Genomic DNA, 71,756 nt, shown 5'->3' with positions numbered 1-71,756 from the left:
GCTATGTGACCGTCCTGGGCTCAGAGGTACCCAGCTCCTCCAGTGAAAGCCAAGTCCAGAAAGGGGCAGGCAATATCTACTCAGGTGCCCCTGCCCCTCCCCGGATCCACCCAACTGCCCATCCAACCACACTCTGGGGAGAGGGGTGTGAGGACGTTTGATGCAGGAACGGGGATGCTGGCGTGGAATCTAGTCACTGGCTCAAAGCAGGTGAGCCCAGGGGACGCTGAGGTCTGGAGATGGGACCCAATCTCTCCTGGTCTCCTGGCTCCCTTTCCCAAACACTGAGCCCCTCTGTTCGTTCATTCAACCTTCACTCATTCATTGGGCACCTGCTGCCGCCTGGGCACTGTGCTGGGCCTCAGGGGCCTGGAGTGAGGCTGATACCCTGCCCTGACCTCATGGACTTACTGTCTAGCAGATGAGACAGAGAAACAGACCAAGCACATGCAATCGTTGCAGGTTGAGCTAAGTGCTTTGCAGGAAATAAACAAGCAAACATATTGGTGGGGCCAGGGGAGTCATCATTAGAGAGGGTGAGCTTGGGAAAAGCTTCCCCAAGGAGGTGAGGATGAACTTCTCTGAGAACATCTGGAGGCAGAGTGCTGTATCCATGTGAACAGTGCATGCAAAGGCCCTGGGGTGGGAAGGTGCTTGGGACACACAGGCGCGGAGGGCCTTGCAGGCAATGAGTGCTCAGCCAGGGTCAGAGCATAGACCCCATAATGGTGCCTGCAGCCATCATTGTCCAAGGAGCCCTCTCCTCTTCTCTGCCCTCCACATGGAGACATTTTCTCCTTGGGAGCATTGCTTAAAGGTTTCCGAAAACATCATTAACATTCAGCAAAGGAAACCGCCAGGCAGTCTGTGCAGGAAAATCCTGGACAGCTTGCTAGTTATCAACTGGAGATAATTAAATCATGCGTTTATAGCAGACCCCTCAGGACCAGGCACGCTTCTCTCTTCCCTCCTGTTTTGTGGCCTGTGATGTGGAGAGGGAAGTGGGTTTGCCCCCAGGAGAGAGAAGGAAAAGTGAAATATTCCTCAGCAGAGAAAAACAAAAGAATCCTAATGAGTAAGGAGCCACCTGGAGCCTTGAATTGATCTTTTCTATCAGCAGGAAGATGCTGTCAGTCATCAGGGATGTGGTGTGTCACATTCCCACTTTGAGAAACTTTGCCCCCGACAGCTCCTGTGAGAATAATGTGGCTCCCACGGCCCAGGGGGCACTTGCATAGGACTGAATGATCAGAATTTGGTAGACAGGAGCTGAGAGCTTTGTTTATAATCTTTTCATCTCCCCAAAGGATCCATGAGGGAAGATTGAGTGAATTTTATAGGTGAGGAAGCTGAGGCTCCGAGAGGTAAAGGAACTTTCCCAAGCCACAGACTTAAGTCTAAAGCCAAAATACAAACCCTGATTATGCCAGCTTCGGATCCAGGCTCTGGCCTTCTCTGCAATTTTCCCCAGTGCTCCTCAAATAAAGGCATGAGCTTTATTTACTCTGGGTTGAGCTTGAGGCCAGCCAACATGATAAGTTACTCATCTGTCCCTGCCAGCTTCCTTTGTGAGAGCCTGGGAGCAATTTTTCTGAGGCATAAGACTGGGGAGCCTCCTAGGGAATAACTTGTGTGGGTGGGAGTTCAGGAATGGCTTGATCAGGCTTCCAGGGATTGCCTCCCCACTCTCACTGGACTCCTTTTCTAATTCCTGCACTGTGTGTCCTGTTTTTTAATTTTCAATATCTCATCAGGAGTGTTGATGGTGTGATGGAATACAAACAGAACCCTGTTGTATTTGTTGTATTTGAAACAGACCTGAGTTCCAATCTTGCCTGCTACCTCTTGGGCCTTGTGACCTTGGGCAAGTTACTCACCCCTCCTAGACTCAGTTTCCTGACCTATAAGTAGGGATGCCATCTATCCCAGAGATGTTATGAGAATGCAGCGATTGATTTTGTAGGACTATTGGCACAGGGCCTGGTAGGTGGTGAATGCAATAGATGGACATTGTTATGACCTGGTCAGAGGCAGAGATCATTATTACTGTGGCCGTTCCCCACACAGATAGGAACTGAGGTCTTTCCCACTGTGGACAACTTGCCACATCTACAGCTACCCAGTTTGCAGAGCTCAGTGCAAAATGAAACAGTGGGGATCTTGCTCAAGAATTATTTAGAACTTCAAGACAGTAGCAGCTGAGCATTAAACCAAGTGTGTCAAGTGTGTGGGTCCCTATCTTGGGGCCTTGTGTGACCGCATGATGGGTGTCCCAGAAGCCAGCTCCCTGCTCCACAGAATGGAACAGGGGCTGTTAACTCTGGTCAATTGTGTGTCTTCTGTGGTGAAGCATGTGTCCAAATATTGTGCCCATTTTCTCCCAAATTGGTTGACGTTTTCTTATTGGCTCAATTTCTTTATATGCATTCTGGATAGCAGTCCTTTGATGAAAAGGATTTCTTTTTCTAATACAGCCTCAAAACAGAGGAGCAAAAGGAACAGCCAACGGGAATCGTGACAACAGGATTTTAGGACTTTTCAACTCAGGAAAAGTAGGGGCAGCATGAGGCGTAGAAAAGAAAGCGAATCTGTGCACCTCTGTTGATGCGAAGCAGAGACACTAGGGGTTGGAGAGAGCGGCTCGGAGCATCCCGTCACCACTTCCTGGCTGTGAGCTTCTGCGCCGGACTTCTAGGCCCTCCGGGTCTCAGCTCTCCCCTGAAACAGAATGTGTGTCCACAGGAGCTCGTTGTGGAGGTGAGCAGCTGAGGCAGGCCCAGTTCATCATATTCACCCCAGAGGGCAGCCACAGGAGTTGTGGGAGAGTGCCATGGGGTTGGGAGTGAGCACTGACTTGGGGGTCCATAGCCAGTTCGCTGGGCACAGCCTACCGAGGGTGTAACCTCTCTGGGCTTGTTTCCTGGGAGCTCAAGCCTCAGCTCCCTTCCTCTTCTGAGCTGGGTGACACATGGGAGGGGTCCAGGCAGATGGGGGAGGTAAGGGGGTCCTAAGATTCATCCTGCAGGCTCTTCCCCTTCCCCAGACAAGGGCAGCAGGAGTCCCCGGGGAGCTAGCAGAGGGCAGGAGCTGAGGTTCCCTGATGATGGCTCAGCAGGTAAAGAATTCATTTGCAATGCAGAAGACACCGGAGATGAGAGTTCAATCCCTGGGTTAGGAAGACCCCTGGAGGAGGAAATGGCAACCCACTCCAGTATTCTTGCCTAAAAAAATCCCAAAGGACAGAGGAGCCTGATGGGCTATATAGTCCAAACGGTCACCGTCGGATATGACTGAGCAATTAAACATACACAGCACAGTAGGTGAGGCTCCACGTCTTTAAGCCTCTCACCCACATATAGGAGGTGCAGGAGAAAAGGAGATGCAAAAGCAGGCCTGGCGGAGTGAACCCAGTGTCATGGAAACACGAGTCAGTGGGTCCCTCGGGACAGGAAGGCTGAGGCTGCTTGTGGTATCGCTCTGCTCCCTCCCCTTATAGCCCCACCCGGTCCTGACCCGAGAAGAAGGGAGCAAGAGAAGGAGGAAGCTGGGGAGAGAGGGAGGGAGGAGGCACGTCTTCTGACCTCGGGCCTTTCACGATGGCACCTCAGATGTGAAGAAGGGGACCAGGGGAGTGCAGCGGGGCCTCTGGACACACGTGGTTCCAGTTCAGTTTCTATCCCTCTTGAGCGAGTGAAAGTTGCTCAGTCGTGTCCGACTCTTTTCCAACCCCATGGACGATAACCTGCTAGGCTCCTCTGTCCCTGGGGGTTCTCCAGGCAAGAATACTGGAGTGGGTTGCCAGTTCCTTCTCCAGGGTTGCCATTTCCCAGCCCAGGGATTGAACTCACGTCTCCTGCATTACAGGCGGATTCTTTATCACTGAGCCACCAGGGAAGCTCATCCCTCTTGAAGGTGGGGCCTTAAGCAAGACAACCTGCAGGGTCTTTGCTCATCTGTAAATTGGGAATAGTGATTATACCCACCTTGGCCCCAGAGCCTGGCCCTTGGAATGAGCATCCACACCCTTCAATGCCCTGGAGTCTGAGGCTTTTGCTCAAGGAGAGGGGCTTCAGGGGTGGGGGGCCCCTTGTGATCACACCCTGGATCAATGCTCTGCTGTCGTTGCCATCTCGACATGTGGAATCACTTTATCTTTGAACTTGTGTTTTGTAAGTGATGTTCGTGGGGCAGTGGAGAGTGTGGGTGAGCAGAGGGGACACACACGGTACATGAATCCCTGAGGTCCGGTCCACACAGAGCAGAATTCTGGGGGCCTAGGATTCAGGGGGTCTCAGCGAGACTCAGCACGTTCAAGGGGAGCAAGCTCCGTCCACAGCAAGGCTCCCTCTCTGAACCAGAAGCTACTCCTAACACAGAGAGAAGGCAATGTGGTTCTGAGAGCCACCAACAACCCATCACTGCCTTTCTCCCGCTGCTTCCCTGCACCAGCCAGACCCATAGGCTGGAAACTGCGCTACAGAGAGAACAGGAGAGAGCAGGCAACTGCAGCTCCTTTCTCATCTCCGAGCCAGGGACAAGGTGTCTGCAGAATGCGCAACTACCGAGAAGTAAAACAAAAACAGTCGAGTTGGTTGTGTGTGGTGTTTCTCCCATTGTGTGTGGTGTTTCTCCTGTTCTGTTACGAGCAAAACATGTTTGCTGTACAAACTTCAAAATACCAATTGTGTCATGTCAATAATGCCGCCTATAAGTTAAACATTCTTATATTTGTATTTAAAACTGACATTGTGTAATACAAAGGTAAATGACAAAATTCATACTGACATTCTTGCCTGGAAAATTCCATGGACAGAGGAGCCTGATGGGCTAGAGTCCATGGGTTGCAAAGAATTGGACACAACTGAGCAGCTAACTCATGCTGACGATTTAACATTTTTTCTTTACTTTGGATGACTTTGAATGGCAGCTAGAAAACACTACGACCAGTCAAGAGACAGCAGAGGGAAGGGAAAAGGATGATAGCTTAGTAATTTTAGTGGCGCTTCCCTCTGCTTTTTTGCGCAAAGGGTCCCACATTTTTCTTTTCCACATGCTTAGTTGTTCAGTCATATTTGACTCTTTGTGACCCCATGGACTGTAGCCTGCCAGGGTCCTCTGTCCATGGGATTCTCCAAGCAAAAATACTGGAGTGGGTAGCTGTTTCCTTCTCCAGGGGATCTTCTCAACCCAAGGATGAAACATGGGTCTCGTGTGTTTCCTGCATGGCAGGTAGATTACTTACTGGCTCCCACAAATCCTGTAGCCACTCTGCTCCAGGTGAGAAGCAGGGCCCTGCTTTTATGGCCCCCGATCTGCTTGTTGTCAGAAACTAGACAACAGGATGTGATGATGACAAGATCCAGTGTGGCTGCTTTTCCCAATGCCCTGCTATGGTTTTGCCTGAATCACTTCATTTAATCCTCCCAACAACCCTAGGAAGCAGGTACTGCTATTATCCCCAATTTGCAGATGAAGAAACTGAGGCTCAAGAAATGGGGAGCTGTGTGCAAGCTGGAACGTGGCCAAGCTGATACTGGGTTGCAGATCTCTGTCTTTAACCCCACGATCTCCCTACCACCCCGTGCTCTCATTTTGCAGACTTGTACTCAAAATCATTTCTCTTGGGCTCTTTAGCATCTCAAGATCCAGTTCCTTTTGAACATTGAATCTAAACATCCTTGGAATCATCTCGCCAACTGTTTCCTTCCCCTCTCAGACAAGTTTCCACATAAAATCTCAGAGAGCGACAGGATAGGGAGGAGAAACTGAAAAAAGGCAATGGATTTTTAATGTTTTATTGATTGTTCACTGTTCAGAGTTTCCCTGTTCAAGGCTGGTTGGAATCCCATTTGCCTTGGCTCTGCAAATCAGAGCGTCAGCAGCCACCTCCCTGAGACCCGGAGTGTCAGTTTAGGTGTTAATTATGTTTTCCTATCTGCCTATAAACTCCTGTTTGGGGGAGCCCAGGCGTTCTTAAAATAAATGGCAATATAAAATTGAAAACAGCTAGCGCTCCCGAATCAATTTTCACATCTTCTGACTTTGCAGCATAATTCACGTCTCCTTCCTGCGCCTGCGTGGCCGTGGGGACAGCTTCACACTTACCGTATAATTTCATGAGGAGCAAATCAGTTCATAATCGGCAGTGTCTTCGTGTCTCCCTGCCCCTTGGAGCCCTGAAGTAAAAGCAAGAAGTGCCAAGTCTCCCCACTTGATTAAACCATGTGGGCAAAGAGAGTGCAGAAAAGATGTATAATTTATTTTGTAAACTGGAGAGACAACTGCAAAGAATTCAACCTATAATTGTGAGGATAATCGCTCCCATTACTCGAGCCGTGCTTGTCGGCTGCACGGGGAGGAAAGCGGGAGCTGAGCTCGCACGTGTCAGAAGTGTGACACCAAGCAGAGCCGTGGCGGAGAAGCCCGCCTTAGCTGCCGTGTTACTCAGAATAGGGTTTTCTTTAAATATACACATATTTAAATGGTGGTTTCATATACATACAGCAAAGTGCTCAAGTCTTACCAAACAAGCTGCTCAACACATTCTTGCACCTATTACATAGCCACTTTGAATTTTTGCACACATGCATGCCTGTCTCACCTCCACCATGACCAAGATATAGAGCACCTTCAAGCCTATTCTTGCTTCCTACTAAGGTAAAGGCTTGTTCACCTACAGTTATCCCTGTAGATAACCTTGTCTTATTTTTCCTGTCTTTGTATTAATGGAACCACACAGTGCATCATGACCTTTGGTGCCATCCTTTTCACTCATCATGATTTGTCTGCATTTTGTCCACGTTTTCCTGCATGATGGGAGTTTGCCCTTTTTCATGGCTGTGTAGTAGTCCACTGTACGATTCATCTATTCTGTTGTGGGTGGGCATTTGAGTTGTTCCCAGTTTTTTGACTGTTCCAAACCAAATGTGCTACCATCAACATTAGAAGGAGTTTGTCTTGCTTGTGTTAAAAACTGGACCCATAAGTCCACACACACTTGAGTCTTGACCTGCACATCTTTTAGTTATTTTCTCCTTCTCTGTTTTGGCTGAATCAGGAGCCAAGAGGGCAAGCACCCTCAACACTGGACAGAGAACCTGCTTCTTTCAGGAAGAGAATCCATCATTTCTAAACCACCAGCTCCTTATTTTGCAGCAACTCTGAAGTCTGCGAGTTCCCGGGAGACTGCGTTTCCCTTGCTGGTTCTGGCTGCACGTTGCCTTTATTCTGAGTTAACTACTAGACCTAATTAAACAGCACCATCTCCTCCGAGTGGCTGGTTCTCTTCCCATCTGAATACAAATTAAACTCCCATGCTGTTAACATTCAGGTCAGTTGATCAGAATCAACCTCTTTCAAAACTCTAAGGCCAAAGTGATTCCAATGTCAGTCACTGGGAGGGGCCGGAGTGCAATGCTTTCCAGACGACTCCACTCGGGAACAGACTGAGGAGGAGGGCTTATTCACAACTGAGGGGGCCGAGGCAGGGCTTGTCCGGGAAGGGGTGGGGATCCATGGCCATTGGAGCCCACGGTGTGGCCTAATTTATTGGCTACTGCACTCACTCCCTGCTACGTGGAGATTTGAAAACCTCTTTATTTTGTTTCTCTATTAATAGTTCGTTGAGCAAATATTGATTCTGCTATGTGCTGGGCCCAGAAGATGACTGGGTGCACAGGACACACACATGTGGGGGGCAACAAAAGGGAATCAGCACTGAGATGTGGAGTCTGTGATTCCAACAGCACGGTGTGCTGAGAAACAGCAAGGCTGTGAAAAGTACTGGGGCTCTGATATAGGCTCTGGAGGAGCAGAGCCTGACTCCACATCCCAGCCTCCTTCCAGAGATGATTCGGTGGGTCCCAGAATTCTTCTAAGTCTGACCGGAGGCAAGCTTCTGATTTAGGACGTCTGGGATGGGTCCTGAGAATTTGTGTTTTCTGACAAATTCCCAGGTGATGCTGACGCTGCTGGCTCAAACCCTGGTCCCCAGAGGCCTGAACAGCACAGGGTTTTCCAGGGATCATTGGCCAGGAGGTGTGGGTGCTGGGGTGGGACACATGTGCCCAAATGTCCGGACTTGCATTCTGCACGTGCAGCAGAGGCTCAGAGCGGTGAACTGAGGTGAAGGCTCTTGGGCAGCAGCTCTGCAGTTCACATTTGAATTTTTACAGCTGTAGTTGTGGGCTTTTCTGGTTTGTGCCTCTGGCTGCCTCTCTACTCCCCCAGGTTCTGTCCCAGTAGGACACCCTTGGATCTCAGGGTGGGTCTTAGGAGGGTCTTAACTTCATGTGTTCATGCTCCACCTGGCCAGTTGGTGACAAAGAACTGTTCAAATCTGCTTTAGGGCTTTGCCGCCTTCTCTGATGGAGAGACAGACTCAGGCATTGAGTTTGAAGGGCCAAGAGCAGCAGACACAACAGAACAAGTTTCTTGGCCTTCCACCGTGGGCCAGTGGCCATGGCACTGGGTCAGGTGAGTGAATGATGCCATTCTAAAAGTCCCATCTGCTCTGGCTTCAGTGTGGTCCATTCACTTGTCTGTTGGTGACCAGTTTCTCAGACCAGGGAGGCAAGGTGAACTGCAGTCTTTTGTTCTCAAGGAAGTTGCCTGCTTGTTCGGTGTTTATCTATGGTGGACAGGACAATGAGCTGTCCAAAGAGTTTTCCCTTCAGGAAAAGAAAAACGGAGAACACTCACAGCTGCTGGGCCCTGCCAAAGAGAAACGGAGGCTGACCCTACTTAAAAGTGGTAAAGACAGATTTTCTTCATTACTGTTGCAATAGGGGAAGGGGGTATAAAATGGAGTGCTCTCAATTCCAAATACATCCCAGAGTGCTGTGTGCATCTGTGCAGTGAACAGGTCTTGTCATCCCCATTTTACAGAGGAAGGACCCGGGACCAGCAAGGGGGTATAATGTGGCAGGTAGATAGGGTCCTTGGGTAAGACAGTCCTGGGTTTACCTCCTTGCCCTAGGAACCAGCAGCTCTAAGACCTTGAGCAAGCTATGTAAATTATCTTCATGCCATTTTTCCTTCCCCAGGACAGTGGGGGCAGTGTGGATCAGTGGTGGCACCAGGGATGTGGATCAAATGGACAAAGGCCAAATTCTGGCTTCACTGTTCAGCTGTTGTGTGATCTTGGGCAAGTTTCTAAAGCTCTCTGTCCCTAGCTTGCTTATCTATACATTAAGAACAATCATGGTTGTTCAGATTAGAAGCATTATCATATTTTAAAATACCAGACTAGTTCTGGCACATATTAAGTACCATATTCATGTTATCTCCTACTGGCTTTTGAAAAATCAGGATTCTAATACAATTTACTTATTTGTGGTGAGGATTAGATGAGACAGATAGCCAGACATCTCTCTGTGTCTCTCCCTTTGACTCCAGCTATGATGGTTGAGTGTTGAGGGGAAGCTGCTCTTCACTTTGACCTAGAAAAGTTGTTTTCCTATTTTTAAAGTAAGCTGCCATTGTGATTAGTTTCTGGAACACAGCTGTCACGGTTTTGGACTTGCTTTTGCTTCCTGTCTGGAGGAGATCGCTCCCTATTTATTTTGCAGGCCTGTGGCCATCTCGTCTGGCTCTCCCTCTCCACCCTGTGCTCTGTGAAATGGTTCCGGCTTTGTCCCTAGGTGTGGGAGCCCCCAGCTGTTTGCTGGGTCTTGTTCAAATCCTGTGAATAAATAAATAGAACTGAAATAGAGAGCTGATGCGGTCAGGAAATAAACCTACGAGAATGTGTGTGTGTGTGTGTGCGTGCATGAGTGTGTGTGTTGAGCAGAAGATCTGATGGCCTGATTTGGGTGAGGGGGCTTGGAAAATAGATGAGAAACAAAAGCAAATGTAGCTGTTTTTGTAATTTTATTTTGGAATGGAAATGTCTGAAAAGTTGTTTTTTTTCTGTATGCTGCGCCATGTGGCATGTGGGATCCTAGCTCCCTGATCAGGGATTGAACCTGTGCCCCCTGTATTGGAAGCATGGAGTCTTAACAATTGGACATCCAAGAAAGCCCCTGAAAAGCTTTTAGGCATGAAAATAAGGTATGCTCAATGTGGGAGACCTGGGTTCGATCCCTGGGTCGGGAAGATCCCCTGGAGAAGGAAATGGCAACCCACTCCAGTATTCTTGCCTGGAGAATCCCATGGACGGAGAAGCCTAGTAGGTTACAGTCCACGGGGTCGCAAAGAGTCGGACACGACTGAGCGACTTCACCTTCACCTTCATCTTTAAACAAACAAAAACCAAAATAGACATTTTAAAAGCCATAAAGAAGAAAATGAAAACTACCAGGAATCTTATTATTTGGAAACAACCACTGGCATAATTTTAGCTTCTGTTTCAAACTAGCTTAAGCAAAAAAGGGAATTTACTCCTATAAAGTGGCTTATCTAACTAGATTAAGCTTCAGGAGTGGTTGCATCAAGGGCCTTTAACAATGTGACTACGACTCAGCCTCTCTCACTATCTCTGCTTTTCTCTTTGTTGGCCTCAGTCACAATCCAGCTTTCCCCTCCTGGTGACAAGAAGGCTGCCCGAAACTTTAGGATTTCCTCTGATTTACATAATGGTTTAAGTGAAAAGCTGCTGCTGCTGCTGCTAAGTCGCTTCAGTCGTGTTCGACTCTGTGCGACCCCAGAGACGGCAGCCCATCAGGCTCCCCCGTTCCTGGGAGTCTCCAGGCAAGAACCCTGGAGTGGGTTGCCATTTCCTTCTCCAATGCGTGAAACTGAAGAGTGAAAGTGAAGTCGCTCGGTCGTGTCTGACTCTTAGCGACCCCATGGACTGCAGCCTACCAGGCTCCTCCATCCATGGGATTTTCCAGGCAAGAGTACTGGAGTGGGGTGCCATTGCCTTCTCCATAAGTAAAAAGAGAACACCTCTATTCTAGGGATTCTGGCAGAAGTCCCAGAGAAGCCTCTCATTGGCCTCTTTTGAGTGATAGGCACATCCCTGAGCCAATCACTGTGGCTGGAGGGAGCCGGTGTTCTGACTGGCCAGATCTGCGTCAGGCACCACCCTTAGACTCACAAGTGGTATTAGCTCTACTCCCCAGAGGAAAAATGGGGCGCTGTTCCCAGAGGAGAAGGGACAGTGCTAGACAGACAAAAAGACACATGCTCACTGCCCTTTGAGTCTGTGGATGGACTGGGAGACGATGGTTGAGTGGAGGGTGCCCACACGCCCGGCCAGCAGAAAGTAGCAAGGCAGACACACCCCTGGATACTCGGGCGGAGACCACCGACTCATCCTGAACTCCCGGCTTAAAACGTGATTTATATTTAGCACGAGGAAAGCTGTCAAGCTCTTAAATATGTATGGGATTGGGACAGCCGGGAGGGAGAGAAAGTGCAGATTCTGCATGTGCCAGCGAGGAATTAATTAGAAATAAGCCGTGTACGAGAAGCTGTCTGAATTCTGTGCTGCTTTTGATCCGGCTGCCAACAGATGACTTTGGGAATTCTCCGCCAAGGAGTGAGCCCTGGGCCTCTCGGGAGGCAGGTGCCCTGGCCCGGAACACCCGTGAAAGGTGGAGAAAGCTGGCGGCCACTTTCCTCGGTCTGGACCCATTGTCGGCTCTCAGCTTGTGGGTGACTCCTTCCCGTGACAGAGGTGCCGCGTGGATCAAGATGCCACAGTTATGCCTGTCCCTGGGAGGTGGGATTATTTATGGACCTGGTTGGTGGGCAAGTAGACAGGGCCTGGGTGCTCGTGGGTGGACCATTGGCTAGTGTTACTTCCCAGGAGCTGAGTCACTGACCCTCTGCCGGGACTTGTGGGGGCCCTGGACACTCACATTTCCCTTTGCGCTGACCATTATTGATGTACAGTCTCACCAACAAGATGCCAGATGGGTCAGAGGCTGGGCCTCTCCTGAGTCTGACCACACCTAGCTCTGGCTGGACACACAGTAGACACTTTACAAATACCAGTTAGCACTGCAGCCTGTGGGCAGGAAGGGACCTGGGACCAGGCTAATCTTTTTTTCTTTCTCTTTTAAAGGTTTGTTTATTTATTTTTGGCTGCCCTGGGTCTTCGTTGCTCTGTTGTAGAGCACCAGCTCTAGGCACTTGGGCTTCAGCAATCGCGGCACATCAGCATGGTAGTTGTGGCACATGGGCTTAGCTGTCCCGCCGCATGAGGAATCTTCCTGGACTGGGGATCAAACCTGTGTCCCCTGCATTGGCAGGTGGACCCTTTATCACTGAACCACCAGGGAAGTCCCCAGAATGATCTTCTTAAAGCTCACCATGTCACACCCCTACCCAGAACACTCTGGGAACGCCTCACATCACCAGGGATAAAGGCCACTGGCCCACCTGTGCTATGTGGGTCCCTCAGCTCCGTCTGGGTCCAGCCCCCACCGCCTTCCTTATATGCAGGTCCTTCTCTACCCCCGTGTTTGCTGACCTCTGACGGGCTGGCTTCTTCCTACCTCACAGCCCACTCCCAGCAGTTTCCTCTTTTCTGGAATCTTCTGGCCCTGATCTTCTTGGGTTAGATTTTGCCTGTGATGTAGACCATGTATCAAGAACCCAGCCTGTGGTGTCTTGTTGTGGCAGCCCACTGACCAATGTGGTGCTTAATGTATATTGTTTGGATAAAAGTTTGAATCTTTGGACTAAATTAATGAGTGCTTGAAAGCTTTCAAGGTTATCACTTCAAGGGGGGTCTTCATCTTAAAACATGTTTGGGTTTTCTTTTCTGAATTTATTATGGATCCAAAGGCAACTGTAAGAAACAACCCAGAGAAATCCTTTGTGCATTTTTGCAGGATTTTTGCCCAATGATAGGCACCGCAACCAAGATGCTTTCTTTTTAAGAATATTTATTTTTATTTATTTAACATATTTAGCTGCACGGGGTCTTAGTTGCAGCACGTGAAATTTTTTAGCTGTGGCATGTGGGATCTAGTTCCCCGACCAGGGATTGAACCTGGGCCCCCTGCATTGAGAGCTCAGAGTCTTAGCCACTGGACCAGCAGGGAAGTCCCAAACTCATGGTGCTTCCTGGTTTCCACACTCTCCTTGTGTGTGTCGATGTCATCCTGACCCTTTTGCACAATCCGAAATGCACCAGCTCAGCCCAGACACCAAGCCCCCTCAACACCACAAAGTACCCTAAGTTGTTCTATTATTCCCTCCCTCATACCATTTTTTATTTATTTTTATTTTTTTATTTTTTCATACCATTTTTTAAAGCAAATTTTTCCAGTTGATTTTATGCAAAACTCCAAGTAGATCAGGAGCAAGTGGGCTCAGAGGCTGTGGCAGTTTCTGCAGCACCTGCAGGCCTCACCCAGCTTTTTGGTCAGACACCCCACCCCCTCAAACAGGCTGGGGATCAGGAGATATGACACAGAGCAGCTGGGATCTGGAGAATTTACTGTGGAGGTGGCTGGACTCCATGTCCAGGGCTCACTTCTGGGTGTGAGCTGGAGGTGGGGGGATGGTCCTAGGACCTGTAGTTAGAGATTGAGCATGCGCCAGGGGTCTAGGGCCCAACTCTGACAGCCCAGGGTATGAGTTTGAGGTCCTGGGTAGTTTCCTTGGAGCCCAGGAGGTGAGCAGAGTCAGGGGTGGGGGTGGTTCTGTGTCAAGCCCCAAGAATTCAGGATGGGAGCAGAGGTCCCAGTCCAGCGCTGGCAGCCACAAGCACTGGCCTCATTTGGCAGGTTCCCTCACCACGCCACCCCCAACTCCCCTAACCCCACCCCTATCTGTCCCACCCCCTTTGGAGCCCACATCTCCTCCCACCCGGGTGGTTCTGCAAGTCCTTTGAGTCCCCGGGCTCTTATGGACAAGCTCCTTCTCTGCTGAGTTTAGCGTCAGTGTCTGCTGCTGCTCCTTGGAGCTTCCACTTCTCCATCATGTGGCCCCTCATCTCTGTGCAGAGCTCAGAGGGGCTTTGGCCTTGTGAGGGGGCTCCAGGGCTCAGACTGGAAGCCAAAATCAAGGCCCAGGTGCTATTCATAGGCAGAGCTCCATCCCTGATCTCTTTCCCCAGAGCACGGGGAGGGCACGGTGCACACTCACCTTCTCTGGGACAGGCACTTGCTCCCACGTTTCGTCAGAGAGCTTGCAGAATGCCAGGCGCAGGGGACGAAGTGACCTGCACACACTCAAGGCGGTTCATAGTGGTCAGGCCAGGACTGAACCTGTAGCCCCTTCTCCCTCTCCCTCCCCATCTTCTGGGAAGAGAGCCAGGAGGTGTCCTCCCTAGAAGGGCCTCCACCAGTAGGTTCTCTTCTGTCATTTTCAGAGACCTGTCCACCCCTCCACGCTCACCACAGCTTCAGTCACGTGGCTCCACCCTTGCGCAAGTTTCAAGAAACCTACTCAAGATTCTGATTTCGTCTGTTTTTTAAAGTTTTTTTCTCTGCGAAGATTGGAATCCAGGGATATTTATCTCACCGGGTATGTGAAAGCTTAAATAAAATAAGCTTTATCTGTTGGAAGCTGTCAACTGATAAAAAAAAAAAAAAAGAATTAAACATATTCCTCTTTAATGAACTCTCCAGACAGAGGCAGCTTTCTGCCCCTTGGCTTAGTTCTTCTCTGTAGAAACAGCCCTGTGCCCAGTCTGAGAACCGCCGTGGGACTCCACTCCCCGACCCCCCCTACCCAAACTGTCTAGACATCCTGTAAACAGAGCGATTGCCGGGCGGCTGCAGCTCAGAGGTGGGAGATGTTTGTCACTTGTGGATGGCTGAATGAAGATTCATGGCCACAGAACGTTCTCCTTGGGACAAAAGAATGCCAGCCTCTCTCCTTTCTTGGAGTTTTTTTCTGGGTCAGGGGCTCCATGCGGGAAAGTGTCATCCCCTCCAGGGAGCATATTCTCTTCCCAGGACGGCTTCTCAAGGGTGCCAGACCTTGGACACTGATGCAGAGGGAACCTGCCCAGCCGGAGCCTTCCTGGGAAATGCATATTTCCCAAGGTCATGCCCCAGGTTCTCCAAGATCGCGCCCTGTGGAAGAGACCCTCTGCACCCAGTCAGGAAATCCGGTCGGTTCTATTTCCCATGCCTGCCACTCCCGTGACCACCACCCCAGCAGCCTGTGAAGCCTGGACTGTGGCTGTGGCCCCCTCCCTAGTCTCTCTCCTTCTGTCCCCACCCCGTATGCTCTAAATTGTAGGTCCGAGCATGACCAGCCTCTGATCAAACCCCTGCAATGTTCCTACTTTATTCACAGTAAACCCCTAAACTCTTAATATGGTCTCAGGGACGTACTTGAACTGTTCTCATGAGACCTGCACCACCTGTCCAAACTCACCTCCTTCTACACCTCCTTTGCTCATGACATCCAGCCCCATTGGCTTCCTTGCAGTGGTGGGAATGTGCCAGGCACTCTGGCCTCGGGACCTTTGCTCTGGTTTTTCCCTCGACTTGGCATGCTCTTTGTGCAGATGCTGGCCACTTCTTTGCTCAGATGTCACCTTCTGGACCAGTTTTTCCCTGACCATTCTATTTTGTAATCAAGGGTTCACTCTGGTGCTGTACATTCTGTGCATGCATGCTAAGTCGCTTCAGTCGTGTTTGACTCTGTAAGATCCTATGGTCTGTAGCCTGCCAGGCTCCTCTGTCCGTGGGACTCTCCAAGCAAGAATCCTCGAGTGGGTTGCCATGCCCTCTTGCAGGGGATCCTCCTGACCCAGGGATTGAACATCTTACATCTCCAACATTGGTAGGTAGTTTCTTTACCACTAGCGCCACCTGGGTTTGGACAAATGTATGATGCTATATTGGAGAAGGAAATGGCAACCCACTCCAGTATGCTTGAGAGAATCCCGTGGGCAGAGGAGCCTGGTGGGCTGCTGTCCATAGGGTTGCACAGAGTTGGACATGACTGAAGCAACTTAGCATGCATGCATGCATTGGAAAGGGAAATGGCAACCCACTTCAGTAATCTTGCCTGGAGTATCCAAAGGACAGAGGAGCCTGGTGGGCTGCTGTCTATGGGGTCACACAGAGTCGGACATGACTAAAGTGACTTAGCAGCAGCAGCAGCAGCATGATGTTATATTATGACATATGATCTCCTTGGATTGCAAGGAGATCAAACCAGTCAGTCCTAAAGGGAATCAACCATGAATAGTCACTGGAAGGACTGATGCTGAAGTTGAAGTTCCAGTATTTTGGCCACCTGATGTGAAGAGCCAACTCATTGGAAAAGACCCTGATGCTGGGAAAGACCCTGATGCTGGGAAAGATTGAGGGCAGGAGGAGAAGGGGATGACAAGATAGTTGGATGGCATCATCCGCTCAATGGACATGGGTTTGAGCAAGCTTCAGGGACAGGGAAGCCTGGCATGCTGGAGTCCATGGGGTCGCAACAAGTTGGACATGACTGAGCAAGTGAACAACAAAAAGTGATCATTTTAGTATCATAAAGATTGTTTTCACTGCCCTCTCCCTCCGCCTCTGGCAACCACCAATCATTCTACTGTCCCCATTGTTTTGCCTATTCCAGAATATCATATAGTTGTAATCCTATAATAAATAGCATTTTCAGATTGGGTCCTTTCACTTAATAATATGCATTTGAGTTTCCTCCATGTCTTTTCGTGGCTTCAGAGTTCATTTCTTGTTAATGCTGAGTAACATTCCACTGTCTGGAGGCACTAGTTTATTTGTTTATCTATCCACCTACTGAAGGACATCTTGGTGTTTCCAAGTTTTGGCTATTATGACTAAAGCTGCTATTAACATTCATGTGCAGGTATTTGTGTGGACATATTTTCAGCTGTTTTGGATAAATACCAAGGAACTCAATGGCCAGATCCCACGAGAAGAGTTTGGTTTCACAACTTTCAGACTGTCTTCCAAAGTGGCTGTACCAGGTTGCATCCCCACCAGCACTGAATGAGAGAGTTCCTGTTGCTCCACACCCTCACCAGCATTTGATGTTGTCAGTGTTCTGGATTTTGGCAATTCTGATAGGTGTGTGGTGGCATCTTATTGTTTTAATTTGCATTTCTCTGATGATATATAAAGTGGAGCATCTTTTCATAAGCTTATGTGCCATCTGTGTATCTTTTAGTGAGGTGTCTGTTAAGATTTTGACCCGTTTTTAAATGGGATTTTTGTTGTCTTATTGTTGAGTTTTAAGAGTTCTTCATATATTTTGGGTGACAGTCGATTATCAGATGTGTCCTTTGAAAATGTTTTCTTTCCATCTATGGCTTGTCTTCTCATTTTCCTGACAGCGTCTTTGACAGAGCAGAAGTTTCTAATACTAACCAAGTCCAGCGTATTGATTATTTCTTTCATGGATCACAGTTTTAGTGCTATACCTAATAACTCATGGCCATAGCCTAATAACTATACCCAATAAGTCCAGGGTCACCTAGAATTTTTCCTGTTTCCTTCTCAAAGTTTCATAGCTTTGAATTTTACATTTAGGTCTATGATCCCATTTGAGGTAATTTTAGTGAAAGGCGAAGCCCTTTGTTTGGGTTGATATTTTGGCGAATGATGGAGAGGATGACGACAATGAAAATGATGACCATCACCATGATGCTGATGATACTGGTGATGAGGATAACAGTGGTGTTAGCAGCTGTAATGGATGCTGCCAATGGTCCACTCTATCCCCATGGTCCACCCTGGAGGCTGGTGGCTGCTGATGGCTTCCTGCATCTCTGAAACCACGGGGTTTCTCCTCCACAGGAGGAGTGATCTGAAGCCGAGTGTAGAAACAGAGCATGAGTGCTGGGGAGTTAAGACATCCCCCTTTCTCCTCCCCAAGGGCAGCCTCAGTCAACAACACAAAGGAGCGGGAAGGTTGAGACCCCATGGCCCTTGACGGGACAATGTCCTCTATAGTCTCTAAGCAGGTCCCACACCACAGAGTGACTGCTCTGTCATACCTTGTATTGATTTACCTGCTTCACTGCCTTGCTTCCCATTCCTTCCCCTTCTGGACCACCTCCCCTAAACTACTTGCACCAAAATCCTTGTCTCAGGCTCTGTGTTTGGGGTACCCTAAGCCTGTATATTGTTACTCTGCTTATTTAACTTATGTACAGAGTACATCATGAGAAACGCTGGGCTGGAAGAAGCACAAGCTGGAATCAAGATTGCTGGGAGAAATATCAATAACCTCAGATATGCAGATGACACCACCCTTATGGCAGAAAGTGAAGAGGAACTAAAAAGCCTCCTGATGGAAGTGAAAGAGGAGAGTGAAAAAGTTGGCTTAAAGCTCAACATTCAGAAAACTGAGATCATGGCATCCGGTCCCATTGCTTCACAGAAAATAGATGGGGAAAGAGTGGAAACAGTGTCAGACTTTATTTTTTGGGGCTCCAAAATCACTACAGATGATGACTGCAGCCATGAAATTAAAAGACACTTACTTCTTGGAAGAAAAGTTATGACCAACCTAGATAGCATATTCAGAAGCAGAGACATTACTTTGCCAACTAAGGTCCATCTAGTCAAGGCTATGGTTTTTCCTATGGTCATGTATGGATGTGAGAGTTGGACTGTGAAGAAGGCTGAGCGCCGAAGAATTGATGCATTTGAACTGTGCTGTTGGAGAAGACTCTTGAGAGTCCCTTGGACTGCAAGGAGATCCAACCAGTCCATTCTGAAGGAGATGAGGCCTGGGATTTCTTTGGAAGGACTGATGCTAAAGCTGAAACTCCAGTACTTTGGCCACCTCATGCGAAGAGTTGACTCATTGGAAAAGACTGTGATGCTGGGAGGGATTGGGGTCAGGAGGAGAAGGGGATGATAGAGGATGAGATGGCTGGATGGTATCACTGACTCAATGGACGTGAGTTTGAGTGAACTCTGGGAGTTGGTGATGGACAGGGAGGCCTGGCGTGCTGCGATTCATGGGGTCACAAAGAGTCGGACACAACTGAGCGACTGAACTGAACTGAAACTAGGCAAAAATCAGATGCTTACCCAATGACGGGAGCTGGGTCTGTGCTTACTTCCAGAAACTTGTATGCAAACGTCAGGCAGACTTTTTTGGCACCAGGGGCTGGTTTCATGGAAGACAGCTCTTCCCCAGACCAGGGTGGGAGTGGTTTCGGGATGATTCGAGGGACTGACACTACTGTGCACTTCATTTCTATTACTATTGCATCAGCTCCACCTCAAATCCCTGGTCAGGAAGATCCCCTGGAGAAGGAAATGGCAACCCATTCCAGTATTCTTGCCTGGAGAATCCCATGGACAGAGAAGACTGGCCGGCTATAGTCCATGGGGTTGCAAAGAGCTGGACAGGACTTAGAGACTCAACAACAACAACATGCAGACCTGTGAGGAAGTCATTACTATGCTCATTTACAGTTGAAGAGACCGAGGCTCGGGGAGATGGAGTGGTCCAGCTGGAGTCACACAGCTGATGGGCGCTATGCTGCCTGTCCGCCTCTGCAGTCTGGGCGTGTTCTAAGTTATAAACACATCTGCCAGCAAGAGGGGGACATGTGGTCCACCCCCTGACTAACAGGCCTTGGCTGGGGGACAGGGGTGGCCAAGGTCACAGAGCAAATCAAAGCATCGTTAGGACCTGAGAGTCTTTCTCTTCTCAGCAGCCAGCCTGGTCCCCTCTGGGACAGAGATCCAGGCATGTGAAATCAAGAATGTGCAATTGATGGTGAGCAAGCATTTCATTCATCCATCTCTTCAAGCATGATGTATGTGTGTGAGTGTATATAAGTGTGTGTGCATCTGTGTTTGAGTGTGTGTCTCTGCAGGAGTTGGAGTTTGTGTGTGAGAATGTGTGTGTGTGTCAATGTGTATGAATGTGTTCACCTGTGATTGTGTGTGTCTCCTCTGCAGTGAAGCATACAAGCATACACCACAGCCCTTGACATTGTGAGGTGTGTGTCAGGGGGAATCAGACCAGTGTCCTGGCAGGGCCAATACAGGGGTCAGTGATGGGATGGGAGAAGTTCAGGAGAGTCGGGGCTGGGACAGGGGGTCTGCCACCTGTCTGAATGGTCAGGAAGGGCCCTGAAGTGGAGGGACTCAGTGAGGTCCCAAAAGGTGAGTAACCTGGGTGAGGTGTTGCCAGGGGTCGGGTGCCCTGGCAGATCTGGGCTGGCTGGTGGGGGTAGAGAGAAGCTGAGGTTCTCTTTTCTCTTCTTGGCTGTGCTTTGATCTGCTTTGTGACCTTAGCCTCATCCTTCCCCAGCCATGGTCTCAAAGTCCCCAAGAACAAAGCCTGAGCAGTACCAGGGGCACACTCTGACATCGGCCCTGGTGGGGAGGAGGCAGTTCTTGGTGTGGGAATGGCTTCTCTGTACCTGCTCGGGCCTGGTCACACTGAGCATCTTTTCCGAGGGGAGCCTTGTAAACCGAGTTGACCTCAGGATGGGACCAGGCTGTGGGCAGATGGGCTGGCATCTGGCCTGGCCCCCCAGATTCACTGTGATGGGCTCACAGCTGGCAACAACCTTTTGGGGGGCTGCTTCATGCTTTGTCAGGTGGCTGATGAGCCCTTTCTGAGTCCTGATCCAACAAAGCGATGATAAAATATGTGTTCTCAGGGCAGGGAGGCCCCAGCAGCCCATTATGGGAGACATTACCGTGTTTGAATTTAGAAATGAGGTCCTGGGGTGACATATAAATGCCGTCTCTATTTGCTGCTGGGGCCAGCGGCCTCCTCTTTCATGCGGAGTCACAGAATGCGAAGTTTACATTTGTTCTTAGGATGTTTGCTCCCCTTGGCTGATGTCTGGACAGACACAGAAGCTGAGCACTTCCTGCAGCCCCGGGTTTGCCAGAAGCCAGGCTGAGAAATTGGTCTGAAATCTGCGAAATGATAAAAGGGAAACATACTGTCTCCCAAGCCCCTTATTTCTAATCCTCATAATAGCTCTAGTGGGTGAGGGGTGGGCTGGGGAATGTTCACTTGCAAAGGGCTGGCTGTCTGAGTGGGGCTGATGATCTGGGTGAAATGTGGGTGAATCAGGGACACCATTGCTGGCTGAGACTCCTGGTTGTACCAGCTACTTAAGTGGGCCCATCTCACACCTTAACCACATTTTTAGGTCAGATCAGAACACTGCAGAATTTGCTTATAATGAGAAATATCTATTGTGGGGAAGGAGCAATCAGACAGATTCTTCTCCTTCAGCAAACCCCAGGCTGGAAGACAAAACCATCAGGTGGTCTTTGGAGTACAGAATGACAACAAGGCAGATTTTTTAGTTGATGCAAATGCTCTCTGGCATCAGCCCCAGGAAATACCCACAAGTTTCAACACATGCCAGACATTGAATCTTTAACATTTACATTTTATCAACTTGAACCATTTCAACCACAGGGCCTTTGCACGTGTCAAGGTCAAACCCTCCTATCACAATCATACTTTACCATTTATACCTCTGAGAACTTAATTAATGTCTGGTTCCTCCCCAGACTGTGATTTTATGAAGCTGAGGTCTCTGTGGTCTTGTTCACAGTTGTATCTGTGGGCCCAGCAAAGGACCTGGCACAGAGCAGGCCCTGCTGGTTTCTTGTTGGACACACTCAGGAAGGTCCACACACACTCAGTTGCCACAGCTTTATGGAGCCCAGTGCCTTTTCATTGGGTTCCATGAAATTTATCTCCACCCTCCCTCCCATCTTCAATAAAGAGCTTTGTTAAATCACAGAGGCACTTTTGCCCCGAGAAGGGCTTGTTCAGAAATCATATTCTTTTCTTTGTTGAGACTGATGGTTTATTTCACTTATAAGGTGGAATATCAAAGTTGTCATTCTAGAAAGTCACAAGGCAGGGAGCAGGTAGGGGAATTAAAATGGTTTTTCAAGGATGTCAGGAAAGCCTGAGGGAAAAGGTGATGAAATTGTAGTGGGTAGGAGTTGGACTCCAGAGCAAGATGGCTAAGGCTTACATCCCAGTTCTGCTTCTTATCTGTGTGACTTTGGGTGAGGAGCTTAACCTCTCTGTGCCTCAGTCTCATCCGTGAAAGGGAAATAATAATCTTGAACATGGCTGGTTCTCGTGCCAGAGCCAAAGAGCTCGGGGTAGAGGGGATCGCACGGCGTCCATTAAATGATCTTGGGACACTGCTGCTCACAACTCAAGGGCCAGACATGGCCATGTGGTCCTCCCACCCAACCTCCAAGTGGTCAAGAAGTTGAGTGGGAGAGAAATATTTGGAGAACAGCATGGTGGCCATCATCCACAGGGGTCTGTTTGGTGCCTTTCTCTGGAGGCCTCCTTCTGTGTGTGCACACACATGTATGTACTCAGATCTTCTCTCATCAGCACGTGTAACTCTCCTTTGAGCCTTTAAAGGCTGTGATGAATTTCATGGTTTGGACACCCCATAGTTTATTTTGCCAGCCATCTACAGAGGGACTTTTAGGATGTCAGCCTTTGCTATTGTGAATAGTCCCACAGTGGATGTTCTTGTCTGTCTCTTTAGTGGACACGCCTCAGAAAAATGGAGATGCTAGGTGCCAGCATACATATTTACATTTTCACAAATATGGAAAACTTGTCTCCCAGAGTGATCATCTGTGTATACTCCAACCTCTGCTGTGTGGCGATTTCCCACATGTTTGCCAACAAGTGATCTAATACAGTTTAAATTTATTTTCAACCTCATGGGAGATCACTTTTAATTTTTTAAAATTATAAAAGACTTACTTATAGAAAATGTAACAGTGGAGAAGTATGTATGGAGCAGAAATCAGAAGTCCGCTCTTTGCTTTCCTTATTTCTCATTTCATGACCCATTTCGGAGGAGCCACTGTTAAAAGTTTGCTGGGGGACGTCTCTGGTGCTCCAGTGGTGAAGACTCCATGCTCCCAATGCAGGGGGCCCAAGTTTGATCCCTGGTCAGAGAACTAGATCCTGCATGCTGAAACTAAGACCTGGAGCAGCCAAATAAATAAGTTTAAACATGTAAAAAAATTAAAAGAGGAGATTTTTTTGAAAGAAATTTTGTCAGGAATCCTTTGAGAATTTTCTTTCTGCAGTTGCATAATATACATTCATAAGTATATATTGATTTTTAAATTAAATGCATGACTGTTGTTATCACTGTATCATCGAGTGTTCTGGACCTTGCACCACCACCTCTCTGTGCACTCCTATTTTTAATTTTTAGCATCTTTTATTACATTTGTTTTTATGAAATCTACTGGCTTCTTGGGCTTTCTTTTCCCTTATTTTTCTGTCTTCTCACACGTCTATAGGCAGAGGAGGGGGAAAGGAAAGGGAAGTTGATTATGGGACTGTCTGTTTTTTCTCTTTCCTTCCCAGGGTTGCCTGGGGTGAGGTGACTGGAGTCCAGATGTGTCTCTGGGGTGGAGGCAGGAAGAGGAGAAGGCAGGCTGGCTGCAGAGCCTCCACGTTGAGGAGGGGAGGTGGGAGGCTGGCTGAGGAAGGGGATGTAATGCAGACAAGAATCCTTCCAAACTCTGGTGGGGAGAAAAAGATCTCCTGTGGCAAAATTCAGCAAAATGCTATTAAGGATAAATTTTTTATTGTTCTGTCCTGTAGGCAGCTTGGGAAAATACTGTAGTCTCAGCATAAATGAGTTCCCCTATCTTATCTTATTTTTAAATGACAGCTTCAGCACCAGTTCTGACTCTGGAATAATGGAGGTGTCCCCAGGAGGTGCAGGCCAGGGCGCTGGATAGAGAAGTGTGAGGCTGGCCCTTGGGCAGGGCTGGGGGAACCAGCTGGGCCAACCTGTGCTCCACACTCTGCACCCTAAATGGAGGAATATGGCCAAAGGAAAACTGAATGCACCAAATACGTCAGAAGCCGTGCATGCCCATTTTATAAAAACCACCTCGGTGTATTTACTTAGTTACAAACTCTGAGGTGGTGCTTCATGTATGCAGGGAACTGTTCTTGGTGCTTTAGAAATAGTCATTTATTTGTTTTCTGCAGCACCTTGATGTGGAAAGATCCCCAGATCTGTTGTGAAGACAGTGGGTGGGAACCATGGAGGAGGTGTGGGGTGTAGGCACCCAGCCCTGTTCATGTGTCACCCCAGGCTCCACATGGCCTTACCTGCTCCCTGGACCTCAGCTGCTTTCCTTAGCAAAGCAGTGTTCTGTCCCCAAGGTTGAAAACCACCAGTCACCTCCCTTGTTGTCACATCCCTGCACCTCTGCATCCCACACCCGACCTCCCTGCCCCTGGTGAGGGTCCAGCTTCAACACAGCCTCCATTTTGCCCTCAGAGTTGGAGCCACAGCTGCTCCAGGGCCCAGATTCACACAATGAGGACCCTTAGATGCTTTGGTTTCTCCTATGACTGCCCCAAGTCACATCCTAAAACTATGGGAGAGCAGTCAACACCCAGCAGGGCAGAACGTAGACCCAAGACAGGACAGGAGAGTGGGAGGAGCTGGGAACGGGACAGTCTTGCCTCCATCCATGGGTGGATTGGTCCCATAGTCAGGGATCTCACTGCCTTTCTGGGGACATCCTGCCTGAGCCAGCAGGCTGCAGTGACCAGCTTGGTGATGCCTACCTCCTCTCTGTCTTCACTCTTGCTTCCTGGGACTACAGCCCTCAATTAAGCCTTAGGGTCGAGCTCTGCCTCCAACTATTTTCCAAGGAATTCCAGTGGAGCAGGAAAGTTGGGCCATAAAGAAGACAGAGTGCCAGAGAACTGATGCTTTTGAATTGTGGTGCTGGAGAAGACTTTTTTTTTTTGAGAAGACTCTTGAGAGTCCCTTGGACAGCAATGAGATCAAACCAGCCAGTCCTAAAGGAAACCAACCCTGAATATTCATTGGAAGGTCTGATGCTAAAGCCAAAGCTCCAATACTTTGGTCACCTGGTACTAAGAGCTGACTCATTGGAAAAGACTCTGATGCTAGAAAGGATTGAAGGCAAAAGGAGAAGGGGATGGCAGAGGATGAGTTGGTTGGGTAACATCACCAATTCAATGGCCATGAACTTGGGCAAACTCCAGGAGATGGTGAGGGACAGCGAGGCCTGGCGTGCTGCAGTCCATGGGGTCTCAAAGAGTCAGATGCAACTTAGTGACTGAACAACAACTAGTGGAGCAGAGAGAAGTGTGCTGAGGGACCTCAGTGACCATCCCCATGGCACTCTCCATCACCCACTACGATCTCCATGGTGGGCCTTTCCTTCATCCTCACAGCAGTGCCTCCTTTATCCAGATGAAGCTTTGGCATCAAATGTGCCCAAGGTCACCAGCCCAGATGCGAGGAACTGGGCGATTGGGACCTGGAATTTGTGCTCTCAAATGTTGTGCTACCTGGAGCTACAGGTGACTTGGGGGCTGGTGGTCATCGTGCAATCAACCCCTGCCTTTCCTGACTCGAAGCTTCACATGCAGTGTCTCAGCACCCCCAGAAACCCTGGGGAAGGAGAGCCATGATTATCATTCTACAGATGGAAAAATTTGGCTCAGAGAGGTTTGCAAATCTTAATTAAAATTTATGTTGGGAATAACTTGGTGGTCTAGTGATGCTGAAGCTCTAATACTTTGCCACTGATGCAAAGAGATGACTTATTGGAAAAGAGTGATGCTGGGAAAGATTGAAGGCAAAAGGAGAAGTGGGTGGCAGAGGATGAGATGGCTGGATGGCATCACCAACTCAAGGGACGTGAGTTTGAGCAAACTCTGGGAGATAGTGAAGGACTGGGAAGCCTGGCGTGGTGCAGTCCATGGGGTCGCAAAGACTTAGGGACTAAACATTCAGTGGTTAAGACTTGAGACTTTCACTTCTGGGGCCTGGGTTTGATTCCTCGTCGGGGAACTAAGATTCCATAAACTATGTGGTACAGTCAAAAAGATTTATTAATGTCACCTGCTTCTTTTTACCTCTTCTTCTTTTTTTTAAAGAAGGGCTTACTAGAAACTTTTAAATGTGGTTTGCGTTATATTTCAGTCGTACAGAACTGGCCTAGAATAGCAGTTCCCAACTTGTGGGGATTCACTACGTTCTTTTGAATGCATACAAACAAGGAGTTTTTAGCCACGTGTTTGAAAGGATCGAAAGACTCCAGACAGCAATTAGCTGTGACAACTCTGCATCATCCCAGGGACACTTGCTGGGTTGGTGAAGCCACTGCCCCCCGCAGCCTGGTGGCAGGAGCTGGCGATGTGGCAGCCGTCTCTGTGCAGACCTTTTGGTCTCCTCCTCTCTGCAGTTCACACACTGCCCATCTCTGCAAAGAAAGTGCCTTCCTGCTCGTGGACACAACCCATGGCATGTATTATGTGCTGAGGCCCTCAGCTCACTCAGCCCTGAGGCCCCTTGCTCCCAAGTCCTTGTAAGATTTTTGTATCCTTTGCAGAAAAAATATTTGGCCATTTATTTTTTTATTATCTTATATTTAAGCTATGTAGTCCTCACAATGACAGTTTGAGAAAGGCACTGTTATTATTCCCAAATCACAGATGAGGAAACTGAGGCCAGGTAAGTTGAGATGAGTTAACTGAGGTCCTGCAGGTGGTAAGTGACAGAGTCTGGCTCTCTCTGCAGAGTGCCACCACAGGGGGCTGTTCTCCATTTTCACCTGTACCCACAGAGTTTTATTTTTGTGTTTTAAAGTTCTTTTTATTTTTTGGCTGCACCACAAGGTTTGTGGGATCTTAGTTCCCCTACTAGGGATTGAACCCATACACTTAGCAGTGAAAACATTATCCTAACCACTGGACCATTAGGGAACTCCCTTAAAGTTCTTTAATTGAGGCATAACAAACCTGACCTGCCTCTTGAGAAATCTGTATGCAGGTCAGGAAGTAACAGTTAGAACTGGACATGGAACAACTGACTGGTTCCAAATAGAAAAAGGAGTATGTCAAGGCTGTATATTGTCACCCTGCTTATTTAACTTATATACAGAGTACATCATGAGAAATGCTGGACTGGAAGAAACACAAGCTGGAATCAAGATTGCTGGGAGAAATATCAATAACCTCAGATATGCAGATGACACCACCCTTATGGCAGAAAGTGAAGAGGAACTAAAAAGCCTCTTGATGAAAGTGAAAGAGGAGAGTGAAAAAGTTGGCTTAAAGCTCAACATTCAGAAAACGAAGATCATGGCATCTGGTCCCATCACTTGATGGGAAATAGACGGGGAAACAGTGTCAGACTTTATTTTTGGGGGCTCCAAAATCACTACAGATGGTGACTGCAGCCATGAAATTAAAAGACACTTACTTCTTGGAAGAAAAGTTATGACAAACCTAGATAGCATATTCAAAAGCAGAGACATTATTTTGCCAACTAAGGTCCATCTAGTCCAGGCTATGGTTTTTCCTGTGGTCATGTATGGATGTGAAAGTTGGACTGTGAAGAAGGCTGAGCGCCGAAGAATTGATGCTTTTGAACTGTGGTGTTGGAGAAGACTCTTGAGAGTCCCTTGGACTGCAAGGAGATCCAACCAGTCCATTCTGAAGGAGATGAGGCCTGGGATTTCTTTGGAAGGACTGATGCTAAAGCTGAAACTCCAGTACTTTGGCCACCTCATGCGAAGAGTTGACTCATTGGAAAAGACTGTGATGCTGGGAGGGATTGGGGGCAGGAGGAGAAGGGGACGACAGAGGATGAGATGGCTGGATGGCATCACGGACTCAATGGACATGAGTCTGAGTGAACTCCGGGAGATGGTGATGGACAGGGAGGCCTGGCATGCTGCGATTCATGGGGTCGCAAAGAGTCGGACACAACTGAGCGACTGAACTAAGCTGTACCACCCATGAACTTCTCTGCTGGCTCAGTGGTAAAGAATCCGCCGGCCAATGCAGGAGACACAGGTTCTATCTCTGATCCAAGAATAGCCCCTGGAGAAGGAAATGGCAACCTATTCCAGTATTCTCTCCTGGAAAACCCCATGGACAGAGGGGCCTGGCGGGCTGCAGTCCACGAGGTCACAAGAGAGTCAGACATAACTTTGTGGCTGAATGACAACAACAAATTAAAAGAAAAGTGCACACGCCTAACCCTCCAAGCGTGCATACATGCTAAGTCGCATCCCACTCTTTGTGATTCTATGGACTGCAGCTTGCCAGGCTCCTCTCTCTTTGGGACTCTCTGGCCAAGAATACTGAAGTTGGTTGCTGTTCCCTCCTCCAGGGGATCTTCCTGACCCTGGGATCAAACCCATGTCTCTTATGTCTCCTGCATTGGCAGGAGGTTCTTTACCACTAGTACTACATGGAAAGCCCAACCCATCAAGCCTGTTTGTAGAAATGGATCTTAGCAAAATAAAAACCCAGGACTTAGCAATTCTAAGTCCTCTTCTCAGAGCCAGTCTCCTCTGACTGCCTGCTCCAGACATCAGAGGCTGCCTCCGTCTGACAGGTTGGTGCCCGCACAATTACAGCTGTTAAATCTCTTGGCTTTCACACCTGCACACAGCAGATGCCGATGGCAGAGTGGTTTGTGGTTCACAAAAAACCCCAAACCAGAAACAACCTAAATGTCACTTGCAGGGTAATGTGAGGAACAGTTGCTGCCATGGAAAGTCACAAGTCAGAGCCACATGAGTAAATCCTGAGGATACCAGCGCAGGTTTTTGAAAACCAGTTTTGAGTGGTGTTTATTGTACAATGACAATTTGGGGAGTCTTTGAGGGGTGTTTGTCAGGGATCAGAGAAGAGGTGTGGATGGGGAGGTGTGGATGGGAAGGTGTGAGATGGGTAGTAGGGGAGGGAAGGGATAGGATGAGTCAGCTTTTTCTTCATGTATCTTGGTTGCCTGGCTTGTTCCAACAAGTGTGTGATGCGTTTACAATTGTAAAACAATAGGAAACCTGGGTGTCCTGCATTGATCCAAGCTGGGGGCCCTTGTGAAGACTGAGTATCTGGCAAAGACAGGGCCCTGTTCTCCACTGCCTGCTGCCGAAGCATCAAGCACCATTGCCATGGCTGCTGCTTTTTCCAACCCCAGGAGTATATTTTGCTTTTCCATGCAGATTCTTCTATGGGTGGAGCCTGCCGGGTGGGAGATGGGTTCTCTGCCTGCACTGACACTAGCTCCCTTAATTCTCGTCTGCTCAGGGATCTTGCCAAGATGTGGGATCAGAACCAGGAAAAGACACGAGGTGAACACAGCCGAATGTCAGCTGCAGCGAAACCTATGGGCAGTTTCATTAAGGGCGAGGATCCTCTCGGTTCTGCTTTCCATTTGGGTCCATGGAGACACTCCTGGTTTTTGTTCCATTGTTCAGCACCCAAAGAATTCCAGAAATGAGAATGCCTTCCCTGGCCAGCAGCCGCCTGGCTCTGTATGTAGGAATCAATAAGGCATGTTTCCTCTTGCTTCCCACTCCTGAGGGTTTTACCAAGCTAGGCAATGTGTTTCTGATGCTATCTGTGTGGGAGGCTGCACTTTGGACCACAGTCAGGGGGAATTCCTTGTGAAGATAAATCAGTGCAGAGATGGTGGAGACTAAGCTTTGGCAGGGCTCCTGGGTCAAACGGGCCATTCACGTTCCCAAGAACAGACCTCCAGGGTTAGCGAGCCCAAACAAGAAAAGTCAAATCCAAGAGGCTCCTGGTGCGGACGATTTGTTGCTAGAAAAACCTGTGGGTGCCCAGGGACTGAGTGATCTTAATTCTGGAGACTCATCTTCACCGGGAAGACTAGGAATCAATGGACCATGCATGAGGAAGGCAGCATGGCTTGGCTGCCACAGAAAACTCAGCTCAAATAGACTCTATTTATAAAGGAAATATTTGGGGACCTGCTTTACCTGGAAAGTCAAAGCTGCTGTGGCTTTAGCAGCTCTAGCAATACAGCCAGGCTAGAGCTCCCCAGCCTGTGTCTGCTGTGCTGACTTCATTCTCAGACCAGCCTGCATTTGGCCAAAGATGACAGTCAGCCCCTTTTGTCGCTGTTTCCTTCCAGGTTTATAATAGTAGGAAAGAGAAAGTTCACTTTTGCAAGCGCCTAAACAAAGGTCCCCTAGCCCATGGTGGTCTAGGGGCAAGGAGTCCTGGTTTTCACCCAGGCTACTCAGGTTCAGTTCCTGGGCAGGGAACTAAGATTTCTCTTTAGGACCATGCACTGCTGTCTTTCTGTAGAATTCCCTGATGGATTAGTTAGTAAAGAATCCGCTTACAATGTGGGAGACCCGATTTGATTCCTGAGTCAGGGAGATCCCCTGGAGAAAGGAATGACAACCCACTCCAGTATTCTTGCCTGGAGAATCCCATGGACACAGGAGCCTGACAAGTTACAGTCCATAGGGTTGCAAAGAGTTGGACATGACTGACTGACTAACGCTTTCACTTTCACAAACAAGGGCCTGGGGTCAGGAGCCCACCTTGGAAGCAGTGCCTGTGGCTGGACCGGGACCCAGAGCTGCTCAGCTCACCTGGCCAGGCTTGTCCCTGAACAGAGCACGTGCCTTGCTCATCAAGGGTGATTGGACTCAGGAAATACAGATGCAAAGAGCCCAGTAAACTTGAATTCCAGGTAAACAATGAAAAATTTTTAGTATGAAATTTTTAGAATGGTTAGCATATAGGAAAAATATATTAAGCTGTGCATGTAATACAACATATTATAATATGTATTTACATGTATGCATTGAGAGTATACATACTTATAGATACATATCTAACCGTATTAACATTATTCATTGTGTATCTGAACATCAAACTTAACTGGAGATGCTGTATTCTGTCTGGCAATCCTGTGCACATGGGAAGTTCAAGGCTCTGAGAGGGCAGCAGAACGGGAGAGTGGATGTTGTCTGGGCAGCCGAGAGTATCCACCACAGATCACAGAGGAGGCTCGGCTCAAGCTTGGATTTGGTGAGATGGATGAGAGGAGCAGAGCTTGGGCACCAGAGAAAGCCCAGGCCTTGAGGCCCCAGCTTGTGGAAAATGACATCTTTAAGCTGTAGCATCCTCCCTCACCCGCAGGATGCTTAGCTCTGAGCAGAATGACTGAGGAGGGGCAGCTCGATCCCCATTTTCCACTTGTGAGTGGGGGAATTTGGCTCCTTCTAATGGGTACTGGGAAAGTTGAACGCTTATATTTGATCCCCCATAAGTCTGCTGTGTGTGTGATGCAGTCCCACATTTATTTCATGTTATTCTCCTCTGTAGACTGTGTCCCTGGGAACAGGCAGTGGTGACTGGAGGGGGTTTGAAGTAGAGCCCGGCCCTCAAGCTGCTCATGGCCTTGCTGCAGGAAATACAGAAAGGGCAGTGTGGATAGGAAAGGGCAGGAAGGACTCTGGGGTAAGACCCACCACGGGATCCTGCTCCAACATCAGGTCACTTTGTGACGCAGGGCAAGCCCGCAGCCCCTTGGCTACCACGCTTGTAAAACAGGTCATGGTGATGCTTCGTGTCTGTGATTCCCAAAGGTGATGAATGGTCACTTTCTAGATATGCCTCTCTTTCCGAGGGCATCAGTCTTATGTACGGGGCCTGCCCCACTCTGAAATGTCTCATCGTCACTTGGTACACCTGAAAGGACTCTGCTGCTGCTGCTGCTAAGTCGCTTCAGTCGTGTCCGACTCTGTGCGACCCCATGGACTGCAGCCTGTCAGGCTCCTCCATCCATGGGATTTTCCAGGCAAGAGTACTGGAGAAAGGACTCTAGCTCCATACAAGATCACGTCCTGAGATTCCAGGTGGATGTGGATTTTGGAGGGACATTTCAACTCAGCATGGCGGTTATCTTGTTCAATGCTTCATCCAGCCCGACAATTACCCGGTGAGGTCAGAATTGTTACAACCGTCTCTCAGATGAGGAAACTGAGGCCCGATTAGCTGTCGAGTGACACGTGCAGGACTCGTACCCAGACACGAAGCCACGCCACGCTAGAGAAGGCTGGGAGCGTGCAGGTCCCGAAGTTTGCAGCACCTCTTTGGCTCTGTAAGCCACATAGTCGGCCAAAAAGAGGAAATTTGAAGAAGGGAAAGAAAGAAAACTCAAATTGTCTCTGTGTGTTTACAACCAGAGGGCCTCTCCTGGGAGGAGAGTATGAAATTTTAATATTTCAGGCAGGCAGGCAGCAGAACTTCTTGTCTAGACATGAAGAAATGTGGAGACGCAGTATTAATTCCAACACGCCAGCCAATACAGCGCAGCTCCTGCCTGTCCCCCTGGACGAGGGGGTGTCATTTACTGTGCATTTGTGAACAAACAGCACCGAGGCCCCAGCTGCCTGGGGATGGCCTAGGCCATGGTACCATGTCCCTGAGTTGTAGCGAGACTGAGAGATGCTGGCGGGTGGGCTGCCTTTTCCCAGACAATTGAGCTGCTTACAAATCAATAAAAACAAGGTTGATTGGGACGAGGGCCTCACCCCCACTTGAAGCTTGCACCGCTGTCAGAATGACAGTGGCTGTGTAATTGGGATCATTAAACCTGCAATTAGCCTTGAGAAACATTGGGCCAATGTGGGGGGCAGGCAGTGGGGGATCGGTCAGCTTGGTGTTTCACTTTGCTTTGCCACATTTCTCTGTTATTTGCCACCAGGACACGTAAGCAGAGCAGGCTCCTGCTGGTCACTCTGGTGGGATACTGAAGCTGGGGCTGGGGTACCTGACCTGACCTTCTCTAAGCTGTGTGACCTTCAGCCAGTTCCTTGACCTCTCTGTGCCTCACATTCCTCATTTATGGTCGCTTCCACCCCACTGGTCCCTATAGGAGCCAGACTGGAGATCTGCAGGGGCAAGGCCGGGAGACAGCTGAGGATGACGACATTCTTTGGGGCTCTGGGCCACTTCCTTCAGTGGCCCTTTAAAGAGATCGAGCTGTGTGGTCAGCATCAGGGGCTTTTCCCACCTGCAGATGGGAAACTGAGGCTCAGAGCCGGGCAGTGGCAGAGCCAAGGTGAGGACTGCGCCTTCAGTTCTCTCCCCGCTGCATCTTCATTTGATGAACACACCCTTAGCATTGACCATGACCCAGGCCAGCTGCAGCCAGACCACAGCAGAGCCCCACACAGTCAACAGGATGGCAGAAGTGGGCAGGGAAGCTGGGACCCCACCTCACTGAACCTCTCCGTGAACCGTTGTTACTAGGATGCAGACTATCGATTGAGATGCCACAGGTGCCCCAGTGCCCTGCGTGCTCCAGCCACCCTGCACTCCACTTCTAACCCAGGAGTAGTGGACGGAGGAGGGGAGTGGGGTGAGGTGTCAGTAGCACCTGGGTCCTTGTTACAGAGTAGCCACCACCCTTCTGAAGTGGCTCTGTGCTTCTTCCTTCTCCCTTGGGCCCTCCCGTGGGGTGGTGTCTGATGGAAAAACACACACGCTCCACCTTGTCCAAACAGCAGTCACGGAAGTTGCTCCGGAGTGGAGAGTTGTCGGGGTGGGGGGAATATGTGGGGCATCGCATCCTCTGGTTCTTATTCTATTTTACATAGCTTGTGACTCAAACCATGTGCTCCCTTTCTCCCAACTTAACTATGCAGTTCCTCAGAAATGCTGAGGCTGGTGGGTGCCCCATTCACTGGAGTATTTACTGTACACCAGGCTCTGTGCTGAGGACTCTCCTCTGAACCTCAGCAGAATCCTTTGAAGGAACAGTGCTACTGTCCCATTTTACAAATGGTGAGAGTGAGGCAAGTGTGGTGGGCAGAATAATGGCCTCCCAGTGTTCACAGCTGAATCCCCAGAGCCTATGAGCATGTTGTATTTCAGGGCAAAGGAAGACTAGGCTGCAGGTAAAGTTAATGCTGCTCATCAGCTGACCTTGAGGTGCAGAGATGATCCTGGATTATTGGGTGGCTCCATGGAATCACAGGGGGAACAGGTGGGCAGCATCAGTCATGTGACATAAGGAGGATTCGGCTGGTCATTGCTGATTTGACAATGGAAGAGGGGACCAGGGTGAAGCCAGGGGGCTAGCTCTGGAAGGCAGAAACAGCAAAGATAAGGTTTATCCTCTGGAACTCCCAGAAGGAATCACTCTGCCAACACCTTGATTTTAGCCCAGTGAATGGCCATTTGGACTTCTAGCCTCCAGAACTCTAGGATAATAAATTCGTGTTGTTTCCAGCTACTAAGTGTGTGGTAGTTTGTCACTGAAGCCATAGGAAACTGACTGCCCTTAAGTTCTTCATCTAAGTTCCCGGGGGCTTCTCTGGTGGCTCAGATGGTAAAGAGTCCGTGCCTACAATGCAGGAGACCTTGGTTTGATCCTTGGGTTGGGAAGATCCCCTGGAGGAGGGCATGGCATCCCACTCCAGTATTCTTGCCTGGAGAATCCCATGGACAGAGAAGTCTTGTGGGTTACAGTCCATGGTGTCGCAAAGAGTTGGACACGACTGAGCAACTAACACTTCTATAGTAAATGTTGAGGCTGGATTTAAACCCAGACCTCTGAGACTGGTTCAGGAAGGGACAAGTGAACAAGGCTGATAAGCCCAAAGAAACCCTGGGAGTTTCGTTGAGACAAACAGGAAATGAACTCTCTCCTTCCATTGGGACTGCTGAGGACAATAGGTTGACTGGAGGTGCCGGGGGTTGATTAGTCATTTCTAGGTAAACATCTGTCTGAATTACATAACTAGGTGAGACAAGAAATAAGATGGTAACATTATCTAGCCCCTGGATACCACCATGCCTGAAGCTAATACGTCTTTATATTCCAGGAACCAATAAATGTCCCTTTTTACTCAAGCTGGTTTGAGCTGGACTTTCCATCTATCACAACGGACAGATTCTCAGGATTTGGCTTGGCTTTTGAAAATCCGAGAGATCTGAACTTATCTTGGTTTCCCTGGGGCAAACTACCCCTCCACTTCCTTTAGGTTTTCCAGGAGAGCAAAATATTCGGATGTCATGGAGGCTTCAAATCATATAATCCAGTGATGGCACAACCTCAAGAAGCCTCCTCGTCCTTAGTTTTATACTTTTTATACTACAAAGTTGAGGGCACTTGCCCATGGTGACGCTGCTGCTAGGAGATAGCCGAGGCCAGAATCTGGGTCTGCTCACCCCCGCTCCTCCCCTTTGCCTTCTGCAGTCCCACAAGAAAGGGCTTTGCGTCCATATTTTCTGATGGTTTTCCTGCTGACAAGACTCAGGACAGAACTAAGCTTGTCTGGCCTGGAGTTTGCCACATGCATAATAAGGCTCACATTTGCTTGTGGCTGAGTCTTTAGAAATCAGCTTTCTGGCTGAGCCACTTTCCAGCCCAGGACTCGCCTGGAAGTCATTTGGGGGGACAGGGGCCTGCCCATCTGGTCAGCTGTGGTTGTGCAGTTAATACTTCCCAGACGAGGCTTTCTTCCTGGTCTCCGGACTCTCCGCCCCGCTCCAGGCTTCCAGAAGGGAGGAACATGCCAGGGGTGGGTCTCCCAGCTGTCCTGGTTTCTCTGCTGGTTACCTATTCCCCTTCGAGGAATCAGATGGCTCCACCTCATGTACAGCTTGGAGCCTAGAGGCCCAGACCCCAGTTAGGTGCTAAAAATGCCAGACTTGCCCAAAGCGAGCACCAGCTCCCACCCATCAACCAAGGCTGGCTGAAAACACACCCCCTGCTCCTCCTTTAGGTTCGCTCTTTTGGTTTTTCCTGCTTCACCACAAAAAATATTTTATCTCCTTTTACATTCTTTGCAGTGACCCATCCTCCTCTTACTGCAAGCTGGTCTGAGCAGATTTCCAATCTCTGATCATGACCTGGATATTTACTGACCGCTTACTAAGTGCCTGAAAGTTGCGGTCAGTATTAGTGTCAGTGTTAGCTGAGTCCTGCGAGGTGGGTATGATTCTCATCCCATTTTAGATCCCAGGGAAAGCACCCAGGGAAGGCACCCAGGTGCATGGAGTGACTGTCTTAGGAGAGCACAGCTGGAAAGAGGGAAAAAGTGAAGGCAAAAGGGGTATCAGCCTTACTTTGTCTGCTTTATGGGTGAGAAAGCTGAGCCCAGAATGGTACAGTGACTTGCTCAAAGGCACACAGCAAATGAATGGCTGAGAAGGACTCGGCGCCCCTGTGTCCTGACTTCTAGTTTTCTCTCTCCCCTGGGACCCCACAGTCGCCTGGGCACCAGACCAGTTAAAGCAAATAGATGGCCTCCACAGTGGCCACCGTGGGTCTCTTCTGAAACGTGCCTCAGCCACAGTGGTTAGAAACCCTCCCTGGCCAGCGACCACCCTGCCCCTCAGTGGGTGGTCCTATCCAGCCCATGATTCACAGTGACACTCCCCACCTGGGCACCTCACCTGCCCCATCAGACCCCCAAGAACTGCAGAGGCTCCTGGGGTGGTCCAGGAGCACCCAGACTGATGTTTGGCCTGAAGCTTTAAAAATAGATTCCATTCGAGGTGGATTCTCTCCTTCCTAGAGGAAAACTTGCTTTCTCAAGTCTCACTTTGAACATAAGCAGAGCACTCATATTTAATAACAATGTATTGCATCCATCATGTGCCAGGCATGGCACCAGGTGCTGGGATGACCTTCCGGGACCTGCCCTTGTGGGGCTCTCTTTCCATGGGAGAAGCAGGTCGACACTGTGGCCATTCCCCAGGAGGAAGTTTCGAAAATGGAGCAGGAAGCTGGGCTGGGGGCAGGGGCGGGGGTGAGGGGATCTTGAATGAAAGGACCAGGGAAGGCCTTTCTAGGGAGGTGACATTGGGATAAAACCTGAACAATGATTGGGAAATAGCCAGGAAAATATCAGAGAGTTCCAGGCAGAGAGAACAGCAAGTGCAAAGGCCCTGAGGTAGGAATGTTGTCTTACTGGGGAATCCAGTCAGTGAATCAGGGGGTGGGAGACGAGCTCAAAGAGCTAGACCTTCGTTTTTTCTTTTTGCCTTTTTTTTTTTTAAGATTTTGTTGTTGTTGTGGACCATTTTTAAAGTCCTTATTGAATTTGTTACAATATTGCTTCTGTTTCATGTTTTGTTTTTTGTGGCCACGTGGTATATGGGATCTTAGGTCCCTGACCAGGGATTCCACAGACACCCCCTGCACTGGAAGGTGAAGTCTTAACCACTGGACCACCAGAAAAGTCCTCAAGATAGACCTTCTTAAATAGAGAAAGTAACCTGTCAGTGATGTGCTCCACAACCCAAATCTCTGGGGTGCAAAGAGGAAAGGGACTTGGCTTTATGGCCTGTTCATCACATGTCACATACAGTGCTCCGTGCCGCCGTTACAGCAGCTGGTGGGGTGGGAGGTCTCATTACCCCATTTAGCAGATAAGGAGCCTGAGGGTCTAAGAGGTGGAATGGCCCTTGGAAGCCATTACTGGCCAGGCCGGTTCCTCATGGGGCTTGTGCGCTGAAGGAGGCTCTTTGATGAAAATACGAAGTCCGGGGGAGCTTGCTCACCCAGCTCTTTATCTTTCGCCTGGATCACAATGTGGTTCCACTTTTCTTATTTCCAGCCGAATGTTTTGGAAACTCTGGGAGGCGCCAGCCCATACAGCCTCCTGACTGCTGGGACTGCTTGTGCAAAGCTGGAGGCGAGGGTGGAGGGGGGCACTAGTGCTGCCAACCTGTCCTGGCTCAGGCATGGGGAACGAGGGTGCGTCTCTCCTTCTCAAGGGAGAGGGCACCTGGAGATCTGGACAGCACCTCTCTGGGTGCAGGCTTTTTGGAGAGTCTGAAAAACAGCGCAGGAATGACTGAAAGCATGCTCTGTTTTGGGAGTCTATACAGATCACTCACAACTGGTCTGATGGGGGATGGCGCCCAGGAGGCCCTGAGCCCTGGCGCCCGGCCTGGGATGCCTCTCTTCACAGTTTCTGCATCCAGCATCTCCCAGCATCTCCTCTGTACCTGGCCCAGGTGTGACAGGACCCTGTGCTGACCTGTGTCTGGAGGGAAGCCAGGATGGGCACGTGAATATTTCGTTCACAAATATTTCTTGATACTTGCTTTGTGCCAGAGTCTATCGGCAGCAAGATGTGGTCACAGGCAGGACTGATGGAGTCTTTTCTCCTGAAGCTCATGTTCTACTGGGAGAGCCACAAGCCATAGAAAGAAACAAATTAAACTATGCTGCCTAGAGTGATGGACCCTCCTTCCTCTGCTGGTTGCCTACCCTCTCCCATCACTGTCAGTTCAGTTCAGGGGTCGCAAAGAGTTGGACACAACTGAGTGACTAACTGAGAGTGATGGGAGCGGGTAGGCAACCAGCGGAGGAAGCAGAGTCACTGAAGACCACCCTGAGGAGGTGGCCTTTGTGGTGAGACCTGAACCAAGAGCAAAGATCCTCACCCCCCACAGAAAAGGACAAAACAGCAGAGGGCCTCATGCACCAAGTGGGTGCTATCTGCCAGCTCTGCCCCCACTGAGGCTCACTGCACAGATCAGTAAACCGAGACACAGAGAACTACAGAAACTCACCAAAGTTATAGAGCTGAGAAGCTGGCCCCAAGCCCCTAGGCTCCAGGGCCCACACACAGAACCACCAGGCTGCAGTGCCTCCTGGAGCTTCCTAGGGACTTGAGGTCCTGCCTGGGCTCCCCACCATAGCCCGTGCCTCCAAATCAAGGTCCCATGTGCTTCAGAAAACCAAAGTGGGGGCAGGGAGTGCTGGGCAATACCAGCCTGACGTATGGAAAGCTGCCTCACTCACTCTCATGCCACATGTCCCCCCCATTTCTAAGTGGTCTCAGTGGGAGCTTCATGCAGGTTAGGAGGGAAGGCTGCCTGACTCCAGCCACAAAATTAAAAGATGCTTGTTTCTTGGAAGAAAAGCTATGAAAAAAAACTAGATAGCATATTAAAAAGCAAAGACATTGCTTTGCTGACAAGGGTCCATTATACAAAGCTATGGTTTTTCTAGTAGTCATGTATGGATTTGAAGAGTTGTACCATAAAGAAGGCTGAACGCTGCAGAACTGATGCTTTCCAACTGGTGCTGGAGAAGACTCTTGAGAGTCCCTTGGACTGCAAGGAGATTAAACCAGTCAATCTTAAAGGAAATCAACCCTGAATATTCATTGGAAGAACTGATGCTGAAGCTGAAGCTCCAATATTTTGGCCACCTGATGCAAAGAGCCGACTCATTTGTAAAGACCCTGATGCTGGGAAAGATTGAAGGAAGGAGGAGAAGGGGGCGGCAGAGGATGAGATGGTTGGATGGCATCACTGATTCAGTAGACATGAGTTTGAGCAAACTCTGGGGGATGGTGAAGGATAGGGAGGCCTGGCATGCTGCAGTCCATGGGGTCACAAAGAGCTGGACATGAGTTAGCTCCTGAACAACAACACTGAGTGTGGCGAAGGGGTGGGTGTTTCGCTTCCAATCTCTCAGAGGCCTGGAGGTAGCCCCTTGATGCCCAGGCCTGCTCACAGTGGTGTCAAATTGGTACTCTCATCACAGAGAGGTAACAAGGTCTAAAGATGAGACGTGAGAAATGGGCATCCCTGCACAGCTTCTGTCACCCACTGGCCTCCAGAGTCTGGCCAGACTGGTCCCTCCACCTCCTGGAGAACTACGAGTCAGTCTCACTCACGACATCTGGGAACAAGGGTGCCAAGCTGAGGGTCTGTCCCCAGATGCCTCCCAAGGCCCCAGTCCCTGGTTCCGGGAGTGGTCTGAGTTCTGTGCTTCTGGGAAAAGGCAGGGAGAAAGGCCTCACTGCTCTGTGTTAAGGACTCTGTGCTGCAAACTCTGTGCTGATCTTTGGGAGACTTAGTGGACCAGCACAGCTGTTGTGGGGCCCGCTGACCCTATTCAAATGATTCCATCGGCTTCCGGCCCTCAACCAACTGCCCACCACCCAACTATTCCTACAACTCCGGCCTCTGCACCTTGCCTCCAGGTCAGTCTCCCACTGAAGCTGTCCCCTCCCTGAAACACTCCTCTGAATGGCTACCCACCCATGCTGGAGGCAGGGGTGGGTCAGACCACCTGCCCCAGCCCAGTCATCCTCAAATGCCTCCTCCCTGGGCCTGGGCGACCAGAGCAGCCCAAGGACAGGAAGGCATGGTCAGCCCTGGGCAGGAGAGGGTGGAGGGCTCAGTGGAGCAGAAATATGAGAAAATGAAGTGCATTTTACTAAACTTCAGGCAAGAAAACATCGGCTCATGCCCTCGCCCCTAGCCATTTGTTTTCTCTGAAAGCAATCACTGAACTTTTCCATTTCCAGTCCCCAAACCAATGAAGTCACATATTGGCTCTGGGTTTTACTGGGAGACGGACCCCAGTCACACTTTGTTCCCTCACTTAGGCTCTCAGTGTTCATCTCATCAACCAAGTTGGGGTGTCCTTATGGCTGGGGCCTCCAGGGCCTCCTCTCTATGCCCCAACTCCATCTCTGTTTCAGAAACAGTGAAAGAAATTCTCCAGCATGAGCTCACAGGACGTTTGGAGCTAACATGAGTTCGATTGGCTCTTGGCACAAATGTCGAGGATGTTTCATCGTAACATGGAAACAATATGAAGTCGATGGCAATAGGGCCCCAAGACTAAGTTGCTTCGGGTGGTTTTTGCTGTAAATCAACACTGCTGTCTCTGGCTGCATGTGTCCCGAGTGGAGGTTCTGGGGCTCGTTGACCCTGCATGAGAGGTATTACCCTGAACATGGTAACCTTGAACCTGTCTGTTTTCACATGCTGTCCACTTCTTCCATTAGAGCACTTAGCCCACTGTGTGTGCGTGCTTAGTCACTCAGTCATGTCTGATTTTTTGCAACCCTCTGGACTGTAGCCTGCCAGGCTCCTCTGTCCATGGAATTTTCCAGGCAAAAATACTGGAGTGGGTTGCCATTTCTTTCTCCAGGGCATTTTCCTGACCCATGGATTGAACCTAGTCTCCTGTGTCTCCTGCATTTTACCCGATGAGCCATCGGGGAGGCCATTAGCATATTAAGCACAGTTATTTTAAGTTCCTGGTCTGATAATTCTGAAATCTCTGCTGCTAGTCTATTTCGATTGCCTGCTTTGTCTTCTCAGACTGTGTGTTTTCTTACCTTGTAGTATGCCTTGTGACTTTTTGTGGTAATCTGGACATGTTGCACTGAGTAACAGGAACTGAGGCAAACAGGATTTAGTGTAAGGAGCTAGGTCAGTCTGGCTCAGAGCTGGACTGCATTTCATGTTTGTTGTAACCATAGGTAAAAACAGAAAGAAAAACACCAGTACAGTATATTAATGCATATATATGGAATTTACAAAGATGGTAATGATGACCCTATATGTGAAACAGCAAAAGAGACACAGATATAAAGAACAGACTTTTGGACTCGGACTCTGTGGGAGAAGGCGAGGGTGGGATGACTTGAGAGAATAGCATTGAAAAATGTATATTACCTTATATGAAATAGATCACCAGTCTAAGTACAATGCATGAAACAGGGCACTCAAAGCTGGTACACTGGGACAACCCAGAGGGATGGGAAGGGGAGGGAGATAGGAGGGAGCTTCAGGATGGGGGACACACGTACACCCATGGCTGATTCACGTCAATGTATGGCAAAAACCACTACAATATTGTAAAGTAATTGGCCTCCAATTGAAACAAATAAATTAATTTTTTAAAAGGCTTTGAATTCCTCTCATATGCAAGTTTCAGTCTCTCCTATTGGCTCTAGGTTTCTTTGGGAATTCCTTCTTAAACTGAATCTGTATCTTTCGATTCTCAGTTGTAACCTCCTGTTTTTACACTGCAGCTAGTATAGTGACATCATAGTCATCTCATCACCAGTCTTTTCAGTGGGCTAGAGCCCCTGGGCTGTGACCTTCAGATGGGTTTGTTAGTCTTTTCTCCTCTCCCTTAAAGTGAGATGAAAGGCCAGATGGGGCTCCAGCTATCCTGCTGTGCTTGCCCTAGGTGTTAAGGCTCTGGTAAATTATTTACCTTTGACTGCAGACCTTTACTAAGGAAAATAGAAGTTTGGGGGCATATTTCAAAATAGTTGCTCCCCTTTCTTCCTCCTAGAAACACAAGTGGGGCTTCTGAAGGAAAAACTCAGAGACTGGGACCCTTCTTGAAATGGGACATCCCAGAGTTTTTCATCTCGAGCTAGTCCACATTTAGCCTCTAGCCGTTAGTCATTTTCTGCTTACGTGTTTCAGCCCGTTAATGGCTGCAGCAGCTTCTTGTCCCCATAAGCTGGAACTCTGTATCTGCCTGCTGCTGCTGCTGCTGTTGCTAAGTCGCATCAGTCGTGTCCGACTCTGTGCGACCCCATAGACAGAAGCCCACCAGGCTCCTCTGTCCCTGGGATTCTCCAGGCAAGAATACTGGAGTGGGTTGCCATTTCCTTCTCCAATGCATTCATACACGTATGCTAAATCGCTTCAGTCGTGTCCGACTCTGTGCCTGCCTGTCTCCTAAGTTTCTGGGGTAGCAGTCTGCCCTGGGACTTCAGTTCTCTGAAGGATCTAAGAAGAAATGTTGATTTTCAGTCTGTTCCACATTTTTCTTGTGAGGATGAGAACGAAGAGTTCTCAACTCTACATCTTGGACCAGAATCTAGAAGTCCTCTGAATACATTTAAAAATCAAGTTGTGATGTATTTCATGCTCAGTTACTTAAAGCCTCTTGAAAAATTCAGATCAAAGGGACAAATTATTTCTTGCGTAAGCAATCTGCATAATTGTCTCAATTACCCCTTCTGCATGTCGGGGCATATGACCTTCGGTCAGTCTCAGAACAGCTCAGGTTGTGAAGGATGTGCCGCAGGTAGGGGAGCAAGGAGGCTCATCTCATGGGCGGGGTGTGAGTTGTAAGCAGGGTCCAGACCAGGGTAAGGCACATAGGGTGCAAAATGTAAGGAGGCCTGACTCTCAGGCACTAGCTCTGCACAGGACCAACCCCAAGAGGGTGTCTCCTTAAACTTTAAACCTGAGTGCCTTGCTCAATTGCTTGAGTCCCAGCTCTGCTTAAGAGCATGAGCTCTGAGTCCAGACTGCCCAGCCTCACCTTTGCCTGCTGTCTACTGACTGAGTGACCTGTTGTTGTTACTGTTTGGTTGCTCAGTTGTGTCTGACTCTTTGCGACCTCATGGACTGCAGCTTGCCAGGCTCCTCCGTTCTTGGGATTCTCCAGGCAAGAATACTGCAGTGGGTAGCCATTTCCTTTTCCAGGGGATCTTCCTGGCCCAGGGATCGAACCTATGTCTCCTGGACTGGGAAGCGCATTCTTTAATACTGAGCCACCAGTGACATTGGGTGAGATAATAACCTCTCTGTGCCTCAATTTCCTCACATGCAGCGTGGAGATATAAGTGCCTATAGACTGGGAGTGGGGAGAGTAGACTGGATGTCTATAGTAGAATCCATATGTTGTTAATAGACTCCTAACTCCCAGTGTGACAGTATCAGAGATGGGACCTTTGGGAAGTGATCAGGTTATGAGGCTGCACCTTCAGGAATGAGGTTAGTGTCCTTGCAAAGTAGACTCCAGGGAGCGACTCTCCTTCTATCATGAGAGAACTGAGTGAGAAGACAGCCATCCATGAACCAGGAAACCCTGACCAGACACCAAACCTGCCAGCACACTGATGTTAGACTTCCAGTCTGCAGAGCTGTGAGAAATAAATTTCTATTGTTTATAAGCCACCTGGGCTCCCCAGGTGGTGCTAGTGGTAAAGAACCCACCTGCCCATGCAGGAGACATAAAAGATGTGGGTTTAATCCCTGAGTCGGGAAGATTCCCTGGAGGAGGAAATAACTCACTCCAGTATTCTTGCTTGGATAATCCCATGAACAGAGGATCCTGGCAGGCTACAGTCCTGGGGTCACAAAGAGTCAGACACAAGTGATGCAAATTAGCACATCCGTACGCATAAGCCACCAAATCTGTAGTATTCTGTTACAGCAGTCCAAACAGACTAAGATGCTGGCAAATAGTAAGCCCTCAGAAATGTCACTTCCTTCACTGTCCTCTCTTGACTCCTGTTGCAGACGCTGCTGTTCTACTGGGTTCCCTCGACCATCCTAAGTTCTCCTGCAGCCCGGCCAGCTCACCTCTGCATCCTCTGTCTTCTGTTATCAGCTTGGCTGCCAGCTGACTCTTTCTTGCACCCCAGAGCTTGCCCACCCCACGTGAAGAGGTGGCCGGTAAGTGCCTGTGGCAGCCCTCAGCCAGGAGTGTGGGAATCAGTGGGTGAAGACCCTGCTACCTGGTGCAGGACAACTCCAGGGTGTTTTCCAAAGTTCCTCAGAGGGAAACTGCTCACGCGTGTGTGCTTAGACGCTCAGGCATGTCTGACTGTTTGTGATTCCATGGGATTCTCCTGGTAAGAATACTGGAATGGGTTGCCATTTCCCCCTTCAGGGGATATTCCTGACCCTGGGATTGAACCCATGTCTCTAGCATCTCCTGTGTTGGCAGGTGGATTCTTTACCACTAGCGTCACCTGGCAAACTGCAGCTTTATCATCCTTCCTTCCCAACCCCTGCCTCCTGGAGTCGTCGCCCTATCTCAGGGGCTGAATCCACACTCAGTCTCAGGGTCTGCTTTGGGGGGCATTCAAATGAGGCATTTGTCAATGGTGAGTTTCATCTCCAGAAAAGCCCCCCTCTCTGGTTTCCCAGGACATCTGCCCAGTATGTGTGTATGAGGTGAGGATTCATTCAGTAACGCATCCTGTGCACCTGTTAGGAATGGGTCAGCTTCTCAGCCAGGGCTTGGGGCCGTCAGCTGCAGGACACATGATGCCCGCTTTGTGGCCAACACTGATTAGAGCAGGTGGTGGTCAGTGAGGAAGGGTATGCACTCTGGACTGCCGGCTAGGGGCTGGACCTTGGTTCCACCCCATGAAGCCATGTGATCTTGGGTCACTGATGCTTCTGAACCTCAGATGCTTATCTGTGAAATGGGTAGAGCCCAGAGGACCTGCCGTGAACATGGAGTGAGATGATGCCCAGATGCTCCTGATGGGCTTGCAGGTCAGTGGGCACGTTCCAGTCCAGTAAAAAGTTTAACAGCCCATTTCCCCTCATTACCTTCTAATTCATAAAAACAAAGTCATCTCCACACCCACTAAAACTGCCTTCCCTTTAAGAGAGAGAAAAGCAGTGACTGACTCATTGAACCCCCCAAAAGACCCCAAATGATGTTTTCTAATTTCCCATCATGGCCACTCACTGCTGAGGCTGTCTTACTGAAAGTTAATCAGAGTTGACACCATTACCCCAAAGAAAATACACTTCTCCTCAATGATGTGACAGAGAGACAGAGCCAAGAAATTTTATCTGAAAAAATCCAAAGGGATTGAAGAGTCTGACTTCCCTTTCATGCTGAGCTTCTGTAATTTGACAGTTTGCTGATGAAAGAAAAAAAAAAATCCTATCTTCTCAGCAGTGAAGAAGCCTGTCTGGTAAGGGAGATTTCAGGGGAAGAAAGTGGAAAATTTCCCCCGACTCCTCCTTTCTTAAGTTGAACAGGAGCCTACGTTGGTTCCCATCTCACTCTCCGCCTCTGTCCTGCCTGCCTGTCTGTTCCCGTCTCTCTCTCTCTTCACACTCGCATTTCTTGCTCTTCAGCCACATTTGCTCACCTTGAGGCCCTCCTGCCACTTGCCACCACTCCACTGCCTTCTGAGACATCCCCATTCTCTCCTGTGCTGGATCTCTCCATCAGCTGTAAACTTGCAGACCTCACTGTGCACTCAGCATTGTCTTGTCCCTAAAAATGCTGCTGAGACCTGTCACAGCTGGAGGGAGGGTCAGGTTGCTTGCACCCAGAGAATCTTCCATCTAAATCTAAGGGTTCCTCTCCTCCAGTGCATCTCTCCCCCTGGAAGATTCCAGGCTATGCTGACACCCTGGGGTGGAAGCTGTGAAGCGTTGGGTGTCAGGTTAATACTGGCTCTGGCTTTCCTTTGTTCAGTCTGGTGAGCCCCCAGAGCCACTCCTATAATGAGCCAGAAAAGAAAGTTACCCCCACCCTACAGAAAACACATGTCCTCCATCCAGGGCTGATATTCCTCCTCCATCCAGGGCCGGTGCTGATATTCATGCAGCCCCGTTAGGAGTGGATTCAAATGCTGTTCTAACCATCAGGCTGCTGGTGGGTGTCCAGAAAAAGTTCAGGGCTCATAGGAGCAGGAAACTCCTCCTCACCAAGCTGTGCTCCCCACTTGTAAGCAGCCCAGGCCCCAACTCTATTATTCTTTGGGGGTCACTGAACCAGGTTCAAATGTCCTTATTGTTTGTCTAATAATATAAGTAGCAAATGATCCAGGGAAGGCAATGGCACCCCACTCCAGTACTCTTGCCTGGAATATCCCATGGACGGAGGAGCCTGGTAGGCTGCAGTCCATGGGGTCGCTGAGGGTCGGACATGACTAAGAGACTTCACTTTCACTTTTCACTTTCATGCATTAGAGAAGGAAATGGCAACCCACTCCAGTGTTCTTGCCTGGAGAATCCCAGGGACGGGAAAGCCTGGTGGGCTGCCGTCTATGGGGTCGCACAGAGTCGGACACGACTGAAGTGACTTGCAGCAGCAGCAGCAAAGGATCAGTATCTCAAACCGAGTGTGTTTATCACAGGACTCTTTCCATTTCAAGTAACAAAAGCTCAACTCAAACGAGCTTGGGAAAAAAATGTTCAGAGATGGACCAGCTTCAGGAATGGCTAGATCCAGGCGATCTGACAATGACACATGGAATCTCTCTCTCTCTCCATCCTTTAACTATGCCATTGCCCACGTAAGCTCCATTCCCAAGTAGGGGCAACCCTCGGCTCTTCCTTTAAACAAAACAGTGCTGGAGACCCATGGCAGGAACTGCTTGCAGAAGGGAGGCAGGCCCTGGAGAATCCCCATTCGAGTGGCCCCCATGCTACAATGAGGGGAAAGTCCAGAAATCCCAGGGTCTGTGGGACTTGTGATTATGCAGCTCTGCCCTCCCCGTGTGGCTCAGCATCTTGGGAGAATGAGTAGCAGGGACTGTCTGCTGAAATCCCAACTAGGATGGCCTTGGGGGTCCAGTCTCAGATCTCTCCCTGGGGCAGCCCCTGGGCTCCTTGAGAGTCCAAGGCTGAAATAAGTCCACACCAATCAAACCCTCAGCTGGGGGGCTGGGGGCCCAAATGAGGACAAGGTGCTCAGGGCAGTGAGGGGGCTTGAGGGCCCTCCCGGGGCAGCCTCCTCACTGGCCCAGAACTGTCCCACCTGACGCAGACCCCCAACTTTCAGGTGAGCATATGGACAGGTTATGAATGAATGAGACCTCAGGATGGGGGGCCCAGTCTCCCCCGAGCTGGGGACATTGGCCGGAAACTGCCCTGCCCCTGGAGCCACTATAGGAACAAAGGTGAAAATGTCTGAAAAGCACTAGAGCTCTAAGCTCTCCGTTAAAATAAATGGTGATGATGATGACTAATCTTTCCACTTTATTCCCCATGGTGACTTTGTTCCTCAGGTCCTGCCTGTCCCAGGAACCCCCACGCCTGCAGAGGAACCTGAGCCCCTCAGAGTCCCCTTGCTGATAATAGTGGTTTCCTCTTTGCCGCACAGAATAGGCACTTTCTGAGGCCCAGAACCCAGATCCTGCCCCTGATGACCTCTCACAGCCACCCCACTGCCTGCTCCTGACCCATCCAGAGTCCTAATTTCTTAGTTTCAGGTGCAGCCTAACAAGGCGCTGTCTGAGGGCAGCGGGCAGGGGCCCAGTGTGCTGGGGATCCATCCACCCCCAGGGAAAGCTGGCAGTGTTGCATCCGTCTAGAACATGCCAGTGGGAAGACGTTGGTGACTTTCATTCTCAAGGCCATGGCGCTGGTCTGTGAACCCTGCAGGGTGCAGCTCTGTGGAGAAGCTGCCCCTTCTTATGTGTTCCTGCAACCCGCCTGCCCACCCCTCTCTGCCCCCCTACTTGCCTCCCGTCCTGGGCTCAGGCTGGCGTTGGAGGTGGGTGCCTCACCCTGAGCCAGGCCCCCTGACGCAGACTGATGTTTACTTCCCTGTTTGCTTTGCCTTGGGTTGGGTTTAGGAATGTTACAAAATGACTGTTTATGCCGCAGATGAAACCTGAGTGACAGTTCCTCTTTCCCACAAATACTTCTGATTATTTCCAAAGTCAATTCCAGACCTCCAGGGGCCTGTGGGTGCAGACCTGTGGGGTTCCAGGCCCCAAGGGAACTTCTTTGACCTCAGGAGACCTCAGTTAACATGTGCTGTGAAATGGGGCCGGGGGAGACCTTCTCTGGGGGATGCTGGGAAACATGATGGACTCACACTAAGGCTGACCCTTTTAGTTTTGTGTTTTAAAGATTTATTATTTGTTTTTTTTTTTTTTTTTTTTTTTAAATTTTTTGGTTGTGGTGGGTCTTCATTGCTGCGTGTGGGCTTTCTTCAGTTGCAGTGAGCCAGGGCTACTCTTCATTGCGGTACGCAGGCTTCTCTTTGCGGTGGCTTCTCTCTTGTTGCAGAGCGTGGGCTCTAGGGCGCGCAGGCCTCAGTAGGTGTAGCACGTGGGCTCGATACTTGCGGCTCCTGGGCTCGAGCACACAGGCTTGGTAGTTGTGGCACACCGGCTTTGTTATTCCAAGGCATGTGAGATCTTCCCAGACCACGGATTGAACCGGTGGCCCTTGTGTTGTAAGGCAGATTTTTAACCACTGGACCACCAGGGAAGCCTGAGGATGACTCTTTGGACAAACTCACCTGTAACTTCTCTCAGGGTTTTCGGAGGGTGGAGGAAGGTGGACGGTCCGTGTCTGCCTGACATGCCTCCATCAAGGATGGCTCCTGGGGAGATGCTGCTCTGGGTCTGAGCACCCTGGGATCCAGCCAGCTCAGCCACCTGTGCCCTGTGGAGGGCTGGTCGTGAAGACCAGCAGGTTGCTCGCCTAGGCTGATCAGCTTGCCTGGTTTTCAGTTGTAGCACCAAAAGTCCCACGTACTATGTGACATTTCAGTCCTGGCCAAATCAAGACAGTGGGTCATGGAAACTTGGCTTCATCGTGAGCAGAATGGGGATGGTAATAGGGTTCTTGCGAGGACTTAACAGGATCACGTATGTGCAGTGCATACATTCAGAGAGAGTTGTCAGGTCACCAAGTGAGGCAGAGGGAGAAATCAACATGTGGGTAGTTGGGTGGCCACAGGAGGATGAGGAGGGTCTCAGCTCAGCCTTCATGCCTCCCCTTCCCCCCACCTCCCCAGGCCGCACTTGCGGAGCATTAATTGTGCACCTGCTGCATGTCATATCAGTGCTCTCCATGGAGCAGTTTCTAGTCTGCATAATATTATCCCCATTTTATGGATGAGAAACTGGAGGCACCCAAAGCTAAAGCCACCTGCCCACAGCAAGTCCTCCAGAGTTGCTCACTCAGGCCTGTCTGACGTCAAAAGCTCTCACTCTTCCCAAGACTCTGCACTGCCTCCAGGAGGGAAAGGAGCTTCCAGAATCAAAGTCAGAGATGCCTGGATGGCAAATGCGCTCATGGACCCTGGAACACGCTGACCCCAGTGGAAACCCTTGGGGGCTCAAGGCCATGGGTCTTGGTCTCTTCCTCACATGTGCACACCAAGTGGGCATGTCCTGTGGCTTGTGGGCATGCCTGGGGCTGCCTGGAGCTCACTATTTACCTGACCTCTGATCTCCTCTCTGTCTGTGCCCAAACTGGTGTCTGTTCAAGGCTTGGCTCAGGATTGAAAACCCAGCTCCTGGCACAGACTCAGCTGTCTTTGCCCTGCACTGACATCTGTTGTCCTGGCTGGCTCTGCCCAGGCTCCCAGAGCTGTCACTGCTGAGACCCTTTCCCCGCAGCCTCTTCCCCCTATCCACCCTCCCCCCCAACCTTGCCCTAGTCCCGACTCCAACATAGTCCCAGGGAAGAGAACTGGATGAACCTCAGTCCAAAGGGGTAAAGTGAGATTTCTTCAGTTTTCCAGAAATAGTCCTAAACGATTTTTTGTTCAGCTCATTAACTCATGTGAAGTTGTCTAAAGCCAAGTCAACTCAGATTAAGTCCATTCGAGTCAATGTGGATCTAATCAGGCCAAGTTAGCCTACTGGTGCCCACCCTCTTTTCATCCCATTCCTGTATTCATTGAAGGTACTCATGGCGCATGCCGGAGGAGACGCTGGGAGGGTTGCCACAGCCAGGAAAATGGTCCAGAGTCTAGCAGACAGCAGTGGTGCAAAGTGCTTCATCCATAAGTGGGCAGTTTTGAGAAAAAAGAGACCAGGAGCATAGCTCTGGACTTAAATGATTTAGGTTCCCATCTTTGCTTGGAAATTTGCTGACCACATAACATGAGAACAGGGACTGAGCTAGACTGAGTTTCATCTCCTCCTCTTCTCTGTAAGATGGGAATAATGATGGCACCTAAGGTGGGAGTCAGATAGGGATGAAACAAAAGGCTTCAGAGTGGTACCTGGCCATTGGCAGCAGTGGATCGCGGGAGCCATTGCTGTGCTTATTAACACCATCCTGGTTATTCCTCCACCTCCTCTGGGCAACCCTGTGCTGGGCAACATGACTCAAGAGATGAGAGGAGGAGCCTTGTTTTCTGGAATCTTGAACTGATTTCCTCTGCCAATCCCACCTTGACGTCAGATAGCTTCAAGTCAGTTCCCTGGCTGACCACAAGTGGTTGGAGGGCAAAATCTATGCTCAGATATTGTGAGGCAGCAGATCTCCCATGACCACACAAGGCCCAACACTCTGACATGCTCAGAGGAACTCTCAGAGGGTGGCGAAATCCTCAGGAGGCGGTTTGAGCCCAACACAAAGGAAGCATTTCCAAACAGAGTGTAGTAAAGGAGAGCCTGGCTCAGGTCCCCAGGGCTGGGAGCGCTCAAGCAGATCAAATCATGGTGGCCCAGAACCTGCTGTCTAACCCATGCTCCACAGCACGCACTCCAGAACCCTGGCTGACCGAGACTTTCCCCGGCACAGATCCCTGTGTTGTGTCGGGACATTTCTCTCTTCCCTAATCCCAAGACCCCTCTTGGAACGCTTCCCAGGAATGCTCCACGGGCTGATGAGGAGAGCTGTGTGAAGACAGACGGGGTCTGAGTCTTTGTTGAGCCACCTGCCATGTGTTTTTACCGTCACTTAACCCCTCGAGCCTGGGTGTCCTCATTCTAATTAAGTACTAACCTTATAGAGCTGGTGTGTTGGTGTCCTGTGGACACCGTAGCAAGTTACCTCCAACTAAATAGCTTGAAACAACACAGAGGTATTTGATCACAGTTCTGGGGGCCAGAATGTAACCATAAGGGTTAATTTTGAATCCATACTCAATCTGCTTCTATGACTAACTCTTCTTTTGCCATTTTTGTTATTATAGGCATACATAATGGCCTGCCTCAGGGAGCCCTGCCTGGCCCCCTCTGCCTGACCCTTGGGCTGGAGTGTCTTTTTTGGCTTACAGGGAGATAGCCTGACCCTGTCCATCTGTGAAGGACTATAAGGAAGTGAAACTCATATATCCTCCTGCTTGAGGATTTTGCAAGAATTAAATTGGTCTTTTTACTTTGTATCCTCACCTCCCCCCATCTGTGATCCATAACAGAACCTGGTGTCCTGGACCAGACAAGATGGTTATTTTGAGGCACTAGCCTGCCATCTTGTCAGTCAGCTATCTCTTCCTTGTCCACGATCAAGGTGTCAGCAGGGGTGCCTCTTCTGAAGCCTCTGAGTGAGTGTGTGAAAGTCGCTTAGTCGTGTCCTACTCTTTACAACCCCATGGACTGTAGCCTGCCAGGCTCTTCTGTCCATGGAATTCTCCAGGCCAGAGTACTGCAGTGGATACCAGTTCTTTTCTCCAGGGGATCTTCCTGACCTAGGGATCAATCCCGGGTCTCCTGCATTACAGGCAGATTCTTTACTGGCTGAGCCACCAGGGAAGTCCAAGAACACTGGAGTGGGTAGCCTATCCCTTCTCCAAGGAATCTTCCCATCCCAGGAATCAAACCAGAAGCTGAAAGAGGCCCAGACATAATGGAGATTTCAGCTCTTTCAGCTTCTGATGGTTTTCGGCTTCCTTGGCTTGTGGCCTCACATCTCCAGTCTCTGCTTTCAGCTTCACCTGGCTCCTCTCCTCTGTGTGTCTCCTATCGTTGGATTTAAGTTCTGGCTGGATAATCCAGTATGCTCTCATCTTGAGATCTATAAGTCCATCTACAAATACCTCTTTTCCAAATAAGGCCACAGTCATAGGTTCCAGGGAACAGGATGTGGACATATCTTTCAGGGAGCCACCCTTTGACCCACCCCAACTGGTCTGAGAATTACACGAGACGGAGGGCAGACCCAGGAGTCAGGGGCTTGCATTCAAACCCTGGATTCATTACTCTGCTCTGTGACTTTCCAGACTCAACCCTCTCTGCTCTAACTTTTCAGCTGTGAAATCCCAAATGCTGCTGAGATCCCAATGAATCTATTTTAAGGAACTGTTTTTGATAAATAAATGAGTTCATACTTGTCTGGGGTTTGGTAGAGTCTTGGCCAGAAATATAAAACTGCCATTAAATGGAGGCCAAGATTGTTGTTTCTAGAATGAGGCTGATATTTTATCTTGTCCAGCCTCTGGCTCTTCCTCATCTGATCCCTTCTCTTCTCTTCCCTTGATGGGCCCTCTCCTGTCTGAGCTGCCACAGAGCCCCTTCCGCACCTTCCCAGGGACACCTGCTTGCTCACGAGTTCCTGGGCCCTTTCCCCTTCCAAGCCTCCCAATGGGGGAGACTTCTATCAGTTAAAAGTATCATCACCCCCACTTCCCACCGTCTTTGGGGCAGAACATTAAGATGCAGTTTCTGCAAAGCCACTTTATGAAATGAGAGTAGCTGAATGCTCTCGGGTGTAGGAGTAATTATAATTCCCAAGTTTCTCTGAACATTTTTCTAACTGGATCTTTTTGTGTCGTCTCAGAATAGACACACTTGTGGGCTTTCCTGGGCCCAAAATAGTTGTGAGATAGGAGTTGAAATCGACATCTGAGTTTGAATTATAACAACTTGGGTACAACTTTCGATTGGATGAATTTCACCAGCCAAATGTGGCTCCTTCTGCAAATACAGCTTCCTTTTATGGAAGAACAAAATTCCTGCGCTAGGGCTGTGCTCACTCAAAGAGGCCCTTCGGTAGCGTGGCAGCCCCGGGCAGTAAGTGGAATGTCTACTCCTTTCAAGGCCTCTGATGGAGGCAGAGCTGCAGGTTCAGTGGTCTGAAGTGTTGGCAGGTCTCCATCTGCCTGAACTGGGACCTCCGTCCTGCCTGGACTGAGGCTTTTGTCCATGTCCCTGGAGCACAAGGGTCAGGGCCGTGGCCCTGAGGCTAGGCTGATGGGATTGGAATCTTGCCTCCTCGATTTATGGCCACTGTGACTTTGGGCAACTTACTCTACTTCCTGTGCCTCGGTTTCCCCCCTCCTCAGAGAACCCTCCCTGGTTATCACCCTAGGGCGTTGTACAGACTCAAGGAGCTGATGCCTGGAAGGGTCTTTAGAATGGTGACCAGCACAGGGTCAGTGTTTTGGTTTTGATTGCTTGGCACGTGGCAGGTGTTTGGTGAGTGTTTGAGGACCTGTCCGTGTACTCAGTCACTCAGTCATGTCCAACTCTGCGACCCCGTGGACTGTAGCCTGCAGGCTTCCCTGTCCATGGGGATTCTCCAGGCAAGAATACTGGAGTGGGCTGCCATGCCCTCCTCCAGGGGATCTTCCCAACCCAGGGATTGAACCCAGGTCTCCCACATTGCAGATGAATCCTTTACCATCAGAACCACCAGGGAAGCCTGTTTGAGGACCTAAACTGAGTTAGAAGTCACTGGTCCTCCTGCTTCACAGGTCAAGCTATCCTGAAAGACACTTGAGGGTCTTGAATGGGGTAGGTTCCATGGGAGACTCACAGGAATTCATGAAGGGCTGTGGGGTGGAGACAACACTGGTGCCAGGCCAGCTGTGGATACTCGAGGAGAGGTGGAGAGTCCATCCTGGACTCTGCAGTCTTCTCTTTCAGTGTGACAAAAATGTACTTTGAAGGGTTAAAAAGAAAAGCTGTCGCTTGCTCCCAGTCCCTACCCGGGATGCTGTGTTTCAGTAGACTGAATTCATTCAACATAGCAAGAAACCTGGGCACTGCCTACCTTGGGGGACCTGCAACACTAGCAGTGTCCTGGGGCAAGCCCAGCCCCTGGAATGGAGAGATGGTGCACTTAACTTCATTTTTTAAACATTATTTTATTGATTTAACTGAAGCTGTCTAGTCAGTGGATCCCCTCCCTAGCTCTCTGAGCTGATGAGCAGAAAGAGAGTGGGGGAGGCCTGTCTGATGTGATTAACCCTTTCAAAGTGCGGCTTCCCTGGTGGCTCAGATGGTAAAGAAACTCCCTGCAGTGCGAGAGACCCAGGTTCGATTCCAGGGTTGGGAAGACTCCCTGGAGGAGGAAATGGCAACCCACTCTAGTATTCTTGCTTGGAGAATTCCATGGACAGAGGAGCCATGGGGTCACAAAGAGTCAGACACGACTAAGTGACTGTCACTTTCACTTTCAAGTGTGGCTGGGAGGCAGCCTCACTGAGGGGCTCTAGCCGGTGGGGTGGCAGCTGCAGATTGTATCTACACAGCCTGATCTGGGTGAGGGTCGCCTAGCTGGTCCTCTAGAGAGTCCTCCTGGTTGGCAAGATTGAGGGTTTCTGCACTTTCCAAATGTCTGTGATGCTCCAATCAAAGTGAAAGGAGATGCAAGGGAATAGGAGAGGTCAAGACACCAGCCTGGGTGACTCTGCTGACAACCCTGGAACCCCAGGCAGCACGTTCCTGCCAGTCACTGCCCTGCCCTCTTCTCAGCTGGAGATAGCTTTATTCAAAGGAGATAAGACTTGTGCATTTGATTACAGCATCCCTGCCTGGAGTCTGACCGAAGCCTGCAGCTCTGGGGTGAACTCGTTACAATTGCATCCAGTGCCTCTGAGTTAAGGCGAGGCAGGAATAAATACGGAATTTTTTTTCAAGTGATAACAGTCCTCCCCTGCTGCTAGGGTAAAAATTGCTCTTTTAAAGTCACAGTGTTCTCCCCTTTGCTGCCCTGCCATTGTGCTTCATGCTCAGAGAGGCGTCCAAGGGCAGGGCCATCTTTCTGTCTGGCCTCTCTGAGCACTTGGCTAAATGTAATCAGTCCTTAAACAGAAACCACAGGCAGAAAGAGCCACCAAAGGTAGAAGCCACTTTGAGACCTGGGCAATTGTTGTTCCAGGCTGAAATCTATGACACACTGCATTGAACCACCAACATGTGCTATTCAGCGTCATTTTTCCCTGCTCCTAATGCTCTTCTTCTTCTTCTTCTTTTTTTTTTTTTTTTGTCTGTTTTGGGTCTTAGCTGCAGAGATGTGAATGTATCTAACTCCTAAGCTCGAAACTCTCCATCTTTTTCCATTACTCAGCCATTAAAAAGAATGAAATAATACCATCTGCAGCAACATGGATGGATCTAGAGATTGTCATACTGAGTAAAATGTCAGACAGAGAAGAAGTATCATATACCATCCCTTATATATGGATTCTAAAAAGAAATGATACATATGAATTTATTCACAAAACAGAAAAAGACTCACAGACTTAGAGAATGAACTTATGGTTGCCAGGGGGAAGGATGGAGGGAAAGGACAGTTAGGGAATTTGGGCTGGACGTGTACATACTGCTATGTTTAAAATGGATAACCTGTAAAGACCTACTGTATAGCACAGGGGACTCTGCTCAATTTTATGTGGCAGCCTGGATGGGAGGGGAGTTACAGGGAGAATGGGTATATGTATATGTGTGGCTGAGTCCCTTTGCTGTCCACCTGAAACTATCACAACATTGTTAATTGGCTATACTCCAATATAAAATTAAAAGTTTTTTAAAAAGCTCTCCATCTTCCCCAGTTGCTGGAAAGCCTCCTCCTCACCTCACTTACTCTCTTGCTACCCCCTACCCCAGTTTCCCATCTCCTGCCTCCCCTCACAACCTACACCCTGGATTGGATGTGTATCTTTTGATGGTATTTATCTTCCTGATGAGAAAAAACCCAGAGAACACAGGATTACACACATATGCTTTCAGCATCCTTATCTCCCTGCATCCTGCTCCCCACAAAAGCTCTGTTTTTATTACTAAAATTCCTTCTGCCATCTTTGGGACCCCAGGAAGTGGGAAACTTTGAGGCCAGAGGATTGAGTCGTGGCTCCAGACATTTCTTGTTGCCCACATCCGGGTCTTTCTCTTTGCACAGAACAGTTATAAGATTTTTACCGTCGTAAAGTCCCAACAAGAGGAGCCAGCCACTTCTGCCAGCTCCACGTCAACCCCATCAGCCAGAGTCGGCTAAGAAGACTCCCGCTTAATTACCCCCGGGGCGAGCCAAGAAGAAGGGCTGGAGGGTATTTTAATAATCAAGACACAGCTCTCAAATCAAAGTGATTATCCTAGCCAGGATCAACCAAGGTCTCTCACGAACCCTCGGCCAAAATGAGTTTTCAAGGAGAAGTTCTGTCTTGAATTATTTTTATGGATCGTTCTAGTTTTTTAAGTGAATATTTAGACTGCAGTTCACAAAAACCTCCCTCTTTCGTGGGGAAAAGAAAACTGGCTTTCATTTTATAGTTTTTGTCTCTGTCAGCATTTCTAACGGCAAGAATGACAAACTCTGCTTGGGAAAAGCCAGCGCCGACAGCTGTGTTTTATTATTGAATATTTCTGGTGGCGAGGTTGGCGGCCGCTCTGTTTATACTGCTTGTAAGATTTCATGCAAGACTCTGCGAGGTCCTGGGCTTAAACCGAAGTGTCTGGTCCTCTGGATAATTCATTCCATCCCCTTCATTCCTGGTCTCTTGCTTTTAATTTTTTCCAAGGACAAACAGAGCACTGCCAGAGAATGGAGTCCGACAGAGAAATGTTGCAGACCCTAGGTCCCAGCTGGGCCAAGGTTGCCTCCTTGGTCCAGAGCAGTACAAGGTGACGTTCAAGTGTCGCTTCTCCATGAAGCTGCTGGTCCCGGGTCAAGCAAACAAGCTCTGGGATTCAGCCTTGACACAGGCTTTTTAGCAAGCACTTCCTGCTCTCAGCCCATCAGATCCTTCTGCTCAATTTTTTTGGGGGTGGGACTCTCTGCTCACAGAGGGGAGCTGGACTTCGCCTTTCAAAAACTTTGTCTTTCTGAAAGCCAGCCAGTCTGTCTTGTAGCGGTACACCTGGCTTTGCAAGTATAAAGGGGGTTGTCAGCATCCTGGTTTGCCTTCCCCCCACCCCAAATTTTACCCCCATAAATATTAAAAAAAAAAAAAAAGGTAAAAAAGGAAAAGAACAGTCCCCTGACTGACTGGGCCACCCCCAGGCTATTTGTTTATTTCTTTGTTTTGTCAACAGACAAAACAATCATTTGCTTTGCCATCAGCTTCTGGGTGGGTGTAGAACTAGAGTTCAAGTATCAGCTGTGATCTCTCTGCCACCTAAGGAAAGATGGTTTTTAACTGCCCCTCACCCCAACCCCCAGTACACAGCGGAAGTCCAAACTTTCTGCTCGGTGTCTGTAAATTTGGGGAAGGGGCATCAATCTATCACGGTCACCGCTGGTTTGTCCCCAGAATGAGCTGGGGTGATGCTATCTTGTTCTCCAAGCTTTATGGTGCTGATTCATGTGAGGGACTCAGCCTTTCCTGTATTTCCACCAAAAGCTGTCACTCTCACAAAACATGTGCATGCATGGAAGATTTTCCCAGGAGTTAGAGACACTGGGGAGATCCACACCCCAAAGGAACAAACAGCATTCAATTACCACTTATGTTTCCTGAATTTCTGCAGTCATGTTGGCAGCGTGAGCTGCCCACTCCCAGGACAGGAGCCAGGATTCCTATCCTGGGTTCCTTCACTCTGTCATCCATTCCCTCTGTGTTTCTTCAGCTCCTACTGTGTGCCAAGTGAAGCCGGGGAGACACACTTCCCAGCCTTCAGCATCCCTGGGATCGGGGATGTGCAGGGGTACAGGGTGGGCTTTAGAAGCGGGGAGCTCTGCTTGGGACAACGCCCATTCAGGAGCATGGATGAGGCAACTTTGAGCCCGGTCTGAGAAGCAGGTGGTCAGCAGTCAGGCCAAGGCCTGCGGGATGGCAGGCGAGGGGGATGTGCTCCTTGGGATGGGCGTGAGTGTTCTAGCTGCCCTCAAGGTCCCTGGGCAGACTCGGGATGGGAGATGTCAGGAGAAGCTCAGGGAGAAAGGATGCAGGCTGCGTTGGGACTTCCTGGGGACCCAGGGCCCTGGGAAGGGCAGCTAAAGGGCAAGATCTTGGGGCTCGGCCCTCTTCGGCCTCCGGGGACTCTCCCCCTCCCCATCCCCCACCCTCCCCACACCTCCCTTCCCCCACCTCCCCAGCATACTCCCTTCCCACTCCTGCCACCTCTGGGCATCTGTGCCCCCACATCCCATCACATGGCCCCTCAACCTCCACTCACTCCACATGTCCTCTCAGAAAGTTCCTGGTTCAAATTCCCCCACATCCCATCACAGGACCCTTCAACCTCCACTCACGGTACATGTCTTTTCAGAAAGTTCCTAGTTCAAATCCCGCCCACGGCTCATCTGTCTCTTCTTCCGGGCATTTGCCTAAGTCACGGGTTATTGGCCAACCTGTGGAGTGGACACATTGAGGCCAGACTCTGGCCTTAACAACAGCTGGAGTTGGGCCAGGAAGGGAGCTCTGGGGCGACACATTGTGTGTGGGGGTCATTTCTCACATCCTCTCTGGCCTTTGAGGGGCAGCTCTTCCATCTCACCCTTCCAGCTGAGACAAGCCCGTGGGTGGTTTCCTCTTCAAGGCCTGACCCTCATCCCCATCAGGAAATGGAGGGGTGGTCACAGAGAGTCAGAGCGGCCAAGCCAGGACCACCGTTCAGGGGCCCGTGACAGCCCCTTCCTCAGCCCCGCACTGCGGGTGCTTCCAGAGCCCCTCTCTGAAATCATTTTTTTTCCCTGAAGCTGGAAGCCCCGGGGTCCCCCGCTTCTGAGAAGTGGGGGAAGAGGCACGGGGTCCGTGTACACATCCATTTCGGGCGTCCTTGGGTGGTATGTGGAGACTGAGCAGGCTGGTGGCTCAGTGGTAAAGAACCTGTCTGCCAATGCGGGAGACGTAAGGGAGGCAGGTTTGATCCCTGGCTCGGGAAGATCCCCTGGCGGAGGGCATGGCAACCCACTCCAGTATTCTTGCCTGGAGAATCCCCTGGGCAGAGGAGCCTGGGGTCACAAAGGTCACAACTGAAGTGACTTAGCATGAGCAGGTTGCAGGCCTCTCTCTGGCTCCCACCCCCACCCACCTCTCAACCTCCATCTTCCCAAATCGCAGAGGTCACCTGCCTCCTGAGGATCTGTGCTGGACCCAATGTCCCAGGGCAGGAAGGTGGGGTCTACCTTCTGGAGACATCTCACCCTCTCTGTGCAGGCGCATTCTTACCTGTGAAATGGGAACAGTGAAGGTGCTGACCTCTGCGAGGACAGAAGCAGGTTTTCCCATTGGGAGGCATTGACACTGTGACTTCGCCTTACAAAGGGGAATCTCACTGCAAGGGAGGTCCAGCAACCAGATTGAGGCCCCAGGCTGGAGTGGGTGTGTGTGTTAGTTGCTTGGTCTTGTCTGACTCTTTGTGACCCTGTGGACCATAGCCCGCCAGGATCCTGTCCATGGAATTCTCCGAGCAAGAATTCTGGAGTGGTTGTCATTCCTTCCTGACAAATGCAGGGCTGGCTCCTCCACCCCACCCCCCACAAGCAGAATGCAAAAATAAGCACACACGCACACACACACACACACCTCTGTCTGTGCTGAGTGCTCTGTACCCTCTTAGCCCTCACAGACACGGGAGCTGTCATTACCCCAATCGTTCAAGGGGTAAACTGCGGCCCCGACACGGGTAACTTGCCCACGGACCATGACCAGTGAGCGGCAGAGCCAGGATTGAGTTTTCTGCCCTCGCCATTACACCAGGCTGCTTCTTAGAGCTGAGAGCCGGTGTAGACCCTATGCCCCCTGGCACCCCTCCTCTCGGCCCTGCACAGGACCACACGGCCAGTTTCCACAAGACCTTCTCTTGATCACAAAGGACAGTCAATCAAGATTAACAACTCGAATTGCCTGGAGGCCCCTTTGGTTCCAGATGCTTTTTGCTAATTCCAGATGGTTGTTTTGTTGGCGGTAAACTAGTGCCTCTGAGTTCTTGGATTTGGTTGGCCAGAGTGCGGTCCCTCTCCAGCCCCAGTCCTGAGTCTCCCAAAGCCCAGGCCACAGAGGCTTGGGCTGCCAGGTTCAGATGTGACATGGTGGGTGCTGGAGTCTGTAGCCTGGCCGCCCGGCAGGGGAGACCCGGGGGTGCCCTCAGCCAGGCCAAAGAGCCAGCAAACCCAGAGAAGTCCCAGCCCCTGTAACGCTCACAGTGACGGAAACTGCTTCCATAGTCCCCCATTTCTAAATGTGATTTTTTTTTTTTTTTTACGAAGTTAGCTCAGGGCTTCTTAGATCTTGCATTCACATAAACCCTCGGAGGTCTTGTTAGAATGCAGTTTTGGGTTCAGCAGGACGGGATGGGACCCAGGGTTCTGCCTGTCTGAGTAGCTACCAGAGGATGTGATGCTGCTGGCCCAGGGCCCACATTGTGTGAAGCAAGAGGAGAGGTTGTGTGCAATTTGTGTGCGCAGGGGTTTAGAGGGGGCTGGTGCAAGTGGATTCCAAAGAGGACAGTAGGGGGAAGGGTCAGCTTTGGGAACAGGAAAATGGGGGTCTGGCTAGCCCACATATGGCCCATCCTCCCAACCAAGGGATGGAAGAGAGGAAGGGGGGGGTCACATGACCATGTGTGGGTCACAAGGTCAAGGGACCCCTGCCTTCCCTCTGGTTTCACAGCATGCTGAGTCCTTCCTTCCACCTGTCCTTAGCCCCGAGGCCAGACAACTGGGGGTGCCCCAGGGACAGCCTGTTCACTCAGGAGGCGTCGAGGGTCACAGGCTGACCCGCGATGGGGCACTGGTAAATCTCTGTGAAATACTGTCCAAGGGAGAGAAGGGGCTCGTGTTTAAAGACTTTTTAAAATTTGAAAATAATCTCAAACTTTACTCAAGAGTTGAAAGAATAGGATTGTACAAAGAACCCCCACATAACCTTTGGCCAAAATTGATGGCTAACATTTTATCCCTTTGTTTCATCATTTGTGAGCTCTCTCTCTCTGTCCCTCCTTGTCTCTTGATCTCAATCTGCCCTCTTTTATCCACCTCCTGATTTGTGTAGATTTTTCTGAGCCTTGTAAGAGGACTTTCCCCCTCAATACTATAGTCTATATTTCCTAAGAAAAGGAATATTCTCGTATACAACCACATACAGGAAGTTGGCATGAGTCCAATTCTTTTGTCTGATTTTCCATCCATATTCCAGTTTGGCCCAATGCCATCCTTGCTAGCATTTTCTCCTACTGGACAGGGTTCTGTCCAGAAACTGGGTTTTATATTGAGTTGTCATGTCTCTTTAGTATCCTTCAAGGTGGAACATTTCTGCAGTCTTTCTTTGTCTTTGCGACACTGACATATTTAAAAATACAGTCCTCCCCCCATCCTGCTAAAAAAACCAAACAAACAGTATGTTCCTCTTTTTGGATGGATTTGTTGTTTTCCATGTGGTTAGGGACACGTTAGGGATTCTGCGTTTTCCCTGGTGGCTCACACAGTAAAGAATCCACCTGCCAATGTAGGACACCTGGGTTCCATCCCTAGGTCGGGAAGATCCCCTGGAGAAGGGAATGGCTATTCTCTCCAGTATTCTGGCCTGGAGAATCCCATGGACAGAGGAAACCTGGCAGGCTGCAGTCCATATAGCCACAAAGAGTCAGACACGACTGAGCGACCTACACTTTTACACTAGGGATTCTGCCAGTTGACTGCATGGTGACCTGTGTGCTCATCAGCAGCCCTTGGACCCCACACTGCGATGTTAGTTTTATCACCTGGTCACAATATTGCCTGATTTCGCCTCTGCTTTTTCCTTAAAAGCATATAAATATCCAGCTCCTCAATGAAATCCCTATTACCCATTGGTGACCCCTGCCCTGACCATCTTTACAACCAGGGTTGCAAAGTGATGTTTCTAACTCCAGCACTCTCAGCACCCCTCAGTTCCCCTTCAGCACCTGGCAGTTCTTCTGTAAGTAAGCGCTCTTCCTCCCCCATTCACTCATTCATTCACTCATTCACTCATCTATTTAGTATTGGTATGGACTCAGAAATGCCCATGTTTCCCCCAGTGGTTTATAATTCATTATTGTTCTTAATCATTTTGGTGCTCAAATTGTCCCATATTTGACCCTTGGGGAGCCTTTTCAAGCTGTGTTCTTAAGACATCTTCATTTTTGTCTTAATGCCTCCTTACTTTGGGGAATAATAAGCTATTTGAGGCTCATCTAGAACCTTCCATACCCCAGTCTTGGAACTGACCATTTCTCTGAGGATCCTGTTCCTCTCAAAGCGGATGGCTTGAGAAACTCAGACGTGGCGCTAGGGGTGCTTGTTGATACTGGGGTGCTTTTGTTTCTAGGTCTTTCTAGTTATTGTTCTTGTTCAGCCACTAAGTTGTGCCAGATTCTTTGTGACCCCATGGACTGCAGCATACCTGGCTCCTCTGTCCTTCACTATCTCCCAGAGTTTGTTCAAATTCACGTCCATTGAATTGACGAGGCTTTCTAACAGACAGAGCTAAGAAATAACTGATATGTATATACATACAGTTGCATATATACATGTACAAGCACACTGACACACATACACACAAATTTATCTTGGAAATCATGCCTTCACCTGACACGCCCATGCAGACAGGGAAGGTCACCTCTCAGATCCCCAGCTGTTCAGAGTGCAGTCCCCAGCTGTCAGCTTGCTCAAGGTCCCCCTCAGCTTTTGAGCTGAAGGTGTGCTCCTCTGGGGAAGGCCTCCAGCCAGCGAGTGGCCAGGCAGTGTTATAAGGATCTGCTTGTTGCCAGTCTGGGACCCCTCCATGGACAGTCCTTGCTCTGGAACTCTGTCAGGCTGGCAGACTTTGTTACATCTGCATATAATCTGACAGCACCCCCCAGCCGAATCATGAACCCTCCCCTTGCCTTCACACCCAGGGCACTCCCGCCTCCACCTCCACCCACATACCTCCAGCCCCAGCCCACACCCTGGGGGTCTTTCTTGCCTTCCCAGTTTCGATTTGTTGCTCCTTCTCTCCCAGTGAGACTCTGGATCCTGAGAATAACATCACACGTATTCATACGCTCAGATTTAATACCCGAAATAATTCCCCACTTGTGCTGCGGAGAGCATCACAGAAACATTCATTCGAAGAGCTTGGAGTGTCTGCAGCTCTCTGCCAACCTCTGTCCCAGAGCTGCCCAAGAGCGCGCTTGTGAGTCAGTGGGACTGGTTCTTGTTTTCTTTAGTTTCTTTTTCTCCTTTCCTTTCGGTGTAACTATGGTGTTCATTTGAAATACATTGAGTTCATTTAGCTTACTTAGCCCCGATCCCAGCACCCCATCACACACACATCCTTTCAGATTTGCTTTTATGTTTTTGAATATGTAAAACTTAACGTGCTTCCAAATGGCAACGCTGACTAAAAGGCACACCCCAAGAGCCACTCCCTTCTGGGTCTCTTCCATCCTCCCCTCACTCCGTCCCTGGTAAGGATCAGGCTCACTGTTTCCTCTTTTATCCTTTTCATGCTTTACCTGCACATATTTTAATCCCCCCGCCTTTTTTCTACACAGAAGGTTGCATACGTATTATACGACCTGTGCTCTTCTGCACTTTGCTGTTGACAGCCAGCAACATCTCCTGGAAATCACTCCCTAATCCTTTACAGAGGTCTTCCTCAGCTTTTTCTTTTTTTTTTAACAGCTGTGTAGTACTCCCTGTCATGGGAATGCCATCGTTTACTCAATCTTGCTCCTGGATATGGGCATTCAGGTTTTTTTTTTTTTAATATTCTGCAATTTCAAACAATGTGCATGTGTGTTTTTGTATAATCAGAGATGCACCTTTAGGGTAAATTGCTAGCCATGAAATCTTGTATTCAAAGGGAAAGTGCACGTACTATTTTGTATGTTATTGCCCAGTTTTCTCCCTTAGAGAGTCTACCATGTTTCATCACCAGGAATGTAGGAGCGTGGCTGTTTCCCAGTCTTTCTGACAGAGACTGGGGTCACATTCTGACCTTTGCCGTTCTGATGGGTGAGGAGTGGTACCTGGGTGGAGTTTCCATTTGCATTTTCTTTCTTTGGCATGCTTCACATGTTTAAGGGCCATTTTATAACTCTTTTTGTGAATTGTTTGTTTATGACTTTCGGTCATCTTCCCATAGTATTTTTTGGTCTGTTTTCTTCAATTTTTAAATGCTCTGTGCCTTTTAAACAGTATTCACTTTTTGTCTCTGATGTTAGATATTTTCTCCCAAATTACCATTTGTCCTTTGACTTTGCATATGGTGTCTTAAACTATGCAACCATTTTCAACTTGTATGTATCAAATTATGTATCAGTGCTGATTTTTTTCCTGATAGTTAGAAGGTCTTCCCTTTCACCCATCTTAGAGGAATTCACTCACATTTCCTTCCAGTGCCCATGTAGTTTCATTTTTATATGTAGATCACTGATCCATGTGGAGTTATTCTTGTGTTTGGGATGAGAAATGGATTAATTTTATCTTCTTTCCAAATGGCTGTCTGGTTGTCCCAACACATTTATTACTCAGATCGCCTTAGTGCTGGGCTCATTTTTAATTCTTTCACGAATAGCCTTGTGGGGCGGAGGAAGGAGGGGGCTGTGGAAGGAGGGGGCTGTGGGAGCAGGGCTGGGATGATATTTCCAAGTGAAGAACAGTCCGGCCTTGGCAGACTGCGGGGCCTCCTCCTTCTATTTCCCTGGAGTGGATACTGGAGCACTGCCCGAGGGTGGGACACAGAAATGAGTTTCTGGTGCCTTGGCAAGAAGAAACGTCACCAACATTAGGGGGATGAGGGCCCCTCTGAGTTGAGAAGTAGAGTCTCCAACCTCCTTCCTGCAAAGAGAGGGGCTGAGGAGACTTGGGAAAGATGGGAGAATGTCACCAGTCAGCCAGAGTCTGACCAGAGTTTCCTTTATTTGTGTCTAAGAGACACTTGATGAAGCTGTGTACTCTTTACCTGCTGAGATTCAACTCCAGCTTAGGCCACATTTTGCCAGTAAGTTAGGATCTGGGCAAGTTCCCCGGGCCACGTGTGTCTCTATCCCACCAATCCTGGAGGCCGGTGCTGGGATGGTTTTCTTTGCACCACCTTTTCTTGGCTGGAAGATTAAAGAAACGTTGACTTTTGAATTAGAATTTGTCAGGGCAGAGGCCAGGTGAGCTGCTGGTTCACAGAGAGCAGAGCTGAAGTTGAACCTGCCCGTCTCTAACTCGGGGCCATCTAGGCAGAAGACCTGTGAGTCAGAGTGGGGAGAGCTCCCTGGGGGGCAAAGCCATGTGGCTGCGGAGGGGGATCAGGGGTCAAGCCCACCCACTGCCAGGCTCCCAGTTCAAGTTTAAGCAGATGTTGTCCTGGCACAAGCAGTCCAAGGAGCCCACCCTCACTGAGGGGCAGGAATCAGATGTCAGCGTCCCATCCCCTCTGTCCCCTCATCCGTGCTCGGCTCTGAGGACTTCCTTGAGGTGCCCCAGAGGTCCACAAGGGCCTAGCTCGGGAGTTCCCCATTTACTGTCTTTGCCTGTCTCTTGCCTCGGGATCCCCTTTCGACGCCTGCCTCCTGCAATCACCTTCAAACACTGCCTGCACCCAAGTCTTGCCTCCAGCTCTGCTTTGGGGAAAGCAGACCAAGACCGGCCTCCTTCCTGCAGGCTCACTGTGGCCGCCTCGACACAGGGTGGGTCGCTGTCTGCTGTGGGGGCCGCCCTGCTGGATGCCAGGAGCAGCCTCTGCCCCTTCCGTGACTCCCGAACACGTCTCTAGATATTGCCAAACACCTGCCGAGGGCAAAACCCCAGTGACTGAGAACCACAGCCTGAGAGCAAGGGCCAGAGGTCACACACAGGGCAGAGGAGGCCCAGGGTGCCCGGGGCTGTGGTAAACGGGGATCCTCACCAGGGTCAAAGGCCTGGTGTTGCCAGATCCCATATCAACCCCACTCTGATTTCAAAAGAAGCTAAAACCTGGAGGTGAGTGTGAACTTTTTCTGATTTAAAAAACTGGACTGGACAGAGCAAATCTAGCTGGTGGCCCATTCCCGCCCCCCACGGTCCCATCCCCCGATCCTGAGAGCACCCCAGGCTCCCGGCTTCCTGCCTCCTCGTCTCCAGGAGCCATGCCCGTGGGAGGCTTGGAGAAACAATTCTGCTCCTGTTCTCGGGGACTTTCCAGCAATTTCCCAAGAGCTCTGAGACCCTGTGACCCCTGTGTGGTGGGGAAGGACAAGGCAGGAAGGCCATCTCCTGGGAACTTCAGGACTTGTCAGGGAACAAGGCTCTCAGCCCGGCCCCTGGGACTTGCCGCCACATAGCCCCCAGGCAGGGCTAGCACTTTAGGGAGATTTCATGCAAAGTCCTTTTAAAAAAAAAAAAAATTTTTTTTTACTTATTTATTTTTGGCTGCACTGGGTCTCCATTGCTGCACGAGTTTTTGTTTTTTTTTTTCCTAGTTACAGCAAGCAGGGTCTACTGTCTAGCTGCAGTGCATGGGCTTCTCATTATGGTGGCTTTTCTTGTTGTGGAGCACAGGCTCTAGGGCATGTGGGCTCAGAAGTTTCGGTTCCCGGGCTCTAGCACAGGCTCAGTAGAGGCACACGGACTTAGTTGCTCCCCAGCACGTGGGATCTTCTCAGGCCAGGGATCAAACCTGTGTCTCCTGCATTGGCAGGCAGATTCTTTACCACTGAACCTCCAGGGAAGCCCACATAAAGTCCTTCAAAATTTCCTTGAAAAGAAACTATTCATCTCACTTTTTCCCCAAGCCTTCAGTGAGCTAAACTCCAAACCCCAGAGCCTGAAGTTTCGACAGCCTCAGAATGCAAGAGAAGCCCATTCTCCAGTTCCATTCCCTTGGGGTCTGGGGTCGGAAACCTGGAGTCTAGTTCCAGCCTGTACCTGCTCACTTTGACTTTGCAAGATGGTGACTCCTCTATGATTTTTTCATTGAGGACGTTTTGGGCTGCCCTGCTTGAGCACCTCTTGTATATCTGGTACTGTGTTGAAATGACATCCAATTACTAAAGTCGCCCGAGTGTGGGCTCAGCATTCAGGATCTTGGTTTCTGAAATGCCAGGTTCCCTGGTGCCTGCAACTCTGCTTGGCAGTGATCGACAATCAAGGAGAGAAAGACTGACCTTTCAGCAGCAGGCAAGGCAGGTGTGATCATTCTCCTCCATGTTCCCAAGAGAAAAGCTGAGCCTCAGAGAGGGTGAGTGACTTTCTCAAGGACACACAGCTAGTAAGTAGGGGAGCCAGGACTTGAAATCCAGAATGTGGGACCTTCAAGTCTGTCATCACTTCCTGCCCACCTCCGTGGTTCACAGACTTTGTGCCAGAGTCCGAGTTCCCTCTTGTTGTTGTAGTATATCGTCACAAAGGTAGCAGCTCGCAACAGCACAAGTTTATTCTTGTGTGGTTCTGAAGGTCAGAAGTCTGCAAAGGGACTGTTTCCTGGCCTTTCCAGCTTCTAGAAACTGCTGCCTTCCTTGGATGGTGGCTCCTTCCTCCATCTTCAAAACTGTCAACTGCATCCCTCCAGCCTCTGCCTCCATCATCTCCTCTCCCCCACCACCCGACACTGACTGCCACCTCCCTTTCTCCCTTGAGGACCTTCATGATTATATCAGGTCCCCCTCCTGAGCCCAGGGTCATCTCCCACCTCAAGAGATTTAAGTCCATCACATCTGCTAAGGCCCTTTTGCCACATCAGGTTCTGGGGGCTTGGGGTGGACATTTTCGGGGAGGGACATGATCCTCCCTAGCACTTAGTTTGTGGAGATGGATTTCCAAATTGCAGGATGTCTCAGCTCAGGCTGCTGAAACAAAATCCCATGGACTGGTGGCCCTAAACAGTGAAATGTATTTCCCTGCAGTTCTGGAGGTTGGGAATTTGAGATCAATCTGAGTGCCCACATGGTGGGCTCCACTGAGAATGCCCCCTGCCTCACAAGTGGGAGAGATGGAAGATATTTCTGTCTCTTTCCACCTCCCCTCTTCTCTCTCCCTGCCCCCTCTTAAAAGGCCACTCCTACACCCTCATTTAACCTGTGTGTGTGTGTGCGTGCTCATTCAGGTCCGACTCTTTGCAACCCCATGGACTCTAGCCCGCCAAGCTCCTCTGTCCATCGGATTCTCCAAGCAAGAATACTGAAGTGGGTTTCCATTTCCTCCTCCAGGGGATCTCCTGACCCAGGGATCAAACCCATATGTCTTGCATCTCTTGCATTGTCAGGCAGATTCTTCACCACTGAGACACCTGGGAAGCCCTTAATCACCTCCAGATTCAGTTACATTGGTGCTAGGGCTTCAACAGAGGGATTTGGGGGGGTTCACTTCAGTCCCTGGCCCAGGGCATCAGTAACGGCTGCCACATCCACCCTTGCCTTTCCCCTGAGACCACATTTCCCAGGCTGCCCTGCCCACTGGCTGCCCTCTTCATGGGGCCAGTAGGAGGCCTGGAGAGGGGATGGGGAAGGAAGAGTCCCTCAGGAGGGCTTCCCCTCTCAGAAGGCATCTCAGGCAGTAGAGGAGGCTCCTCTGTGGGTCCCGCTCCCCTGGGCAGTTTCCGCTGGGCTTCTTCCAGAGTGGCCTCAATTCTGGGGCACAGCCTCTCCACCTGCGGCCCTCTAGCCAGGGGGTGGAGTTGGGCAGTGAAGATATCCTGCAGATGCTAATCTTTGTGTTGCGCTCATGCCCTTGTGTTTGGCTTTTCAGCTCTTCCGACATTTTTGTGAGAGGTTCCTGGCACCCCCGTACTTCTTTTGAGCAACATCTGGGCTCCATTTTACAGTCTGGGATCTTGACCAGCTAATGGTCCTTCCCACCAGGACCAAGCCCCTGGCACAGACCATCTAGCAGTGGGGAAGGTTTCGACTGTGCTCTTCTCTCCCTTGATTCCTCTGCCCCTCGGTGACACTCTGGCTGAGGGACAGAGTCCAGGCATGTCATGAGGATGCTGGTGTCCCTTGAGGTTTCAGTCCTTCAGTGATTCAGCTGAGGGCCTCAGCTGGGTCCCTCTCTGCTCTGCTGTTTTCTGTATTTTCCACATGGTTACAACAAACAATTGTTACATATGTTATCAAAAACACCAATAAAATCTAGAAAAAAAAAATTAAAACCCAGGGCTCTCCTCAAGGCCAGTGCTGTCCATTAGAACTTGAATGATGGAAATGCACTTTACATCTACCCCATCTGACACCACTTGTCATGTGTAACTGCCAACCACTGGAAACACAGCTGATGTGACTAAAGAACAGAATTTTAAACATCATTTAAACTTCAGTAGGCCCATGTATTTGCTGTCACACAGGACACCTCATCGCCAGACTAGCAGTGACTATTCCTGCTTCTGAGAATTTCTCTCCAGCATGCTAACACCTGTATTAACATCTTGTACAAAACCCCCAAGTCACTGGCCAGCAAGCTATGTCCTCAGCCACGGGTGAGGGATAGGATGAGCCAGGACTGGAGGGTACAGAGCAAATGCCAGGGGTTCTGGAAGATCCTAGAGGATTCTATAAGGTCCTGGAACACCCAAGAAAATCATAGAATATTCTAGAAGAATCTAAAAAATTCTGAACAATTCTTGGGGATTCTGGACATTCCTGGAAGATTCCAGGGGCTTCTGGAATGTACTCGAGTGTTTTCAGAAGTTCTGGACGATCCTAGTAGATTCTTGGTTGTTTCAGAAGAGCCTAGGGGATTCTGGAAGTACCTAGGGACTTCTGGAAGCTTCTTGGGGGTTCTGGAAAATCCTTGAAGGTCCTTGAACATCCTTGATAATCCTAGGGGCTTTGGAAAATGCTGGAGAATTCTGCAGGATTCCACAATATGGGTTTGATCCAAGCCATCATGCCCAGAACATGTCCCATGGGAGACAAACACCAGCCCATACATTAGTACCTAAAGGATTCAGGGCTCTAAAAGGAAAGTTGGACAGCATGAGGAAAAGCTTTGGATCATTGACTGCATGGCTTACTGAACCTAAGATTAGCCGCAAGAAGTATTTGGGCACAGTTGTCATGGAGGCCAGTGTTTTCATTGCATGCGCAGCAGGACAGGGACTTTTCTTGTATCTTAATGCTTTCCAGTGTGCAGCTTCTCACTGAGACACACTACTGTCATTGCCTGAAAATGAGCTTGGAGTGCCGGGATGAGTTGTGCAAGGTCGCTTCGTCAGTAAAGTGGGAGGGTGGGGGGCACAGGGCTTCAAACCCAGATCTCCAGAGCTAGCATCTTCATTGGCCCGCAGCCCTGTTTCCTAGACCACTGGAGCCGAGGGAAATGCAGCCTGGCCAGGGCAGCCTCTCTGCTCCAGGCAGAGCCAGAGACCGGCCAGGTCCCTGGTGCATTTTGCCTGCCCTGACAGTGACAGGGCTGCCTCAAAATATAGTCCCTCAATGGTCAATGTCAGAGTGACCTTGACATTTTCCTTCCCTTCCTAATGTTGAAATCCCGTTGCTGGTTCATCCTGCTCTTCCATCACTGCCGGCCCTGGAAGACAAGGGCTACTTCTGAGATCATTCCGGCTCTGATGGCCCAACTGGCCACATGCCTTGCAACCCTCTGAATTAGGTGACGATGGAATGGATTCCAGAACTTTCAAAAAACAGAAGGTGTGAGTGACAGCCTGTGACAAAGGGAGGAGCTGTGGAGCTGGGGCCTCCAAAGCATCTCCGGGAGATAGAGGCGTGAGACATGGGCCCCAGATGCCATGGGGCAAGGTTCCAGAATCGTCTGAACATCAAAGCCTGGCCCAGCCCCAGCAGCCCCAGCAGTCCAGCAGTCTGCTTTCTCTCCACCTCCTCCTCTGCTAAGAGAATGAAGAGGGTATTAAGGATTAAAAAAAAAAAAACAAAAACCAGATTTGAAGTCATAGAGCTGGGCCAAATCTCAACTCAACCACCTACTTACTAGCTGCCCTTGACCATGTCACATAACTCTGATCTTTAACCTTCATGCATAAGACAGAAAACAATGGTGTCCACTCGGTGCATTTGTTAGAAGTAGATCAACTTATGGTGCTTGAACTGAGGCTGGGTATAGACTGAGAGCTCCAGGTGTGGTGGCTGCTGGGTCCAGTAGAGACCTGTCCTAGTTCCTGCCTGGCTGCACCTGGGTGGCTGGAGGTGACGCATCTGGAAGAGCCCCATGTCTGATGTTCAAATTGCTGAGGACTTTCTGCAGCTACAAACCTGAGCTGAGCTGCTACAAGGCACCAGTGATTCAGCAGGTAAGAAAGCTGAGTGCCAAGGATGGCAGTTCTTCCAGAATGATGTACCCTGTGAGATGCTGTGGTTGTTTGGTGTATGTAAGTTCATCACTTGTCTTAGGGTTGCTTCCCCAGTTTCAAAATAAAGAGTGTGACCAACAGTGTGAGTCACTTCCCCAACAGCCAATAGCATCCTGCTTCCCCTCCTGCCTCCAAGGCTAACAGAACCCCACCTGCATGGGCTTGTGATGTTTCCAACCCCAGGGAATGAGTTGTGATTGATCTAAGCCAGTCATGATTATTCCTTTCTACTTTGCCAAGTGCGTTTCTCCAAATCTCCCTGATATCTAGGAGTGGCCATGTGACCCAGTTTCAGACAATGAGAAGAAAGGAAAAAGTCTGGATTATGCTTGGAAAGAAATCACAGCAGGATCCTCTATGATCCACCTCCCAGAATTCTGGAAATAAAAGCAAAAATAAACAAATGGGATCTAATTAAAATTAAAAG

The sequence above is a fragment of the Budorcas taxicolor genome, chromosome 13 (genome assembly GCF_023091745.1).
Source record: "Budorcas taxicolor isolate Tak-1 chromosome 13, Takin1.1, whole genome shotgun sequence".
In the NCBI taxonomy this organism is placed as follows: Eukaryota; Metazoa; Chordata; class Mammalia; order Artiodactyla; family Bovidae; genus Budorcas; species Budorcas taxicolor.
This window is presented reverse-complemented; position numbering follows the sequence as displayed.